Source organism: Chiloscyllium plagiosum, unplaced genomic scaffold (assembly GCF_037043375.1).
Source record: "Chiloscyllium plagiosum isolate Xiang-an unplaced genomic scaffold, Cpla_swu_hap1 HiC_scaffold_27, whole genome shotgun sequence".
In the NCBI taxonomy this organism is placed as follows: Eukaryota; Metazoa; Chordata; class Chondrichthyes; order Orectolobiformes; family Hemiscylliidae; genus Chiloscyllium; species Chiloscyllium plagiosum.
In genome coordinates, this window is record NW_028270165.1 from 67718561 (window position 1) to 67790649 (window position 72089).

At 43.8% G+C, this 72089-nt stretch overlaps 1 protein-coding gene across 1 annotated transcript; it reads left to right on the forward strand.

Moving 5' to 3' along the window:
• Positions 1-10988: 10988 nt before the first annotated feature.
• On the forward strand, positions 10989-40805 carry LOC122547843 (immunoglobulin mu heavy chain-like). Its single transcript, XM_087974811.1, has 11 exons — positions 10989-11115; positions 11238-11552; positions 12735-12797; positions 20266-20580; positions 21804-22109; positions 25285-25587; positions 25679-25996; positions 29485-29787; positions 29879-30196; positions 38721-39041; positions 40091-40805. Exons 1-11 carry the CDS (start codon positions 11064-11066, stop codon positions 40471-40473), a joined length of 2997 nt encoding a protein of 998 aa, XP_087830937.1. The 5' UTR covers positions 10989-11063; the 3' UTR covers positions 40474-40805.
• Positions 40806-72089: the final 31284 nt, after the last annotated feature.

A 72089-nucleotide genomic window follows, 5' to 3' on the forward strand; every position in this document is an offset into this window, starting at 1 on the left:
AGTTCTAGCCACTGGACATTCCACATCATTTGACATCCAGAAACAAAGCCAGTGTGACTGTTCACACTCAGAACAAAATCTCATTGACTCTTGGTAAAGATAAAGATAAATGGTTAGCACTGGTGCCTCACAGCGCCAGGGTCCCAGGATCGATTCCAGCCTCGGGTGACTGTCTGTGTGGAGTTTGCACATTCTCCCTGTGTCTGTGTGGGTTTCCTCCGGGTGCTCCGGTTTCCTCCCACAGTCCAAAGATGTGCAGGTCAGGCAAATTGGTCTTGCTAAATTGCCCACAGTTTTAGGTGCATTAGTTAGAGGGAAATGGGTCTGGGTGGGTTACTCTTTGGAGGGTCGGTGTGGACTGTTTGGGCCAAAGGGCCTGTTTCCACACTGTAGGGAATCTAATAAAAATTCTAATAAAATGCTTTGTCTCTGATACCGGGGGAAGGCCTGATCAAGATTAAGTAGTCCTTGTTAAAAATGCAGAAATTTTTACTCTCACAATGTGACAAAAGGGTCCAATTTCTATATGTTTATTAGTTTTAGAAATTAGAGTTCAATTTCGAGGTAAATGGGTGTTGGTTGCTTGTGTTACTCCTTTGAAAAGGAAGGTCAGAGACACCTTTCAGCCCAGTGATTAGAACCAGCATTTTGTCAGAAAACAGATAAAGCAGATCCCTGTAGTGTTCATACAAGATATTTACACTCTCGTGTTTACCGCAGGAAGGGTAAACACGCAAGGCCATGAGTTTTGTTCATAGGTCTGGGAAAACTAGAAGAAACATTTCATTTTGAAAAAAATCCTTTCAGAAAGCACTAGAATTGAATTCAGAAGCAAGTTTAGCTTCTCCCTCAGAAAGTATTTGGGTAGTTCAGGGATCAATTTACTGCAGCACAAGAGTTTAGTTCACAAAACGTTTAGACCAGGAGAGTTTGGTCTGCAATCTGTTGGCGAACTTTACCTGACGAGAGGGCAGTGCTCTGAAAGCTTGTGATTTCAAATAAACCTGTTGGACTATAACCTAGTGTCGTCTGACTTCTGACCTTGTCCACCCCAGTCCAACACCGGCACCTCCACATCATGTAAGTGGTTCGAACTGAGAAAGGTTAAACTCTCAGATTTGTGAAAGGTCCATATCAGCAGAATTGGAAAGGACTGATCGAATTGTCTCCATAACTCAATGCAAAGAAACTATTCAGAGTCAGTAAAGGAGAACACCAAAGAATTGTGATAGCAAATGGACTTGAGTCTCAGTATCAAAGATATTGGTAATAGGCTGAAACTTTGTTTTACTGTGTTTGTGCATTTCGTTAGCTTGATTTTTCTTCATTCCATCTTCTGTGCAATAAACTTCTGCTCTGTTATTGAAGAAAATCTGCAGCCTCGTGAGAATATGTTTCTGTGACTAACCACCACATTATCTAAACAAAACAAAATGCAATTATGATCTGTCAGGTCAGATTTCATTCTAGGATCTGATTTATCCAAACTACCAATTGCTAGGAAGACAAGAAAAACAACCAAAGATCCATCTGTAATTCTCAGTGACTGAACAAAATCAGAGAAGCACAGAATGTGATGGTGAATGTGCTCAGGACAGAGGATACTGTGTCAAAGGATGGCCAGCAGATATGTCACACAGTCCCATCGTGGCAACTGATGGGAATCTGAACACAATTAAGAAACCTGTTATTGAAGCCAGACTCAGGAATGATGACCATGAAACTGTCAGTGATTGCTGTAAAAACCTAGCTGAAAGAAATCTGTAATCATTACCTGGTCTGGCCCACAATGTCACAGAGTCAGAGAGATCTACAACACAGGAAAAGGCCCTTCAGCCCTTCAGTGATGACATTTGGGCAACACAACCACCTGACTACTTGAACTCTCTTGTCAAGAGGAGGAAGAATGCTTATGTTAGGATGAGAAGTGATGGCTCAGTTAGGGTGTTTGAGAGTTACAAGTTAGCCAGGAAAGGTCTAAAGAGAGAGCTAAGAAGAACCAGGAGGGAACATGAGAAGTTGTTGGCGAATAGGATCAAGGAAAATCCTAAGGCTTTCTATAGGTATTTCAGGAATAAAAGAATAACTCGAGCAAGATTAGGGCCAGTCAAGAATAGCAGTGGGAAGTTGTGTGTGGAGTCAGATGAGATAGGGGAAGCGCTACATGAATACTCTTCATCAGTATTCACACTCAAAAAAGACAATGTTGCTGAGGAGAATAAAGAGATACAGGCTACTAGACTGGATGGGATTGAGGTTCACAAGGAGGAGGGTTAGCAATTCTGGAAAGTGTAAAAATAGATAAGTCCTCTGGGCAGGATGGGATTTTTCCTAGGATTCTCCAGGAAGCCAGGGAGGAGATTGCCTAGCCTTTGATCTTTATGTTGTCATTGTCTTTAGGAATAGTGCCAGAAGATGGAAGATAGCACATGTTGTTCCCTTGTTCAAGAAGGGAAGTAGAGACAATCCTGGTAATTATAGAGCAGTGAGCCTTACTTAGGTTGGAAAGGGTTATAAGATATAGAATTTATAATCATATAGAAAGGAATAAGTTGATTAGGGATAGTCAACACGGTTTTGTGAAGGGTAGATTGTGCCTCACAAACCTTATTGAGTTCTTTGAGAAGGTGACCAAACAGGTGGATAAGGTTAAAGTGGTCGATGTGGTGCATATGGATTTCAGTAAAGCGTTTGATAAGGTTCCCCACGGTAGGCTATTGCGCAAAATACAGAGGCATGGAATTGAGGGTGATTTAGCGGTTTGGATCAGAAATTGGCGAGCTGAAAAAAGACAGAAGGTGGTAGTTGATGGGAAGTATTCATCCTGGAGTTCAGTTACTAATGGTGTACCACAAGGATCTGTTTTGAGTCCACTGCTGTTTGTCATTTTTATAAATGACCTGGATGAGGGCATAAAAGGTTGGGTTAGTAAATTTGTAGGTGACACTAAGATCAGTAGAGTTGTGGATAGTGACGAAGGATGTTGTCGGTTACAGAGAGACATTCATAAGCTGCAGAGCTGGGTGGAGAGGTCGTAAATGAAGTTTAATGTGGAAAAGTGTGAGGTGATTCACTATGGAAGGAGTAACAGGAACGCAGAGTACTGGGCTAATGATAAGATTCTTGAATGTGCAGATGTGCAGAGGGATCTCGGTGTCCAGCTTCATAGATCCTTGAAACTTGCCACCCACATTGATCAGGTTGTGAAGAAGGCATATGGTGTGTTAGCTTTTATTGGTGGAGTGATTGAGTTTTGGAACAATGAGGTCACGCTGCAGCTGGACAAAACTCTGGTGCGGCCGCACTTGGAGTATTGTGCACAGTTGTGGTCACCGCATTATAGGAAGAATGTGGAAGCTTTGGAAATGGTTCAGAGGAGATTTACTAGGATGTTGCCTGGTATGGAGGGAAGCTCTGATGAGGAAAAGCTGAGGGACTTGAGGCTGTTTTCAGAGTGAAGAAGGTTGGGAGGTGATTTAATTGAGACATATAAGATAATCAGAAGGTTAGGTAGGGTGGAGAGTGAGAGCCTTTTTCCTCAGATGGTGATGGCTAGCATGAGGGGTGATAGATATAGGACTGATATCAGAGGTAGTTTCTTTCGTCATAGAGTAATAGGGGCATGGAACACACTGCCTGCAACAGTAGTAGACTTGCCAACTTTAAGGGCATTTAAATGGTCATATGGACGAGAATGGAATAATGTAGGTTAGATAGGCTACAGATTGGTTTCACAGGTTGGTGCAACATCGATGGCCTGCGATGTACTATGTGATAATGTTCTCTATTCTATGTTCTAACCCCATTTTGCAGCACTTGGCCCATAGTCTGTAAAGTTTGGCATCACAAGTACACTTGAAATACTTCTTTAATATTATGAAGGTTTTTGCCTTGTGACTCCAAACCCACAGTAATATAATTGACACACAACTGCCCTCTGAACTGGTCCAGCAAGCCCTCAATTGCCAGGAATTAGGGATGGGCAAGAAATGCTGCCCTTGCCTATGACACTGAAATCCCTTGAAAGAATATTAAAAATTCACTGGCTATGACTGGACAGATAAGTGTGGAACCAGTGAGGACAGTCCCATTCTGCTGGATACTGGAGGAGGACACTGGACACTGGGTGGTCAAGTGTGTGAAAGCCTGCAGGATGAGGATGAGAAGGGAGAGTGCACTCTGATCAGAGTCACAGAGTTCATCATTTACATCAATCATACAGATCATTGAAATAAATATTCCACAAGTGGAATGACCAATCCTGCAGGATGTGAGAGTAAAGGCAGAAGGTTTACCTCGTGTGACAGACAACTGCTACGTTTGAGTTTTAATTCATCTGTCAAACACATTTTTATAGAAGCTCTCGATGTTCAGTTGTTGATGATAAATATTGGAATACAAAGACGGGGAGTTGATGCTGGAATTGAATAGGGTTCTGGTTCCATCACTTGAGAATGCCACTTGGTACCAGGAATGAAGCTCAGGAAGGATATATTGACCTTGGAGAGGGAGCTGTGGAGATTTACCAGAATGATACCGGCTAACAGGGTTACAACAAGGTGGCATTTACATTGATTTGACTTATATTCCCTAAAATGTGGAATTTAGGAGATTAAAGAGTGATTGAATTAAGAGGTTTAAGCTGATTAAAGATGCAATAGGATAAATACAGAGAAATGATTTCTCCAGTGGTCGTGGGGGTGCAGATCTTTAAATTCAAACCAGGCCATTCAGGGGTGCTATTAAATATTTCTTCACACAAAGGGTGGGGGAAATCTCAACCTCTCTCCCCTGAGAAGCTGGTGAGGCTGGAGAATCCAGTGAAAAGTTCTACAATGAGACTGACAGCAATTTTCTGAAAGAAGCATTGAAGGATCTGGAACTGAGACAGGCCGGTACACCTCAGCCATGATCTACCTGTGAATAATGGAACAGCATCGAGGGGCTGAACGGTCTCCTCCAGGTCTGATTTTCCTCTGTATTTGGACAGAATCTCACAGTGTGCTGCTGTGGTGTTATGAGAAACAGGTTTGATATTTTAATTCAGAGCTGTCAGATGTGTGAAACTTGGCAACAACCTCAGGTCTATTTCCTTCTCCTTACATTTCCTGTAGGACTAGGCAGCACCACTGAAACTGAACAGGGGGCCTCCCAGAGGGAATAAAGTTACTAAAAAGAATAAGCACAATGTTTTACAGATGGAAATAAGGTTCTAATTTAGTGACTGACACCAATTATTCATTCTTATATTTACTGAAAAGAGGTCTGAAAATGTGAAGGGTAAAGTGAGTCAAAAATGAACCTCCCTGTATAAGTGGAGAACAATCTGCCACTTGGACATTTACAGCCCAGGAACAGGCCCTTCAGCCCTCCAAGCCTGAGCCGATCCAAATCCACTGTCTAAACCTATCGCCCAATACCTAACAGCTGTATCCCTCTGTTCCCCACCTACTCATGCATCTGTCCAGATGCACCTTAAATGACCTGCTTCTATTACCTCTGCTGGCAATGCATTCCAGACACCTACCACCCTCTGTGGAAAGTACTTTCTGCATGTATCCCCCTTAAACTTTTCAGCTCTCTCCTTGAACACATGACCTCTCATTATTGAATCCCTCACCCTGGGAAAAAGCTTATCTCTATCTACCCTGTGTGTACCCTTCATGATTTTGTAGATCTCAATGAAGTCCCCCCTCAATCTCCATTTTGCTAATGAAAACAATCTTATCCTACTCGACCTCTCTTCATAGCTAACACCTTCCATATCAGACAAAACTGTCTCTAAAGTAGATAATCTTCACCCTAAACTTGAAGACCTTGATCAAGATTTTAAACAAAGATACCAAATGAGTTTCTTTACTCAGAGAGTGGTAAGGGCATGGAATGCCCTGCCTGCCAATATAGTTAACTCAGCCACATTAGGGAGATTTAACAATCCTTGGATAAGCACATGGATGATGATGGGGTAGTGGAGGGGGATGAACTTAGATTAGTACACAGGTCAGCACAACGTCAAGGGCTGAAGGGCCTGTTCTGCGCTGTATTGTTCGAAATTCTATGTTCCAATAAACCAGAGTATGTCTCAGATTGAGGATGGTGATTAACTGGTGAACAACAAAGTGAATTAACCTTGTGATGGAGAAAAATTGAATCATCAGACAACCAATAACTCTGGGTCACTCACAGCCCATTTACAACCCACACTGTCCTGGCATTGCCACCCATTTAAGCTCCTTCCACTTTTTATGGACACACTCCCTGATCCTAAAAGTTTATCGACTCCATTTAATCTCCTGAGGAAAATCTATTGGGGAATACTCTCTGGATATGAAACACAAGTGAAGAAATCTCCTGAACATTCATCAATACTCACATCTCCATCAACAAGACAATGCCTGGATTCCCCACCCTGCCATTCTGTCCCCTGTAGTACTGATTCTCTCGATCAGAACCTGCTCCGAACCAATGTGCAAACCAGGAAAGGACAACTGGATTCCTTCCTGACTCGGTTGTTTACTTTCAAATGCTGACGTTATGAAATGGATTTCAAGTTCTCAAACTGGTGGGATTTGTGAATCCAGGATTCTGGATTGTGAGTGCAGTAACAGAACCCCTCCATCACTGTGTCTCCATGTCAGGGAGACTGTCCAACAGGGACGAACTCTTGGGAAACGTACTTGGGAAAGAGTGGTCACTGAACAATTCCACTACACTCCTTCAATCCCATCAGTGACTGAACAACTCCTGCACACTCCTTCAATCCCATCAGTGACTGAACAACTCCACCACACTCCTTCAATCTCCTCAGTAACTGAACAACTCCCCCACACTCTTCAATCCCCTCAGTGACTGAACAACTCCCCCACACTCCTTCAATCCCCTCAGTGACTGAACAACTCCCCCACACTCCTTCAATCCCCTCAGTGACTGAACAACTCCCCCACACTCCTTCAATCCCATCAGTGACTGAACAACTCCCCCACACTCCTTCAATCCCATCAGTGACTGAACAACTCCCCCACACTCCTTCAATCCCATCAGTGACTGAACAACTCCCCCACAGTCCTTCAATCCCCTCAGTGACTGAACAACTCCCCCACACTCCTTCAATCCCCTCAGTGACTGAACAACTCCCCCACACTCCTTCAATCCCCTCAGTGACTGAACAACTCCCCCACACTCCTTCAATCCCATCAGTGACTGAACAACTCCCCCACACTCCTTCAATCCCATCAGTGACTGAACAACTCCCCCACACTCCTTCAATCCCATCAGTGACTGAACAACTCCCCCACACTCCTTCAATCCCATCAGTGACTGAACAACTCCCTAACACTCCTTCAAACCCCTCAGTGACTGAACAACTCCCTCACACTCCTTCAAACCCCTCAGTGACTGAACAACTCCCTCACACTCCTTCAAACCCCTCAGTGACTGAACAACTCCCCCACACTCCTTCAATCCCATCAGTGACTGAACAACTCCCCCACACTCCTTCAATCCCATCAGTGACTGAGTCAGTCAAGTTCAGTGTAGCCTTGGTGAACCCTGGGCCTGGTTTCCCAACTGTGTGAGTTCAGAGGGGGAAACAGTGAAGGAGAAAACAGTAGGGAAATCACAGGAGGGGGACATTCAAGGCTGGACAATGTTCTCAGCTCAGAAACAATTTGCTGCATGTGGAGCTAACACAGTCAGTGAAACATTTCGAGTGCGGTTTCCATCAATCATTGGTGATGAAGTGAGATTACTTTTGGGTGTGTAACACTGCTTGTTGTTGATAAGGACATGGTCTAAAAAGCCATTTCCGTTATTGATCTTGAGTGTAGCAGTGGGCCGGTTCTGTGAGCAACCCACTGACCTGTGTTTGGTGGGTGTTGGGGCTGGGGATGGGGTTTTGGGGTACGGTGGAGGGGGTGGTCAGTAAAAAGTAGATGATCGTTCTGGCCTCATCCACTGCTCAGCTCTGCAAATCATAAACAAGGATTGGCCATTCAACTGTGAAGCTGAAATTGTGAATGTTCACCATCATGATTAAGCCGAAGTAAAGACACATATTTTGTATATATTGATTGAGATAGAAATAAACAAATCCACATGTTATGAATTCATTCATGGATGTATATATACATTAGTAAATACATAGAAAGGACAAGACAGAGATATTGACAGACAGAGTGATTCTCTCATGCTGTTTCCTGCAACAAGGTCAGTCCTAATAGTTCAGACAGTGTTACTGGTGAGGGTGATACAGAGACACTCAGTACTGTTAGTGGTGTCAGTACAGTGTTATTGGAGAGGGTAACAATGTGGTGAGGATACAGAATCAGTCAGTGCTGTTCCTGATACAGGTACAGTACAAATACCCCAGACTGTGTTACTGGTGTCAGTGAATTATTTAGACATCTTTCGTGTTCTTGACGCAAGACATTCACTGAAATACTTGGTGGTATTACAATGGTACATGCGCTCCCGCCAATGGGAACAGACTATTGATGTTTCAGTGGTGGACTCTCCCTCATTATGGGCATTTAAGCGGGCATTGGATAGGCATATGGAGGATAGTGGGCTAGTGTAGGTTAGGTGGGCTTGGATCGGCGCAACATCGAGGGCCGAAGGGCCTGTACTGCGCTGTATTCTTCTATGTTCTATGTTCACCTTGCTTATTTGATCATTGTTATTTGATCATTGCTTATTTTATCATTATCACATATTTTTCATTATAATCCAAATCTGCCAAAAGATTTCCTTTTAGACTCAGTGTCAGCAATTCCCTCAGTTCACTCTGCTGCTCCAATCCTAATCATAGTTTCTGACACTAAGCTGCATTAATCTCTCCAACACAACTTCACTGCTCATTATAATATCCCCAAGTTCCCCATTTTCACCCAGACCTTTGATCCTTTCCTCCATCTGGAATGGTTTTTTGGGGTCTTCTTTCGTGCCTCTGTCAATTCCTCATTCCCCGTTGGGATTTCCTCTGTTTCTGTCTCTGAGGGACCCATGTTTACTCTCATTAATTTCTTCCTTCTTCCATCCTTCACAAGCTTTCACAATCTCATTCTATGTCTGTCCCTTATTTATTCTATCAGTTTTCTTTTTCTTTATCAGTGATTCGGTGACCTTTCCGTGAATTCTAATAGCCACCCAATCTTCAGATTTACTATTCTCCTTGCTATTATAATAAATTCCTATGTCCTCACATCACTGGCTCAGTCACCAGAGACAATATTTATCCGTTCCTCCAGAAACCTCTCATCAGCTCTTAGGTTAGATTTTAACCTACCCTATTTCAGCAGCTTGTACTTAAATAGCACCTTCGAGATTGACAAACGTTCTAAGGCACTGCATGGGAGGGATATAAAATGTAATTTGACCCCAGGCATCAGTTGGGAGATATCAGATAGATGACCAAAGGGTTGGTCAAACACTTGTGTTTAAAGAGAATCTTAGAGGAGGAAGGGGTGGAGAGGTGGAAGGAGATTCCAAAGTATCAAGTCCAAACATTTCCTACTTCATCATAACTGAAGTCCCTCATTTCTGGTCACCCTCCTTTGATCCCTGCCTGTGATAGTCACCATTTCCCCAGGGTGCAGTGCCTTGAGCTGTATTTCCTACATCATTGACCTGCCTGTCTGACTGAGCAGCTGTCAGGTTCCAAACTCCCGATTGCCTCAATTAGTGTCTGTGTTCTGTTCCTGAAAGCTCAGCATCAACAGATCTGCCTCTCACAAACTGTCAGAAATCAAAAAGGGATTATTTTAATGGCATGGGCTGGAGGGTCTTTCCCATTGCCCAGAAATGTATCACTTTATTGTCTAGATCCCAGGAAAGACAATTTGTGATTATTGTTCTATATTTTACTACCTGGTCATGGAATGTGGGCATCATCAGCTGGACTATTGTTCATAAGAAAAATGCCCTTGAAAAAGTGGGGCGATCGTCTTTTTGAACTGCTGCAGTCCTAAGGGTGCAGTTGAAACTATTAGGGAGAGACTTCCAGCATTTTAACTCAGTGATGATGCAGGAACAGTGATGTCATTCCAACTCAGGATGGTGCGTGAGTTATCGGGGGAACTTGCAGGTGATGGTGATCCCATACACAAGCTGCCCCTGTCCTTCCATGGGTTTAGAAGGGGCTGTTGAATGAGCCTGGGTGAATTAATGCAGTTGATCTTGTGATTGATATACACTGCTGCCATTGTGGATGTGTTGAATATTAATGGTGGTGGATCGGTGCCAAACAACCCAGCTGCTTTGTCCTGGATGGTGCCAAGCTTCATAAGGGAGTTATCTGAACACAAACTGGTGTCTCTCAGTCCTTTCTATCTCAGGGAGATACCAGGACACTGGTGTCTCTCAGACCCTTCTCTTTCAGGGAGATATCGGTACACTAACTGGTGCCTCTCAGTCCCCTCTCTCTCTCTCTCAGGGAGATATCTGTACACTAACTGGTGCCTCTCAGTCCCCTCTCTCTCTCAGGGAGATATCTGTACACTAACTGGTGCCTCTCAGTCCCCTCTCTCTCTCAGGGAGATATCTGTACACTAACTGGTGCCTCTCAGTCCCCTCTCTCTCTCAGGGAGATACCTGGACACTGACTGGTGTCTCTTAGTCACCCCCACCCCCTCTCAGGGAAATATCTGCAGCTGACTGTTGTCCCTCAGTTCCCCCTCCCTCTCTCTCAGGGAGATATCTGTACACAGACTGGTCTCTCTTAGTTCCCCCTCTCTCTCAGGGAGGTGTCTGTGCACTGACTGGTGTCTCTCACAGTTTGTTGTTCACAAGCTCTTTAATTTTGAAATAATGAACCAGGACAGAGTGTAACAGAATCTTTCACCTGATTATTGCTGTGGATCTGTTGCCTGTTGGAGAGAAGTGAAATCTCTGCTGGAGGCGGGGACAGGAAGCTCTGTTTCTGGTTTCAGTGGGTGGAGCTGCTGGGGAAGTTGGTGAACCCTCACTCATTTCACTCCCCTATTTAAACAGCACTGACTCCAACTCCAGACAAAGGTGCCCTGAAGCAGCCGGATCTCTGGAGTGTCTGACTCTGTCTCTGCTTCCACATGACGATGGGGATTACTCCTTATCTCTGTGTCCTCCTGCTCTGTCTGACAGGTGAGAGTTCCCAGGGCTTTCTCCCCACACAGTGAGGCTGCTTCTTCCCAGATTCTGGGACTCTCTGTTTATCTGACCGGCTTATTAAAGTGAGCTCTCTTCTGTTTCTCTGTTATTCACAGGTGTCCGCTCTCAGATCGTGCTGACACAGCCTGAGTCAGTTGTGAAAAAGCCGGGGGAGTCTGTCAGACTGACCTGTACAGTGAGTGGGTTCAGCCTGGATGACTACTGGATGCACTGGGTGAGACAGGTCCCTGGGAAAGGGCTGCAATGGTTACTTGATTACAAGCAAGGTGGCACCAGTAGCTACGCGCCTGGAATTCGAGGCAGATTCGTCCCTTCAAGAGGCTCCACCACAGTCGCCTACCTCGACATCAGCCAGTTGAGAGTGGATGACACTGCCATGTATTACTGTGCAAGAGACACACTGAGAGCAAGTGGGGCTGGCCTGGTACAAAAACTCACTGAGAGAATCGACAGTCAGGGGAATCAGTGAAAAGGGAGGAACTATCACACACCACCCCTCAGCTACCAGCACAGCTTCATTCCCATCCTGACTGTGTTGGGATCTGCTGGTCCTGGGAATGGGGAAATGGGATTATTCACTGCTGATTCCTGGCACTGGCGACATGATGGGAAAAGGAGTTCGGGACATGAACAAAGATCTCTCTGGACTGAAACAGGGGAGAGGGCAGTCCCTGGGCAGGGAGAATCAGAGCAGCATTGCTCATTTGGAGCAGTGTCAGTGTGATCGGGTTAAATGTGAAGTGACTGGACTCAGTGTCAAGGAAAGGGGAGGAGGTTCATGTACGGCTCCCTATCACAGTGTCTATATACTGGAGTGGCACAGTGAGAGGGATGGGGATCTCCCCATTCAAAAACCTGCCACTGGAAACCTATTTAAACTGCTCTCTCCGGGTGCTATCACTGGCTTTACTTCCTGAGCTGTGGATATAAATCAGATCCAATTCAACAATCTGGGCGTGGGAACAACTTTCTGTGAAGATATCATTTGAAAGATGCAAAGAGCAGTGAGGAACAGAGAGAGGATGATGGAGAAAGAAAACTCCTTGTGGATTCCCCCAGCTTCCCATCCAGTCCTGAAAACCCCGGCATTGACTCCTGGAGCGTGGGAGACACCCGGATACAGACTGGGGAGTTGTTTGGGACATTTGATTTCGGGCTGGATCCTGTAGCTGTGGTTTCTGAGCCCGGCTGAAACACTGTGATGGATATACTACCACAGCAGCATAAAGCCTGACACAAACTGCCCCACTCCTAATGATCGTGTGTATCCATGGATTGCACATTCCTGTTTCCCAGAGTGAAATATCTAAACACTGACTGGGATTGTCAGGGAAAATGTCGATTCCTGGGAGAAAAGAAGAGAAAAAGGAGGCGATTTTTTTATGGATAACTTGCAGGAGCTGGTGTACCACAGACAGGAAAACTGTAAAAAACCCTCATTTATAGATACATTTGGGACAAGATCAGGATGGAATTTCAAATGAAAATACAGGAAGTTGCTGCTCCAGGTTAAAACACAGTTTATGTTTAATTCCCTGGGGATTATTATATATTGAGCTCAGGGTCAGTTATTGTATTGGGTGAATGAAGAGACAGAGCACAGTGGTATTATCTTGACTACTGGGGGAGCGGGACCTTCCTGGAAGTGACTTCAGGTAAGACAAACTTCCCAATTCTACTATTTTCTACAATTTATTGTATTTAATGTGTGTTTAGTGAATTTGATAATTCAGTAAAATCAGTGAGATATTTTGGACAATTACATGATTCCATCCCAGAGAGGTGAATTTCTGCAGAGTCAAGAATATACCCAGTAACTGGAGCTGAAACCCGAGACTAGATTTATTCTCAATAGTTAACATTAAACCTCAGAAAACCTAATAAAGGTTCTGGGATCTGTTTAACATGCTCAGCTTGATCCAGATTACATTATTCAGGATACTTGCTGTATTGGGGTAGGTTCAATGATTTTCAACGGTTGGATATTTGGAGCCAGGTTGGGATTTTGTTATAATCGGAGTTAAAAGACAGGATCCAATTCTGTTGTGATGTAAAATTGGTGTTACAGTCTTTTACATTTTTGTTTTTTTATAGTTCATACCTTGTTGAACAGTTTTAAAAGTGTTAAGTTCCAGATTTCACTTGATAATTTTGCAGAGAGAAATGATTTGGACAGAGTGAGATACAGGGATGAGTGTTTATTAAAAATACCTCATCCCAACAAATTTGCAGCATATTCCAGTGAGTTGTCCAGACAGACAGCAAACAGGCTGTGAGTGTGGAATGAAGTTGTGTCTGATTGAGACAGGATTTAGGGTGTGCTTTGACATGAATGGTTTAATTATCTGTGAGATTTTAAGTCCTCTCTCACTCTGAAATCTCTAACTGGACCCATGCTGAACGGTTGAGAACAGAAGAGTTTCTGCTTGGTTGAAATCGTTCTTGGGCAATAATAGCATGGAATTTATTATTTTTAAATTCATGGATATCATATTTTTCTCTTCACTGTTGCGAAGTTTACAATCATTGGATTAAAACATTTGACAAGGAAACTTCACCCTAATATATGAACTGGACAGTGATTAAATCTCACCGTGAGTCTAAGTCCAAAGGGCAGGAATATGGTTTCTTATTACAGTGTCAGTGGAACAAGGTTATTGATATTCAGCCAGTTCTGACCACTGCTCCTTTTAGTGGAGACGGTCCCTCAGATGGAAGTGAGGCTTATGGGAAAGGAAAGGGATGATCCTTTTTCAGGGACAGGTTTATATCTACTCGAGATCAAGGAGCTTGAATTGATATTTCACAACTTTCCTGCCGGGCAAGAGTTTTGTGAAGGAAACTGATTCTATCATTATTCCTGAGCACTATGATATTCTCCTGTGTGATTTTTACAATGAGTTTTCTTTGTTCTTTTAAAATGAATTTATTTTAATAACATTGTTAACTAAATTAACAGTAAGGACAATGATGATTTCAACATGTCCCCCTGAGGACATTTACCTAGAAAGATGAATTTTACAAAAAGCACACATTAAAGTTTCATTGCACCTCCTCTATCTCCCTGGATTCACTGGGAGAGAAATTCCTCCCGGGGAGTGAGACAAAACGGGCAGTTTCCGACTTGCCACTCCTCCTGCCCAGCACCTGATCCTGAATTTCAGGGACTGACCTGGAATTGAATACCAGACACTGTGTGGAACAGGCAGGCGATCTGAATACCCCAGTTTTCCCTCACCTTCCCGGAAGGAATTTCTTGGCTGCAGTGTAGACCGTATGTGGGAACATCCCTGATCACAAACACTGAGTGAGGGGGCAGTTTAACTGGAGTGAAACACTGCAGTCTGTGTGATTCCCATTCTTCCTCCCCAGGAAAATACAAAACGCTGGAAAAATATTTCTTGTATTTGGGTAGCTTTAGGTGTGTTTCTGCAGTTGTCGTTGTTCAACCTCTTGTCTGAATTTACTCACTGGGTGCGCTCTACCTCCTTTCTCATCTTTATTTTTGTATTCCACTACCTTTCCTTCCTTTGTTGTCAGTTCCTTCCCTTTCCTTTGGTCTCTATTTCTCTTCTTCTCCCGCTTTCACTCCGTGACCTTTACCTTTCTCTCCTCTCTCTCTCTCCCTCTGTGACGTACAATGCCAATAGAACAGTTCCCCCCCCATCCCCCATCAATGGGGTTAAAGCTGGAACATTCTGGAAAGATGTTGAAAGGATCAGTTCAGTGTGAGGGGGTGAGGTCTGCAGTAGGATGTTGATGCTGGACTGTAATATACTGGATGAGGCCCAGTACACTGTATGGTGTGAGATCCCGTCAGCATTGAACAGACATTTCAAATCTCTCAGCATTCATTATTGAGGATCTTGGAGCTTTTAATCTGATTGGCTCAGTGGTGGGGAAAAGCTGTTTAAAATTCTCAATGACATTGAGAAAGTGGATGGAGGATATAAGGGTAAAAGGGAATAAATTAAAAACAAACCTATCACTGACACAGTCCAGTCAGTCTGATGGTGGAGCTGAGGAAATTTTTAGAGTTAGTAATTCAGGATAAAATTTAAAGCAACCTCATTTACTCAGGTATTCCTGTGATCTGTTATATTCTGGCTGAAAGGACAGAAGAATCAGATTCTATTGTAAAGATCAACATCAGATTAATATTGAAAGGAAAACATTTGACAGTGGGGGTAATAAATTAGACTTGGGGGAATATACAAGTCTGGATGGAGAAACGGTGACTAGACAGAAGCAGAGAGTTGGAATGAATGGATCATTCTCAGGAAGGTGGGCTGTAACTGGTGGGGTACTACAAGGGTCAATGCTAGTTCCACAAATGCTCACAATCCATATAAATGACATGGATGTGGGGATCAATGGGAATATTTACAAATTTTCTGATGACATCAAACTGACTGGGAGCATGATTTGTGAGGAGTGTGCAAACAGGCTTCAGGAAGATTTGGACTGGCTCTGTGAATGGGCTAGAATTGAGCTTATAGAGCATAATATAAAGAAGTCTGAAGTTATTCACTTTAACAGGAAGAATCAGAAAGTCTGATTTGGAAGTGCGAGTGTCCAAAGGGATCTGGGTGTCCTTGTTCATGAGTCACTCAAACCTAGCAGGTGGGTGCCACAATTACTGAAGAAAGCAAACAGGATGTTGGTATTAATTACATGGGGATTTGAGTACACAAGGAAAGGTGCCTTACTGCAGTTGTATAGGGCCTTGGTGAGACCACACCCAGAACATTGTGTACAGTTTTGGTCTCCTTATCCAAGAACAGATATACTTGCTGTACAGGCAGTGCAATGGTTGTTTACCAGACTAATCCCTGGCAGGTTGTTTAATGAAGAGGGATAGAGGAAACTGTGGAAACCGTGTCTGTATTATTTGGAGTTTTGAAGAATGAGAGGTGATCTGACTGAATATACAAAATTCTTACAGGGGCTGATGTGAACAGGATGTTTCCCTTGGCTGGCGATTAGAGCCGGGGGAACCAAAAATCTTAGGATGAGAGGCAGACCATTTCCAATTGAGATGAGGAAGTACTACCTCTTTCAGAGGATGGTGAATCTTTTGGAACTCTCTACCCAGAGGGCTGTGGAAGTACAATCATTGATCAGGTTCAAGACAGAAATCAGTCTGGATCTGGAGACTGATGACATTACGGGAAATGGAGATAAAGCAGGAGAATGGAATTGAGGGGATGGTCAGCCATGATCTAGAATGGCAGGTCAGGCTTGAGAGGCTCAGTGGCCCACTCCTGTTCCTAAGTTCCTGTGTGTGACTGACACACAATGAAAGGATTGACAGGCCACCGGGTGTCTTTTCTCTTGGATGGAGAAGGCTGAGGGGTGACTAAATCAAGATCGTTAATGTTCTGAAAGGTTTTGATTAAATGGAGTAGAAGGCGAATGTTTCACCTTGTGGGGAAGATCTAAGACAGAGTAGACCATTCAGCCCATTGACTCTGCTCCACCATTCAATGAGATCATGACTGATCTGATCATCCTCCACTCCATTTTCCTGCCTTTTCCCATAATCCTTGATTCCCTTCGTGATTAAAAATCTATCCATCTCAATATTGAATGTAGGTAATGACCCAGCCTCGACAGCTCTTTGCAGGAAAACATTTCACAGATTCACTTCCTTCTATGAGAAGAAATTCCTTCTCATCTCTGTCTTAAACAACATCACTAGAGGCCATCAGTATAAGACTGTTCCCAAGGAATCCAATTGGAACCTCTTTAGCCGAAGAGTGGTGAGAATGTGAAATTGTTAAAGGATGGAGTGGTTGAAGTGAAGAGTGGAGATGGATTTAAAGGGAAGCTAGACAAGGCCGTGAGGAGAAAAGGAATGGATGGTTATGATGGTTTAGATGAGGAAATATGACAGAACTGATTAGCACTGAAAATGTGTTGCTGGAACAGCGCAGCAGGTCAGGCAGCATCCAGGGAACAGGAGAATCGACGTTTCGGGCATAAGCCCTTCTTCGGCTTATGCCCGAAACGTCGATTCTCCTGTTCCCTGGATGCTGCCCGACCTGCTGCGCTGTTCGAGCAATGCATTTTCAAGTCTGATCTCCAGCATCTGCAGACCTCACTTTCTCCTCGAAGAATTGATTAGCATCCCATCGAAACCCCTCAGCATCTGCTCCCTCCACCATCGACGGTTAGTGACATCAGTATGTACTAGCGACTGCAACAACTCACCTTCCAAACCCACAGCCGCTACCATCTAGAAGGACAAGGGCAGCAAATGCTTTGGAACATCTCCACCTACATATTCCCTTCCAATCCACACAGCATCTCGACTGGAGCTATATTCTTGGACGTATACTGTCACAGGCCTCAAATCCTGAAACACTCTTCCAAACATGCGTGGGTGTCCATATACTAAATGGTCAGCAGGGGTTAAAGAAACATCTCACCATCATGTTCTTCGGGGCAATTAGGGAGAGGTAATTAATGCTGCCTCAGGCAGTGACCCCTCACTCCAGGAATGAATATAATAAAAGGAGGCTTGAGTGGACCAGAAATACCAGCATGGACCGGTTGGGCTGAATGGACACATTCTGTGCTGCATATTCTGTCTAGCTATCAAAGCTTCTTTATTATATTAGCCAGAACTTATTGTCATGTGTTCAAAGTAGTTGCGAAGGAAATAACTTGTATTTATATAGCAATTTCCATGAGTTCAGGACATACATGAGCAGTTTATAGCTTTTGAGTAGATTTGAAGTGCTGTCAGTTTTGGGAAGCAGTGAATACGTCATTAAACCAGGACCCCATGACCAATAAGATACTGACCAGTTTATAATGATGATGGTTGAGTATAAATACTGAACGACATTTGAGGAGTCAGTTTAATGTCTGAACTAAAAGACCAGCCCCTTCAACAGTGTAGCACTCCCTCAGTAATATCAACCTAGATTTTGTGTTCCAAGAATCTGCTTAAACCCCCAACCTTCAGGTTTAAAGTGAGACTGTGACCACTGAGCCACTGCTGAGTGAACAGCTATTGTCTGCTTTACACCAGGGCCAAAAGGGAACATTAACCAACTCAACTCCTCCAAAGAAAATAACCCGAGGCTGCTTAATCTACCCCCCACCCCACCCCCACCACTCCCCACTTCATTTCCTAAAACTCTGAACCATCCTGGATCTGTTGCACCTTAAGCTGTCATAGACCAGAGAGTCCTTTGCCTCTGGCTGAGTCAGGATTACCCACAGACCTGACATGAGGTTTCACTGAGGATACACTGAGGGTGCATTTGGTCTTGGTTGTAGAACACATCAGGTTACAGTGAATCATCTGTGTGTTTTACAGCTGCTCAGATTTTCAATCCCATTGAGTACAGTCGGAAAGAGGCCAGGGCAGATTGTAACCTGGGCTGAGATTCACTCTCACCAGAATCACTCAAGGCCAGGTTCACCCCGAATACCATTTGATAAATTCCAGCTCTCTGCAGCCGATACAGTTACGCTCATCATTCTCCTCATTACTGCTGTACTTTAGCACAATGCTGACAGTCTCAGGAATTTATCAAAGTTATCCCCAGATCCATCTCCTGACCACCACTTCCCAACACTGTTTGATCCACTGATCCATCATGAACTAGACTTACTGCCCACTGGTTGCAGGATATGAAAGACTGTCACCTGGAAAGGATGTTGACTGATATGATCCTGTCACCCACACTGGAAAAGTTCAGCAGCTCCATCAGCATCTGTGGAGACAGAAATAGAATTAATACTCAGATTTCTGAGACCCACAGCCGATTGATTTAATTTCATCGTTTTCACAAAGTGCTTTATATTGTGTCTTTGGTAAAACTTTCACAGCCAATGAACTACATTTGAAGTGCAGTGATCAGTGGAATGTCGGGAACACAGCAGCCAATATTTAGAAAAACAACAATAAGATCACGAGATAATTAACCATTTTCAAACTGAATGAATCAGACACAACATTGACTTCACTCTCAAACAATATTCCAGCCTATTCAAGCCTGTGGGGTTGATGTCAATCTGCTGTTTCTCTGAATAATGCAAGATTCCTGCCTGATAATGTGGACTGTCTCTGCTTTGTCCTCCAATTCCGAACTGTCCAATGTTTTCCCAAAGTAACCTCAATAATAATTTAATCCCTTACCCAGCACCAGCTCCCCCTTTCACTGACAATCACCAACTACACATTGGCTTTTACTGGTTGTTTATCTGATTTCACGCACACTCCATAATCTTGCAGCATGCAAGCTCAGTCATTAACTTAATACAGAGATTCACAGATAGCTAATTATTCTTGACATCGAGGGATATGGGGATAATATCAATATAGCATGGAAGGAGATGGAAAATCTGAAAGACTGAATCACAAGATTAACAGTCTGTGGTTGTACATATTTCTCTGGACAGTTGAAATATTGCCCTTCTTATCCTTGGCCTGTCCCTAGTGTGACAGATTCTGTTCCATGAAGAACCTTAAGGGTTTGTATCACAATCTGTCAACTTCTCCAGATTGTGTGATCTGCTGCCAGTCCATACAAGTCAACAGCTTTAACCATCTCACTTTACCAGGGCAGGTTTTGAACTCATGGCCTGTTAGACAATATATTTCTTTGAGTCCTGAATCCTTTCTTGCCCATATTGCCATTGCCTTCAGGTTAGAAATGTCACTTGTTTAGAATCTATGGTATTTTAATCCCTCAATCAATGTCACCTCAAAACAATTAGTGCTATCACCATAATTTTGGAGCCAGATTCTTCCATTTATGTAAAGTACCATCTGGTGCTGTCAGTTCTATATTAAATTAATTAGTTGATTGACTAATTAATCAGTTTGTGTTTCCAGTTCAATTTCTCATCTGGTGGATGGTGGTTCAAACAGTGGAACACTCCAACAGTATCAGCTCAACTCTGAAATGAGCTTGAACCCATGACCTTTTGATTTTGACGTGACCATGAGACCAACTGAGCCGCAGCTGATCTATAAGTGTGTAAACTCTCTGTGTAACAGTGTAATTGTTTTCAGAAATAGCTGGTTGTAGCTTTAACACAATCTCTCCAGTTTCATCTAATTGCCATGGATTTATTTACTGGGTCAATCTATTTCTGTTTCAGATGTCCAGATCAAACCTTCCGTTTATGCTTCCAGTACTTACCGTGAGACAAGCTCCAACCAAGATGAGATCAGCCTCCTCTGTCTAGTCAAGGATTTCCAGCCCAAGAGCATCGATCAGACATGGTCCAGTGACAATAGAGTGATCACAACTGGAGTCATTAACTATCCAGCAGTCTTGGGGCAAAATATGACATACACAATGAGCAGTGTGATCAAAGTCTCTGCATCCGAATGGGATGCCAACAAGGTCTACCATTGCAAAGCGGGTTACAAGTCAGATGAAATGGTGACAGCCGAGATCAAAAAGCCGACACGTTAGTACAAGAGCTTACGTATCATTCTAAACTGTACTAGGATCAGGGGATGAAGTTGGAAAGGAACCTTCAGCAACCAGTGAAGGAGGTTTCTGTCCAAAGAGACCACAAATGAATTCTTGTAGCCACATACTCTATCCTGGCTTAACAGTAGTGCTGCTGGGAGCTAAATAAAGACCCATGAGAAATCACCCCAAACTACCCAAGGCAGGGCAACAATGTCAGCGCCTGTGATGCCACAATCCCAGCATTCAGTTCTGCTCAAGTCAGTGAAACTGAATATCGGGACTAGGGCAAGGGGGGAGGGCTGGAGGGATGGGGTTGTGCCACACAGGAAACAAATCCCATAACTTTGTCCACTTTCTGATCCAGCTTCAATATTAGAGCCCTGCACCCACCCTTTAACATATCACCAACAAGATCCTGATTTAGAAAATCATACAGGAAAGGAGGTCATTTAGCCCAATAAATCTGTGCCAGCATTATCAAAGATGCAAAATTGTTTCACTGCTCTGCTCTTTATCTACGATCCTCCCAATGTTTTGTATTCTCAATAATAATCTGTTTCTCTTTCGGAAAATACAGTTGAATCTGCTTCACCGGTCCCTTTCAGGAAGATTCAAACAAATTGCTATGTTTGCAAAGGAAAACGTCCTCATGCCAACCTGGGTTTATTGTATCACTTATTACGAGTGATCTCGCTGGAAATGGAAACAATTCCTCTCCATCCTTTACTGGTTGTTGACCTGATTTCACACACACTCCCAAAACCTTGCAGTGTGGAAGCTCAGTCATTCAGATCAAAACAGAGATTCATAGATTTCGAGATGCTCTTGACATCAAGAGATATCTAGATAATATGAGTATGGCATTGAAGGAGCTGCCGAGCCATGGCACATGAACAGCGGGAGGCCAGGCAGCTCCTTGAGACTACTCCACCATTTCATTAGATCATGGGTGACCTCCACCTCAACTTCCAGTTACCTGCCTTTGCTCCAGATCCCAGTAAAATGTGATGCTTCACTTGGGAGACCGTAGATATGCTGCTAGCACTCTCTAACCCAGCTCACTTCACATTCATGGTCATTCTCATCAGGCTGTTTATTCCCAAGTGAATCAAAATCAATATTGAAGGCACTGGCATTGTGATGGTTTCTTTCGATGTTGGGGGAGGTCTGTTTCCAAAACGATCACATCATCTGAAATATTGTATCTTTCCACAGCTCAGGCTCCCCACGTCTTCTCTGTTGTTCCATCCCCGGAAGTTGTCTACAATCAAACTACTGCTGCCCTGGGGTGCATGCTATCTGGATTCTATCCTGACAGTGTACAGGTTTCCTGGTTTAAAGCTGGAGTGCGCCAATCGGGTACCAAACTCCCTTCCGAAAAGGGAAAAGGCAATATGTTTGAAACAATCTCTTACCTGACTGTACAGGTGGCAGATTGGAAGAAAGGGGATGAATACACTTGTGAAGTGATTCATGAGGCTACAAGCTTCAATACCAGGATCAACTTGAAGTACCAAGAGGGTAAGTAGAGTCTGATGGGGAGAAAGAATACCCTGTTAGAAATTCAATCTCCTATTGACTGAATGCCTGAACACTTAGTTACAATTTTTGAATTACTGTCCTTCATTGCAGGGAGAGGTGAGATGTTTAGTATTTTCTGTTTTGATATTAAAGTCACATCTGAGTGGAGTATTGTAATGTAATGTATGAAACAGGAAGACCACCTGGGTGGGGTTGCCTGCCTATTAAAACCCTCATTCCATGCTACTCGACGTGACAGCAGTAGAAAGAAAATCAGACGAGATATCAAATGGTCTTCTGAAACCATCCACAGTCCAAATGACCTTCTGTTTCCTCCCACTGCTACCCAAGTGCTGTTTCATCAAGAAATCTTTCCAATGCTGAATTTGAATGAATTACCATGATCTGTTTCAACGATCTCCTGAGGGAGCTTGTCCATGACATAGGGGAGGAGAGGGAAACATGTATAACATTTAAATTTGTATTTCTTCCAATTCCAGGTGAAAAACCGACATGCCACAGTTGTCCTCCTTGCTCTTGTTCTGAGTTTGTGCCAGTACTGCTCTACCACACTAACCTTAATGTGACCCTCAAAAACGGTGAAAAGCACCAATATAACTGTGCCCAACAAAGGTGTCAAATAAAGTTGTGAGCTCATTATGAATGGAATTGGCTGTTGAGTTTTATTACAAGTCATCTGGCAGGTTCAAATCCCCAGCTCATGGAGTCTGTCAGAATGATAGTGTAAAGACTGTGAGAAGTGACAGCCCTGGTTAATGTTTCCCACTCCTTATTGAAGTGGTTACTGTTTGGTGACCTGTACTGGTTTAGGTTGAAATGTCCTGATCTCACAGTTTGACCCTCACCACTTGGCTTTGACTCAAGTTGACAAAAATTTGACGATTATTTGTCACCCATGGGGGCCATCACCTTGATCTAATAAAGTCGGATTTGGTCTCTTTCTTCAATGATGTTGGTCCTGAGGCAAGTTGGTAATTCAGGCCATAAGGACTTATCTGGTGCCCTGTACAATCCGGTAGGTTTTGGGTGGAAACACAGGACAGTAAAATTGGAGAAGTTCCCTTCAATCCTGGATACTGACAATGGTCAATGAAAGGTACATGATGTTCACAAGGAATTCAAATTGACAAAGTTCCTTTTAATGTCTCCATGAGGGTATGTGGAGTGAACTGCCCCTTACCCTGTGATTTCACCATTTTACAATGGTATGGGGAGTGCTTCTGACCCTGTGAGGATTGATTGTGGGAAAGCAAACATTAAGACTTGGTTACTAATAGAATGATCAATGATAACCTGGAAGGAAATTACTCAACATCTTGTCTGAAAGGTGGGCGAGCGAAGCAGAACATCTGAAGCTAATAACAGGCGTGACCCTGTCAGACACTGTCCTGAACATCAGCCCAAACTGCAGTCAGAGGAGTTGGTATACAGTGTTCATGAATGGTTTTGACCAGGACACAGACAGAGTCATCATTCTCTCTGCAAGTATTAACTCAATATGATATAGACAGAGAACAATCAGTGTGGATCAAAGCAGATACCCCAGTTGTGGTTTGCACAGTGAATGTGTTTGTACACTGATTGGGTACAGAACACATGGGGCTCTGCAGGATATCTGAAGTGACAGTGATCCTATGACAGGCAACTAAGAAGAAGGACATATGACGAATTCAATGAATTATTATCCCTCCAGTCTAATAGCTCTTGAATGAAATTAGAGAGGATGGGGAACATATTATGTACAAATGATCCCCAACCTGCAACAAGAGAGGACTTTTATTACTTCCTATGATACACCGGGTTTACTGTCCCAATGCAAAAATGAACCAACCTCCTTCACAGGCATGATCATCAGTGATATGTTGCACTTACATATCCTCAAATGTGATTAAACATCCCAAGCTGGTAAAAAGCCAGAGAGGAATTGGTACTGAGCCAAAAAATGGTGGAATGAGGATGTGACCAAGAGCTTGGCCAGTAAGGTGGTTTTTAACAGTGTCTTGAAGGGGGAGAGAGAAAGAGAGAGAACAGGTCACTGAGGGTTAGGCAGTGAGTTCCACAGATTCGGATCTGGCCACCAATATTTGGACAAAGGAAACAGAGGATTCACACCCCGAGTTGTACAGAGTTTCCAGATAATTGTAGAGCTGAAGAAGATTACAGATAGAGGAAAGGCCAAGGCAATGGAACATTAGGATGAGAATCATAAAACAGAAACTTCCAGTGCTGACCTGAATGAGAGGAAAAGTAAAGAACGATTTGCATTAATATATCGTTTTCACAACCACATGACATCATTAAGTGCTTCCTAGCCAGTTAAGTATTTTAATGTGAAGTCACTTTTATAATGTAGAAAACATGGCAGCCATGTACAGAATGACCCAGTGAGTGAGTGATAAAATTGGCCAGGATATCAGCAGTAACCTTCCTGCTTTTCTGCAGAATAATGCTCTGCCATCGGTACCTTCCACTTGACACAGCAGTCAGGACCTCATTTTCATTTCTCGTCCAAAGACAACACCTCTGACAGTGCAGCACTCCCTCTGGTCTGCCCCGAATTGCCAGCTTTGAGATTTGTACCCAAGTGAGATATGAGCCAACAATGCCAACACAGAGGTGCCAGCAACAGTGTGTGGTTGAAAGAAATGAGCTTCTTTTTGATTTGGTGTACTCGACGTCAGGAATCAATCCACTGTCACACCCAGTGAAAACAAATTTGTTCAGTTGTTCGTTTTGCTGAGCAGTTTGTATCTCTGTCTCACTCCATTTCACAAATTAGAGATTACATTTATTAATATTGTTGTCTCTGAAAACTGCTCAGCCCACAACTCAATTACAGTCCTCGCAGTGGATTCTTGATCACTTGGTAAACACATTCAAAATGGATCTGGCTCTTTCTTAATGCACTGATTGTACTTTCTTGGTCAAAACTTACAAACTGAGAACCACAAAACATGTTTTAAATAACCCTTGGATTTTCTAATGATCAGGTATCTGCTCCAGATGTTCTGGATTAAAAACAATTCCAGTTCCAGGCCACTTCTGTCCCTATATTTCTTGTTTCTCATGACAGCAAAGCCTTCCTTAAACATCTGACACCTGCTGATACCGGAAAATGCCAATTCTTCTGAAAATTTTCCTTTCCCTTTCCCAGAAGTGTCTCTATTTCTCCAAAATCCTTCCATGGAAGAGCTTTGGATCAACAAGACTGCCACCCTGGTGTGTACAGCAGTCTGTTCTGATCCCAGCCAGGTCTGGATCACCTGGAATGTGAATGGGAAGCAGAGAAGTGAAGGGGTTACAACGCAGCAACAGAAAGAGGAAGGCGCCCAGTACATGGTCATCAGCCAACTCCGAACCACAGCAGTGGAGTGGGAGAATGGGATGGAGGTTGTGTGCTCTGCTCAAAGTGGTTCCTCCTCTTCTCCCGTGTCAAAACGAACAAGGAGCATAAAAGGTAGGCAAGTGAATGAAAAATTATATAACTGACATTGCTAACCTCAAAGGAAAATGTTTAACACCATCTTTGTTTTGTTCATTGGTTCCAGTTCAGCCAAAAAGTCCCAAAGTCAAACTGCTGCCTCCTTCGGCTCAAGAGATCAAGAGTCAGAGCAGAGTTACACTCGAGTGTGTGATCACTGGATTTTACCCGGACAGCATACAGGTCTCCTGGGAGAAGGATGGCAGCCTGACCTCCTCCAACACCCGTGCTGGCCCCACTGCTCTGGAGCAGACAGGGACATTCAGTGTCAGGCACTACCTGAGTGTGAGAACAGAAGAGTGGAGGAAAGGCTCAGTCTTCACCTGTGCAGTGAGTCATCCACCCTCCAACTTTAACATCAGGAAGGAGGTGAAGAATGTCCAAGGTAAGTTCTCAGCCTGATGCCAAGATTGACATAATTCATCCTCATAGAAACTCTCCTCCTGCCAGTTCAAAAAGACAAAATATTGTGTCTGCGTGTAGTTCCGTACTCTTTACTGCAGGGCAATGAAGGTGGAATTACTCTTCCAGTTTGAGACAGGAACAGAACCCATCCTGTTCCAGGTGGGAATGGTGGTTGCTCTTGTTCTCACTGTGTGGCGAGGTTCCTGTGTGTAGAGAACTTTGACATCATTCTCTCTGAAGACAATATAAATGTGACCAACAAATGTCTGGAATCCATTGATGGGTTGGTTGTGAATGAATCACATTGATCTGGTAAAAGAAGGTTGTTCTATTGTAAAGATGTTGGTTGTCAGTGGAGTTGCTGAGAGAGAATACGAGAAATCTACTGGGCCCAATACGGCCCAGTAAACTTTGAGAACTGTTTGACTGTTGAAATGCGAAATCTTCTATTCAAATTGGAATTAGAATTCGAGTTGGTTTTATTGACACGTGCACTCGAATGAGTACAGTGAAAAATTTGCAATGTAGCTGCTTATGCCGCCATCTTAGGTACAGGAGACCTAGGTACAGATACTTAAGTCTTTGTTACAGAATTGAAAGATGAATAAATAAAGTCTACCAGAGGAAGAGAAAGGTTTTGAGAATGGAATAGTGTAGGTTAGAGCGGCTTCAGATGGGTCTTATAGACCAGTGCAACATTGAGGGCCAAAAGGCCTGTACTCTACTGTAATATTCTGTTCTATGTTCTGAAAAGTACTCGAATTACTCAATGTCCAGCATAAGAATAAAAAGTTTTTAAAAAGTACCCAAGCTACTTTTCTCCAAGTCAGTGTCAGTACCGAGCCTCAAGACTACACTGGGCTTCAGAACTCGAGGCTTTGCTTCCAATCTGCAAGGACCTCTCCTCCCCGGTGGTTACCTGCAGTCCAGGACTTGCTCGTGGGACTTGCCTTCTCCCTCTGGTCTCCAGTCTGGGCCTTGCCCCTGGGACCTGCGTCCAGTACTCTTGGCCTCCGGTCAGGACTCATCTCCCCATGATGGCCTCCAGTCCAGGACTCATCTTCCCATGGATGGCCTCCAGTCCAGGACTCATCTCCCCATGACGGCCTCCAGTCCAAGACTCATCTCCCCATGACGGCCTCCAGTCCAGGACTCATCTTCCCTTGGATGGCCTCCAGTCCAGGACTCATCTTCCCATGACAGCCTCCAGTCCAGGAGTCACATTCGCATGATGACCTTGGTCCAGAACTCACACAAGGACTTGCTTCCTGTGCCGTCCTGGTCTCAGACTCTCCCCCTGTGCCATCCTGGTCTCAGACTCACCTCCAGGTCTCACCAATGACTCCCTCCAGTCTGGGAATCATCTTCTCCATTCCTCTGGGTAATTTTAGAAGTTAAAAGTTTTGGAAGAAACAAAAACTGCAGCAAAGAGAAGGGAAAGAGAAAAGGAACTGGTGGAGCAGAGGAGCTCCAGCTGGAGTGTCCACTCTGCTGCCATCTTGCCGATGTACCCATTACCCAGTTATTGACCGCAGTCCATTACACTTCAATCCACACAAAATAGCCAGCTCAGAAAGTTTATGGGTTTTGAGGGGCAAATGAAATTGAACCTCGTTTGCTGAACAGTATCAGGATTTTACAACAACAAGGCGTGTTCTCCACTACTCTGAGAGCTTATGTGCTGAGAGATCACTGATCATTAGGGATAGTTAGATGGTGACATTTGGTCACTTATGAAGGCAGGATTAAGCAGTTTACAAATATCAGAATATTTCTCATTACCAATGTGAATATTAAATCCAAGCTGTCAAATTGCTGACCACACCCAATGTTTATACACACTGCCTAAGGATTGTGTACATTAAACCAATGATTACAACTTACTGACAACAGAATGTGATTAACTTCAATGTAATCAATCTCTCAAATTTTTCAATATTTTTGTCTGGGAACTGTTCAGTATCATATGTAAAAAGTGAGGAGGGGAGAGAAACCAAACCCATCTCAAGGGAATAAAAATCATGCTCTTGTTGGACACCGTGTGTTGAATATCATCTGAAAATGCAGCCGGGGAGTTGATTCTCAAAGCTCATTGAGGACTTCATCTTGATGCAATAACAGTTATGTTTTACATTACAGTCAACAATTAACATCATAATATATAAGGGAGTTGTGATTTTTGGGTGCAATGTGCCTAAAAAGTGTTCAGAACACATGCTGAGTGTGGGATATCTGAAATGACAACGAGCGTTTGGAAATTTATTAGCAATGGGGAAAATGTGTGAAGCGTTTGGTAAACCATCCACTTCCTACTCCCACAACTCAGACATGCCAGTGTGGGGCAGGATGTACATGCTTTGCCCAAATGACCCCCAAACACTAGCACAAGGGGGATTTTTGACACTCCCTCTGAATTTATGGGCTGTTCTGTTTGTTGCAAACTAATCATCTTCCTTCACAGAGAGTTACCTACAATAAGCTGCCATTCAGGAAAAGGTCCTAAAGTGTTGCACTAGAGAGTTATCAATCAGAAACTGACACTTAGCCAAAGGAGCAGATATCAGGGAGAAGGAATAGTTCTTAAGGAGCACCTTACAGGACTGAGAGTTGGACATGTAATCATGATTCAGGGATGGATTTCTAGAAGTCAGGGCCTCGGTGCCTGAAGGAACAAGTATCAGTGCTGGAGTGAAAGGCATGGGAGATGTAGAAAGGGTCAGATTTGCAGGAATGTAGAGTTCACTGACACATGTGCAGCTGATAAGTGTGACAGAAAAAAGGAGATGGGAGACTAAGGAAAGGCATAAACACAAGGATAAGCATTTTAAAATTGAGACATTCCAAGGCTGTTTCTAAAAGAGGTGAGAGGTCCTCATTGCTTCAATCTGCTCAATGTCACAAATCAGGGACTGGGCTGAAGGTGCTTTCAGTGAATAAGCCATTTTTCAGTCGTATCTTTTGTGAAGCATCTGCATTTATCTCACTGCATTTCACAGAGTTTCCATTTTATTAACATTGTGACAGTTACATGTTGTCTAAACCCACAACTCAATCGCAGTCCTCATTGTGAATCTATTGGTCATAATCACAGCAAATGCATTCAAAGAGGATGTAGCAGGACCTTGATGCTCTGATTATGTTTTCGCAGTCAGAGTGCAAGCCAAGGACTATGTGATTGTTTAAATAATCTTGAGATTATCTAATGTTCAATTCAATGTGAGATTAACTGGTGTGTGATTTCATCCAGTATCAGCTGATGATTTTGCACATTATAAAATACTGAAGACAAAATTCTCCTCTGTGCTGATCTGTCACCATTTCTCATCAACAGCAAAATCTCTATTAACATTCTGAATCCTCCTGACACCTCCTGTCCTGTCAGCCTCCTACCACATTTGCTGTCCTGGCATGTCACTCCCGACACAAAACAATTTCAATTCTTCTGAACTTTTCCTTTCCCATTCCTAGAAATATCAGTTTTTATTCGCAATCCTTCTAAGGAAGAGGTTTGGATCAACCGGACTGCTACTGTGTTGTGTACGGCAGTCTGTTCTGATCCCAGCCAGATCCGGATCACCTGGAATGTGAATGGGAAGCAGAGAAGTGAAGGGGTTACAACGCAGCAACAGAAAGAGGAAGGCACCAAATACATGGTCATCAGCCAACTCCGAACTACAGCAGAGGAGTGGGAGAATGGGATGGAGGTTGTGTGCTCTGCTCAAAGTGGTTCCTCCTCTTCTCCCGTGTCAAAACGAACAAGGAGCATAAAAGGTAGGCAAGTGAATGAAAAATTATATAACTGACATTGCTAACCTCAAAGGAAAATGTTTAACACCATCTTTGTTTTGTTCGTTGGTTCCAGTTCAGCCAAAAAGTCCCAAAGTCAGACTGCTGCCTCCTTCAGCCCAAGAGATCAACAGTCAGAGCAGAGTTACACTCGAGTGTGTGATCACTGGATTTTACCCGGACAGCATACAGGTCTCCTGGGAGAAGGATGGCAGCCTGACCTCCTCCAACACCCGTGCTGGCCCCACTGCTCTGGAGCAGACAGGGACATTCAGTGTCAGGCACTACCTGAGTGTGAGCACAGAGGAGTGGAGGAAAGGCTCAGTCTTCACCTGTGCAGTGAGTCATCCACCCTCCAACTTTAACAGCAGGAAGGAGGTGAAGAATGTCCAAGGTAGGTGCTGGACCTGACTCCAACATTGGCACATTACTATAACCTGCAATTGGGCCAGTCATGTTTAATGCTAACAGTAATGATGTACATTATTGTAGTTATGTGAATGGGAAACTAATCTTAAGATCAGGGCAACTGAAGAAAGAAAAACACAATTGCTCTTTGTGTAACTCCTTTCACAATTTCCGATTCCAAAGCACTTTACAATGCAGCCAGCAAGGAATTTTTTGAAGTTTAATGACTATTGTGGTGCATGATTCCTGTCAATTAATTGCACAACACAATGTTCAGGTGAACAGGAAAGGGAGTTTTACTGCTGTAGTATTATCCAGGGCATGAATGGGATTTCCCAGTTGTCATCTTCAAGTTAGTGGCTGTGGGATCTTCTTGTTTCACTTGACAGGACAGTCAGGGCATTGCCACATCCAACAGCACTGCCTCAGTGTTGACACTGATGTGTTGCATTGATTATACACTTGATGACAGAGAGTGGGCTTTGGACACACACAACTTTCTGATCTAGATGAGAGAGTCCCACCAAGAAGATAAAGCTGAAATGTTAGCTAATTAGCCACAGAACTGAGATCAACTCCCTCCAAAGTACTTTGATAATCTGGCTTTATATAAAGGCTGGAAATAAAAAGTTAACATCAGTGAAAGGGACTGGCAAGTTTACTTGAACTCTTGCCAACCAAGACCCTTTGTGACTGCAGGAAAGGAAATGGGGCACGGCCTAAAACTGTAGTGCCATATGGGGAGTGTCTAAAGTTCAACTCAGCTCCTACCTGTTTCTTTTCTAATGCCTTCCAAATATTGATTTGTGAATATTGCATTTCATTGAACTGCCCTGATCTGCTTCCACAGCCTCCCGAGAGAACCAGCTCCACAGGTTGATTTCTCAGTGAAATATTGGTTCCCCATTTTAGTTCAGAATTGACCCCTGACCCACGTAAAGTGCAGGGCAGCTCCTCTAATCTGACTATTCTGGTCAAGGTGCAAAAGCTTGTCATGGTTTACATGGTGGTGTGCCTTGAATTTCCTAAATAAACAGGGTGTTGCAGTATTCAGGGGCTGGGTGGAGCTCCCACATTCCCAGCACAGGGATTGGGAGGTGAAAATGTACAAATCTTAAATCTGCAACTCTTCCTGTTCCAGATGGAAATGCAAATCTTCCAGTTCCAGGTGGAAATGCTGCTTGCTCTTGCCCTCCTTGCTCTTGTTCTGGGTGTATGCCAAGGTTCCTGTTTCAGACTAATTTAAACCTGACACTCCCTGATGGTGCACAACACCAATATAAATGCCACCAACAAATCTGTGAAATAAAGTGATTGATCATGAATCAAATGGTCCGTTGAATTTTATTGCAAATTGTTTGGGTTGCAAATCAGTCTGTGGTGACTGTCTTAATTAAAGTATGCAAATACGGAAGAGATACAGACCTATCTGAAATTCTCCCAACCAATCCAATCCTTATCTATATAGTCATTTTGGTTTGTAAACTTGACCAGGCCAGTTTGGATTGGTTTCAGCCTCACAGCTTGACTATTCCCTCTCTGGTCTGATTCTAGTAGCCAAGACTTACAATGCATCCTCTGACTCAGAAAGACTACAGAATTGGAAATGGGTGAAAGGGATGGACAGGGATACAACAGCCAGATATCTTCAATTGAACCAGTAGGTTCAACCCTTTCAATGATATGGTGCTGAGAAAGGTTAATGAAGCAGAACACAGAAATGCAAATTCAGCAAGTGTAGGGTGAGATTCCTGTGTAGTAGAAATGAAAATAATATCGTTTGTCCGTCTCCTGGGACAATATTAGTCAATGACAGGGCACTCCCTGTCCACAAGAAAGATGCTGGTGGAATCCTTTTTTTAAATAATTTTTAGGAATGATATATTTAATTAGTTACAATTACCCAATAATATCAGCATTTCTCAATTTCACTCATTGAGGCTTTATCATTGGAGGTAGCCTGTAATGGGGGGCTGTGAAATGTTCAGACGTGGCCATAGTGGAAAGCAGGGATGAGCAACTCATAAACATTAGAATGTTTGAATTCAACACAGTGCAAAACAAAACTCAGTCTAAAATCATTGAATGCCCATCAAAATATGTTTTAAAAACTTTCAACGATATCCTATGACAGGCCTCAACACAATCAATCTCAATCCATCAGTAAGTTGAAAGGAAATTAGTTTTTATTCTATGACAGGATGTGACCATTGCTTGTCAAAGCCAGCCTTTGTAGCTTAATCCGAATTGTCCTTGGTAATTGTGAGCAGCCTTCTTGCACATATGACCATCCAGTTGCTTTTTAAATGTTGTAATTGTACCAGTCTCCATCAATTCCTCTGGAAGCTCATTCCATACAGGCACCACCCTCTCCATGAAAAAGTTACCACTCAGATCCCTTTTGAATTTTTTCCCTCTAGTTCTGTACTCCCCCACCCTAGGGAAAAGACTTGACTATTGACTCTATCCATACCCCTCATGATTTTATCAACCCCCATAAGCCTTTGATGCTCCACTGAAAACAGCCCCAGCTCATTCAGCCGCTCCCTATAGCTCAAACCCTCCAACCCTGGCAACATTCTTGTAAATATCTTCTGAACCAATAAGTGTTCACCATTTGTTTTAATAAAAGGCCAGGGGGAAAAGCAAGAACCTTGTAAATTCAAAAAGTACTTATTCCTGTCAGGCTGATACTGTGTGCTGAACATCAACTGAAGAAACCCAGTGGATCCCAGTGTTCACTGATGGTTTTGGCCCAGACCCAAGTATTAATCGGATGTGACAAGGGGAAAACCAGGATTGTGGAATAAAGCAGACAGCACATTTATGACCTGCACTGTGAATGTGTGCATGAAACAGGCACAGGACATCCAGTGAGTTTTGTGATATCTGATGATGATCCTTTGGGAAACGGATGTTAAGGATAAAACTTTGGAAGAATTGAATAAAATCACTCTTCTGCTCATCCAGTGTTTGGTGTGAAGTAGAGGGGAATGTATGGGTTGTGGAGAAATGATTCCCAACCATAGCAAGGCATGAGCTTTTCTTGCTTCCTCTGTTTCACAGATTGTCAGGACTGAAAATGCCAAGATTATTAATTTCTGTGTCCAAAATCAACAGGAGTTTGGATTTAAATAGTGCCTTGAATACAGTGAAGTGTATCAATCTGTTTCACTTCAAACATACAGAAGAAAAATGTTAGGTCACGACGCAGTGACAGCAGTGTGTTCTGTGTCCAAAGTACACTGCAACATCTCAACAAGCCTCCATCCCAGAAATGTCTACCAGTTGGAAGGCCAAAAAAAGCAGAGCGATAGAACAGTGCCCTGTCAATTCCCCTCCCAGCCACACACGTCTGACCTGCAACTACATTGAAACTTCATAAATGTTGCACAGTCACAATTCAGGAACTCATTTCATAACAGCTAGACTGGAGCTCGACCTACCCCAGATGTACTGCAGCTTTTGATGAACATGACTTACCACCACATCTTCCAGAACAGTTAAGGATGGGAAGCAAACGCTGCAAATGATGTTCCAATCCCATGAAACAATAAAAAAGCACTCTCATATACCAGCATGGATGGAGGCGCGGTTAATGGACAGAAAGCAAAGAGCAGGGATAAGAGAAAAACCAGGTGGCTGCAGCTATTCACGATCTGTATCACTGACATAGATGAAGAGAGAGTTGTAGGCCTGCTAAAGATTACCGAGATAGGAGGATGGGAGACAACAGAGACACATGAACAAAGATACACCATGTAAAATTGAGGCAATCCTAGCTCAGTGCGACTAGAAAAGAGACATTGATTCAGTATGTTCCACATCACAACATGATGCACAGAATCACAAGAAGCCTGTGAATAAACAAGGAGAAAGTGAGGACTGTAGATGCTGGAGATCAGAGTCAAGAGTGTGGCGCTAGAAAAGCACAGCAGGTCAGGCACCATCTGAGGAGCATCGACGTTTTGGGCACAAGCCCTTCAAACAAGTCTTGATTCAATTGTTCCTTTATCTAATGAGTTTATATCTGTCTCTCTTACTGCACTTCATAAATCACAGATGCCTTTGATTAACATCGTCACATCAAAAAGTCACTCATCACCACAGCTCAGTGGGAAGTTGCGTGTGGAGGCAGAAGAGATTGGGGAGACATTGAATACTTTTCGTCAGTATTCAATCAGGAACAGGACATTGTTGTCAATGTGAATACTGAGTCACAATTAAGTAGAATGGATGGCTTTGAGGTATGTAGAGAAGAGGTGTTGGAAATTCTGGAAAGGGTGAAAATAGATAAGTCCCCTGGGCCTGATGGCATTTATCCTAGGATTCTCTGGGAAGCAAGGGAGGAGATTGCAGAGCCATTGGCCTTGATTTTTATGTCCTCGTTGTCTACAGGAATAGTGCCAGAAGACTGGAGGCTAGCAAATGTGGTTCCCTTGTTCAAAAAGGGGAGTAGGGATAACCCTAGTAACTATAGGCCGGTGAGTCTCACTTCTGTTGTGGGCAAAATCTTAGAGAGAATTGTAAGGGATAGGATTTATGAACATCTGAATAGGAATAATGTGATCAAGGATAGTCAGCATGGTTTTGTGAAGGGCAGGTCGTGCCTCACAAACCTTATTGAATTCTTTGAGAAGGTGACTAAGGAGGTGGACGAGGGGAAAGTGGTAGATGTGGTGTATATGGATTTTAGTAAGGCGTTTGATAAGGTTCCCCATGGTAGACTACTGCAAAAAATACGGAGGTATGGCATTGAGGGTGAGTTGGAGGTTTGGATTAGGAGTTGGCTGGCTGGAAGAAGACAGAGGGTAGTAGTTGATGGCAAAGGTTCATCTTGGAGTGCAGTCACTAGTGGTGTTCCGCAAGGATCTGTTTTGGGACCATTGCTGTTTGTCATTTTTATAAATGACCTGGAGGAGGGGTTAGAAGGTTGGGTGAGCAAGTTTGCGAATGATACGAAAGTCGGAGGAGTTGTAGACAGTGAGGAAGGATGTGGCAGGTTACAGCAGGATATAGATAAGCTGCAGAACTGGGCAGAAAGGTGGCAAATGGAGTTCAATGTAGCTAAGTGTGAGGTGATTCACTTTGGTAAGAGTAATAAAAAGATGGGGTACTGGGCTAATGGACAGATACTTGGTAGTGTGGATGAGCAGAGGGATCTTGGTGTCCATGTGCACAGATCTTTGAAAATTGCCACCCAGGTAAATAGTGCGGTGAAGAAGGCATATGGCGTACTGGCTTTTATTGGTAGAGGAATTGAGTTCCGGAGTACTGAGGTCATGTTGCAGTTGTATAAGACTCTGGTGCGGCCGCATCTGGAGTATTGTGTGCAGTTTTGGTCGCCATACTATAGGAAGGATGTGGAGGCACTGGAACGGGTGCAGAGGAGGTTTACCAGAATGTTGCCTGGTATGGTAGAAAGATCGTATGAGGAAAGGCTGAGGCACTTGGGGTTGTTTTCATTGGAGAAAAGAAGGTTTAGGGGTGACTTGATAGAGGTGTACAAGATGATTAGGGGTTTAGATAGGGTCGACAGTGAGAATCTTTTTCCTCGTATGGAGTCAGCTATTACAAGGGGGCACAGCTTTAAATTAAGGGGGGTAGGTATAGGACAGATGTTAGGGGTAGGTTCTTTACTCAGCGATTCGTGAGTTCATGGAATGCCCTGCCAGTAGCAGTGGTGGACTCTCCCTCATTATGGGCATTTAAGCGGGCATTGGATAGGCATATGGAGGATAGTGGGCTAATGTAGGTTAGGTGGGCTTGGATCGGCGCAACATCGAGGGCCGAAGGGTCTGTACTGCGCTGTATTCTTCTATGTTCTATGTTCTAACTGTAGTCCCCACTGTGAATGCACTGACCATACTTACAGGGAACAGATTACAATGATTTCTGCCGTGTTCTTTTTGCCTGCATAATATTTTCTTGATCAAGATGTAAAATCAAAGAAATGCAAGATAATGTTTCAACTGTCCTGGGAATTTTTAATGTTGATTTACTCTCATTTAAGAATGATCTCATTGCAACATGTACAATGCAGACAAGCTGGACAGATTGGAGGAATAAACACAGAGAATTCTGGAGCAACTCTGTAGTTCAGGAAGCAACCGCAGAGAGAGAAACAGAATTAATGTTTCCAGTCTGGGATGAACTGTTCTGAAGGAGACCAAAGGGTCATGGTCTCAGGATACAGGGAAGGCCATTTTGGACAGAGATCAGAAGAACTTTCTTCAGAGGGAGGTAGACCTGTGAAATTCTCTGCCCCAAAGATTGGAGAAGTCATTGTCACTGAATATGGTTAACAAGGAAATAGATACATTTCTGGGGGCTAAAGGTCCCAAGGTCAGACTGCTGCTTGTACCACCGCAAGAGAGCAAGAATAAAAACACAGTCACATTTGAGTGTGTGATCACTGAGTTCTACCCAGACCTCGTGTACGTCTCCTGGAAGAAAGACGGCACTCTGATCTCCTCCAACACCAGCGCTGGACTGACTGCTCTAGAACAGGCACAGACATTTCGTGTCAGGCATTACCTGACTGTGAGTGCAGAGGAGTGGAGGAAAGGCTCAGTTGTCGTCTGTACAGTGTTCCATCCCTCCTCCAATTCCACCATCAGTGCCACACTGAAGAACTTCGAAGGTAGGGTGTTGGGCGTAATTCCAACATGGAAATCATTTATCCTCACTGCTGAAAACTTTATTAGGACTACTCAAGTTCAACATGAACAATGTACATGTCATAGCCATAGCAGGTTTGTCGTGCCTTTCACAAAGTTAATATGTTCCAAAATACTTCACTGTTGATCAAATGCGTTTTTAGCAGTGCAGTTATTGTTCCAATGTAAGAAATATATGAACTAATTTCTGCACAATAAGGGCCCACAAACAGCAATATCATAATAACCAGAGAGAAGGGAGAGTGGCCACAGAGGAGACCTCCCTTTCTCTTGTCTGAACTTGCAGCCAGAAGATCTCTTTGGTATGTGTGATGTGATGAGGGGCCTTATGTTTACTGTTTTGTGTAAAAAGACGGCATGTCTGGCAGCACAACATTCCCTCAGGACTGGTATTGGGGAGATCAGTCGGGATGATGAGCTCAGGTCTTTTGAGTGGGGTTTGAAAATAAAACCTTTGTTGAGAAAGGAGAAATCCCTGACAATGTTCAAAGGTAGACAAGTGCAGTTAGTAATCCAGAGAATACGGTTCAAATTTCAGGCAGTTTCAGAATTTAAATTCAACTAAAGATTGGAAATAAAATGTCAGAATTAGAAAAATTAACCCTGAAGCTGTGGGAATTTGGTTGGTAGTTCTTTCTTTAGGGACAGATACTAGCTGTTCTTATACTTCAACCCTGCAGGAGGCCTGTCACCATCGGGGTTCCCGAGGGCACCGGTTCTGAGTCCTCGTCTGTTTGACATTTACATAAAAGATCTAGATGAGAATATGGAAAGCACGGTTAGTAAAATTAGTAGTACATCAGACAGTGAAGAAGGTTTGCTAAGGTTTCAAAGGGATCTTTATCAAATAGGTCAATGGACTGAAAAAATGGCTGGAGTTCAATGTGGATAAATACGAGATATTACACTTTGGTACAACAAATAATGGTAGGGCTGATGCTATGAATGGGAGGGCCTTGGGTAATGTTGTAGAAAAGAGGAACTGAAGAGTCCAGGTACATAATTCTTTGATGTTTGCGTCACATGAGACAGGTTAGTAAAAAGATATTTAGCATACTTGCCTTCATTACTCAGTCCTTTGAGTCTCAGAGTTGGGAAGCCATGTTGAGGTTGTATAGGACTTCATGAGATCACTTCTGAAATACTGTGTCCAGTTCTGGTTACCCAGTTATAGGAAGGGTATTATTCAGCTGGAGAGGGTTCAGAAGAGATTGACCAGGATACTGCCGGGTCTGGAAGATTTGAGTTATAAAGAAGACTGGATTGGCAGGAAATTTTTCCACTGTCGGAGGTTGAGAGGCGACCTGATAGAAGTTTATACAATAATGAGGGGAACAGATAGAGTTAATGATAGTTATCTTTTCCCAATAATGGGGATTTCAAGAGTGTGATATATATTTAAGATGAGAGGAGAGAGATTTTAAAAGGACAAGAGAGGCAAAATGGTTTGTGTGTAGAATGAAGATCCTGAGGAAGTGGTTGATGTGGGTACAATTACAATGTTGAAAAGACATTTGGAGAAGTACATGAATAGGAAACGTGAGGAGGAATATGGACCAGGAGCAGGCAGGTGGGACTAGTTTAGTTTGGAATTATGTTCAGCATGGACAGGTTGGACCGTAGGGTCTATTTCTGTGCTGTATGGCTCTTTGACCCTCTGACTGGTGTTTCCATGCACACAACAATGTCGCTGAGTCATAACTGCCCTCTGAAAGAGCTGAGGAAGTTATAAGTTGTATGTCTGGTGGTGAGCATGAATTGTCATCTTTGCAAGTGACACGCACATCCCACTGGGGAGTTAGGAATTAATCATTGCCGTTCTCCTCCCAGATGAATGTTTGGATTCCAGAATCTCGGTCACCATAAGCAAGCCTCCATTTGAAGAGATCTGGAGGAACAGAACAGCAACCATTCTTTGTGAGGTACTTCACATTGATTTAGAGGGAGTCAGGGTAACCTGGAAAGTCGATGGAATCATGAGACAAGATGGAGTGAAGACCCAGGGTCCCAAGAAGAATGGACATAAAGAGATCATCTTCAATAGACTTACAGTCCCTGCTGCAGAGTGGGAGAGTGGGGTAGAGTGTATGTGTTTGGTGGAGGACAGAAGTTTGCCAACGCCAGAGAAGAGGTCAATCAGGAAAGCCCAAGGTACGTGTACATGGAACTGTGCATCTAATCTTAGCAAATGAAGTGATTTAATTCCATGATGCTGAGCAGCCTAACACAGGTTGTCAGACTATGTTACAAGCCCAGTGATGTGTGCGAGCCCCATCAAAAAACTGAACAGATGAAACCTGAAATCACCACAGCAGCCTTGGTGTGAATCACACCAGCTCCTAGGGAATGGATTGATGGGATGTTCATGTTGAAAATACTGCTAATCCCTCTCTGCCTATCCTATTGCCATCAATCCATTGTAATACTGAACTGTAAGGGAGATTGGTCAGTCTGAGGTGTAGGCTGGATCTGAGCAAATCCACGTTGAGGAAAAGGAGAAAGAGCAGAGAGCACCACAAGAGAATAATGCCTGAACCCTCCCTGTTGACCTCAGGAAGTGGTTCTCCATGGTTTATCTCAGAAACAGTACACTTTGAAAAGATGCCACTTGGTCTATCTTGTTACTGCCAGCTCTTTGAAATAGCTCTTCAAATGATCCCATGAATCATCAGCTCCATCTCAGCAACCTTATCATTGTCAATTTTATGTCCAATTCCCTGCTGAATGTTACTCTTTAATTTGCTTGTACCCTCTTTCACACTGTGCATTCCAAGTTGTCATAATGAACAGAACAAATCAAATTCAATTAATAACCCACCAGTTCATTTGCCACTCCTCTGAAATGTCTGTTCTGACTCGCTTGTCACTAGAAACAGTTTCTCCATGTTTAATCCCTTTAAATCACTCATGATTTGAAGGAATTTAATTAATTTGAAGAACAGCACAGCTCCATTAATGATTTGGACACTTTCTGAAAAGGTGATCCTCACTCATGGTGAGACAATGAACAAGATTGAAGATCCCATCCTTGCACAACCTCCCCAAAACATCAACAGGAAAAGAAATGCTTTTAGTTTCTGATCTCAGAGGAATTCCTGGGAATGCAGAAGTTGCTTAGTTTTGTGTTAATAGACAAACATGTCAGATAGATACAAACTGAGTGAAATATGAAGTCTAACCTCCATTTTCTCTGTTTACAGTTGATGTTAAGACTCACCCTCAAGTCTTTCTCCTGCCCCCTTCACCGGATGAGATGGAGACTGCTCATACTGCGACCCTGGTTTGCCTGGTCACTGGATTCTCTCCCGCAGAGATCGACCTGGTTTGGATGGCCAATGATACCCTTCTGAAGACAGGCTTCATGCATCAGCCAGTGACTGAGGACGGCAGAGGTGGCTGGAATTCAGGCAGTCACTTGACGGTCTCTGCAGAGGAGTGGAACAGCGGCACCACATACTCCTGTGTGGTGGGACACGAGTCAGTTACAACAAATGTGTTCAGAAGCATTAATAAATCTCACAGTAAACCCAACCTGGTTAATGTCTCACTTGTTCTAACTGATAGCTATAACTCCTGTTCATAACATCTGCTGATTTATACAATCACCCATTTATATAATCCCTGTAAATGGATGGTTAACACAACCAGAAAACTGTTGTGAGCACTTTGAAACCTCTCTCCTGGTAGCAATGTGCTTCAAACATGAACAAATTCCAACATTGCTCAGAACTTGAGAGTAAAAATAAATCTTCAAATCAGCCAACATTGTTTTTTCCAAATACCTGAGATCCTCAGGATTTTTGAAATGTTTTGTGTGCTGCCCTGATTATGTATGAAATATGTGTGAAACTCCGCAGAATGTTAATTGTATGTCAATGTACTGATCAAATTTCAATAAACCTGACATGAAAAGTTTGAGTGTTAGTTTAGAGTGATCATTGTTGATGGGTTTGGGAGAAAATAAATCAATAACTTGGGACATGAGCTGTGGTGCATGCAGCATGTTCAGAGTGAAAGGCATTTTTGAATCTTTACTTGACAAAGCTCTCCCACTCCATTGTGATTTCCTTGACTTACATCTTGGTTTATTTTAGACAAATTGATGTGGTCAATTGCTGTGATTAGTCCACACTTTGATTATCATCATGTCATAGCAGTACTTGCCTTTGGTCTCTTGATTTCTCCATTTCAAATTGCACACAGTAAGTTTCTACAATAAAAACTTGATAATAACCAGGTCATCTGCTTTTTGCTGTTGGTTGAGAGATAAATGGTGACTGGCTGAGACACTGAAGAGAATCGCCCAGCTCTTTCAATATGGCCATGAGGTCATATACATCAACCTGAGGGCCATTGTTTATCATCTCATCAAGAGATACCTTCTTCGATACTCACAACACTTTCTCAATCTTACATTGGAGTGCCAACTTAGCTGAGGACCACAAAGATCAGTGATGAACCTTGAACCCACGATCCTGTGACCCAGAAACAAAAGTGCTTGCTACAAAACCACATCACGGTGATCCATGAATTGTAGGCTTTCAGACTCATTTCATCCCTCACTTCACCACCTACAAGTCTTTGTGTCATTGAGCAGATGTTCTATTCTACAATTGATATTACAAGGTAGTTATAGAATCAAAAAGGAAGACGTGTTTGAAGTTATAAAGGATATCATCCTGACTGTGGGGATAATCTCAGAGTGCTGCACAAGAGACTTGTTTGTTTGCTGGTCATTGAGTGTTATTAGTGCCAAGGAGGCAGAAACTTGAGTGTTACAGCCTGTAGATTAGATAATGCACCAGAGAAACCGAGAACTGACAAAGTTGGAAAGATTACGATTTTGGAAACAATTTAATGTTCATGTTGTTTGTTTCTGCATTCCTTTGGGAGAAACAATGAATGTGACAAAGAGAGAGAGAGAAACAATGAGAGTGACAATGAAACAAAGAAGGGAGAGAATCAGCGAAGGCCAGATGGAAGGCAGTGAAAGAGGGAGGAAGATAGAGGCAATGATCGAGACAAAATCAGACAGATTGAGAATGAGAGAAAGCTTTCCTAAAAGTTTCCTGCTCCCAGTGCAGCTGTACCATGGTTTCCTCCTTAATTGTATTATCCTCAGATTATTGAGATGCTGGTGACCTTAATGATATGTTCACAGTCAACCTTAACAGCCACAATATCTCTCTGTTTTAGCAGTCCCTCCCGATGTGAAAGGAGAAGAAGGGAGGGAAGAAGTGGAAGATATGGATGGAGATGACAACGCACTAACAGTTGCTGCCTTTGCCATTCTCTTTATTCTAAGTTTTCTCTACAGCACCTTTGTTACTGTTGTTAAGGTAATTGGAACTTTCACTACCAAATGAACAATAACATATACTGCCTATATGTGTAAGGTTTATGTTCAGTTTATCACCATAATTTCTGACCTGACTCTGAGATTCTAGCTAACACATTAGAAACAAACTAAGAGTTGAATGTCGATCCTTTCATACTTTGAAGTTTTTCTGATCACTGGGTCCCGGGGTCTTCATCCCCCATAGAAGGGGGTCAGGCCCATAGGCCTTGTGTTCCAGAATAAGCTCAGACATCACAGCACTTAAGTCTATCTCCCACAATAAGGTCAGATGATCTGACCTAAAGAACCCATCTCTGAGAATAAGGACAGCTTGTTCTGTTGGGTTACACAGCATATTCCATCATCTGAAAGATAAGTCAGCAGTTATGTACCTGAACAACACAGTCCTGCATAATTATGGACCTGATCACAACCAAGAACTTATTCTGTAGCCATCATCTCTTCGGATAAGGGCAGATGGTCTCAAATTTATCCATCAAATTCTTGAATTGACAGACATTTTTTTAAAAACTTCATGGATCTGATCATCGCTGGCTAGACTATTCCTCAATGCCCAGAGGGCACTTAAATATCAACCACAATGCTGCAGGCCTGGACTCACTTTTATACCAGACCAGGTCAGGATACTAGTTTCTTCTCCTAAAGAGCATTAGTGAACTCGAAGGATTTGGTCCCTCAAACCTGCTCTGCCATTCAACAGGATCATAGCTGATCCAACACCCCTCACGTTGACTTTCCTGCCCTTTCCTCATAATCCTCAATTCCCCAACTGATCAAGAATCTATCTATATCAGCCTTAAGTACATACAAGGACTCTGCCCCCATAGCTGTCTGCAGTAAGGAGTTCCAAAGACACACAACCCTCTGACAGAAGAATTTCCTCTTCATCTCAATCTTGAATTGGCATCACTTTAATCTGAGACTGTGTCCACTGCTCCTAGACTGTCCCATGAGGGGAAATATCTTCTTAGCATTTACCCTGTCAAGCCCCAGAGGAATGCTACATGATTCAATGAGATCACCTCTGAATCTTCTAAACTCCTGCGAGTCGAGTCCCAACTGTTTAAACTTTGCTCAGAAGAGAATCATCCAAGTGAACCTTCTCTGAATGGCCTCCAATGAAATAATCTTTTTCCTTCATTAAGGAGAGTAAAACCATACAAACTGCTCCCGATGTGACCTCAGCAGCACCATGTACAGTTGCAGTAAGACGCCCCTACCCTTACACTTTAACCCCCCTCCTGAAATAAGGGCCAATATTTCATTCGCCATCCTGATTACCTGTTTAATCCTGTGTGGTGGTTTGGAGATAGTAAGGACTGCAGATGCTGGAAGTCAGAGTCAATGAAATGTGGAGTTGGAAAGGCACAGCAGGTCAGGCAGCATTGGAGGAGCAGGGGAGATGATGTTTCGGGTTGGGACCTTTCATCAGGAGTGACTGTGTTAACTTTCTGTGTTTCATGCATAAATATCCCCAAGTCCCTCAGTGTTGCAGCTTTCTGCAGTTTTTCTCCATTTGCTTGATCTTTTGTTGTCCCTTCCAAAACAATAACTTCACATTTTGTCAGATCACACTCTATTTGCCCATTTACCTAACCGATCAATACTTTTCTTTAAACTATTTGTCACCCCCTTGCAACCTGCCTTTCTCCCCATTTTTGTGTCACCTGCAAATTTAGCTACATTACATTTGCTTTCTCCCTCCAAGTCATGAATATATATTGTAAACAGTTGTGGCCCCAGCACTGACCCCTGCAGGACCCCACTGGTCACAAGTTGTTAACCTGAAAAAGAAACCTTTATCCCCACTTGCAGTTTATTGTCCCTTGGACAACTCTCTATCCATGTTAATCTACTATCTCCAACACGATGGGCACTTATTTTATGACCTAACCTTTTGTGGGCTAATTTGTCCATCTCCCAGAATAAGGAATGACCATCTCTCCTTTAGGGACAATCTCCCAGAATAAGGAACGACTATCTCGCCTTTGGGGTCTGAAAGTCTACCTGTGTTTTTGTGTCTATCTGTATTTTTGGCTCAGACTGCCTGTGGCACACAATTGTACCTTACTCTGCTGTCTGTATTACAGGTTCAGCAGTGACCAACAGATGGATAAGACTCACATTCAGACGAATTCAAGATGTGAATTGTCCAGAAATGTCACTGTCATGTTTGAGAATGGTGCTTTCCAACTTTCAATGGAAAATACTCAGCTACTGCACTGCAACAGCTCATTCAGGGAGATAAAACTTCAATGGACTCAGGAGAATTGAAAAGGGGAATTGGGAGAAAACAGGAGAGTTGACGTTAAGGAGAGGGAATGGGGATTGGGAGCATGGAATGAGGAATGGGGGAGAGTGGAAGGTGAATCAGGATGGAGTGGAAGAATGGGATGGATGGTGGAGGGCTGATCCCTTGGGTCTTGTGAAAAATATTGTAGAAATAAAAGTTATTCAGATTACGGCCTGCAGCTTTTTAAAAAGTCTTTTCATTGATGTAAAAGTTTTGATGTGAAATGAAGTCAATAAAAATGAAAGGTGAAATGAAATTAGTACTGGACTGAATGACTACAGTCACTGGGCAAATATACCCAAGGACTTGATTTTGGAGGAGAACTAAAACCCAGTGTATGAGCAAATACCCCAGTTATTGAGGGACACAGTCCCCAGAACCAGATATCGGAGATCCACAAACTGATGAAGGAGTGAATATTCTACAGTGTAGGTGACAGACTGAGGGTTTGTGTCTAATGCAGTAAACAAGGTCACACAACCAGGGCAAGATATTGGCGGGAAACCCCTGTTAAGAAAAGCTATGGGAATACCACAGCTTTATAACCACAGGAGTGTTATATCCCAGAAATAGATATTTGGTGAATTCTTTATTCATTTGTTAATGGGGTATGGGTGATGCTGACTCGGTCGGTGTTTTTTGCCAAACTAATTGCTCTGGAGAAGGTGCAGATGAATTATCGTCTTGAACCACTGCAATTCTTTGAGTATCAGGGCTGTTTGTAAGTCGGTTCCAGGTTTTGGACACAGAGACGGTGAAGGAAAGGTGCTTTGACTCCAAATCAGGATGGTGTGCACCTTGGTCACCACATTGCAGGTGATGGCACTCCCATGGTTCTGCTGCCTTTGTACCTCTAGCTGGTAGAGATTGTGAGTTTGCAAGGGACTGTCAAAGGAGCCTTGGTGGGTTGCCGCAATGGTTCTTGTAGATGGTACACACTGCTGCCACTGTGTGTTGGTTCTGAAGGGAGTGAAGGTTGAAGATGGCTGATGAGGAGGGAAGGTATTGTCCCGGTGGTATTATCGTTGGAGTATTAAGCCAGAATCCATATCTGAGGGTATGGGTTTGAATCCTATCATGGCAGGCACTAGAATTAAGGTTAGAATGAAAACCAGGAAAGCTATGAACTCGGGGAAAAAGAATCCAGTATCAGGGTGTTTTTCACGAACAGGACTCAGGTGTATTGCAAAGCAGTCACCCAGTCTATGCTTTGTTTCCCCAACGTAGAGTAGACCACATTGTGAGTAGCGAATACAGTCGACTAGATTGTATGCAATCCTGATAGTTAGTCTGGTCCAGATAGTTAGACTCAAGATCTGGATGTCTGTGGCACCCACTTCAAGGCCAAGTATTGGTAGGCATTATGGAACAGAAGAAAGTCTGGGAAAATCTCATCTATGTGTGACAGGAGGAACATAATCAAGAAATAGATATCATGGGCCATATTATAGCACAAAGAGATCCGGGGTACAGGTTCATAACTCCTTGACGGTGGAGTCACAAGCAGATAGGGTGGTGAAGAAGTCTATCAGTATGCTTGCTTTCATTGGTCAGAGTACTGAGTGTAGGGGTTGGGACATCTTGTTGCAGCTGTACAAACATTGGTGAGGCCACATTTGGAGTACCAACCCAACCTCCACTCCCGGCACCTTCCCTTGCAACCGCAGGAGGTGCAACACTTGCGCCCACACCTCCCCCCTCACTTCTCTCCAAGGCCCCAAAGGAAACTTCCATATCCGCCACAGATTCACCTGCACCTCCACCCACATCATCTACTGCATCCGCTGCAGCCGGTGTGGCCTCCTCTATATTGGGGAGACAGGCCGCCTACTTGCGGAGCGATTCAGAGAGCACCTCTGGGCCACCCGGACGAACCAACCCAATCACCCTGTAGCACAGCATTTCAACTCCCCCTCCCACTCCACCGAGGATATGCAGGTCATTGGACTCATCCACCGCCAAACCACAACAATGCGACGGTCGGAGGAGGAGCGTCTTATCTTCCGACTGGGAACCCTCCAACCACAGGGGATGAACTTGGACTTCACCAGTTTCTTCATCCCCCCTCCCCCCACCTTGTCTCAGCCGAATCCCTCCAGCCCGGCACCGCCTTCCTGACCTGCAGTCTTCTTCTTGACCTCTCCGCCTCCACCCTACTCCGACCTATCACCTTCACCTTGACCTCTTTCCACCTATCACATTTCCAACGCCCCTCCTCCAAGTCCCTCCTCCCTACCTTTTATCTTCTCCTGCTGAACACTCTCTGCTCATTCCTGAAGAAGGGCCTGTGCCCGAAACGTCGAATCTTCTGTTCCCTAGATGCTGCCTGACCTGCTGTGCTGTTCCAGCAATAAAGTTTCAGCTCACATTTGGAGTACTGCATGCAGTTCTGGTCACCTTATTCTTGAAAGGATATTATTGAACTAGAAAGAGTGAAGATAAGATTTACACAGATGCTACCTGGACTGGAAGGTTTGAGTTAAAAGGGCAGGCTGGATAGTCTGGGACGCATTTTCCCTGGGGCATAGAAGACTGATGGCTGACCTTGTAGTGGTCGAGAAAATCATGAGATGCACAGATAAGGTAGAGAGCTAACAGCATTTCCCCAGGTTACATGAGTCTAAAACTAGAAAGCTAAGGTTTAAGGTGAGAGGGGAGGGATACACATGGCTCCAGAGGGACAGTTTTTTCACAGAGAGGGTGGTGAGTGTTTGGAATGGGCTGCCAGAGATAGTGGTGGAAGTGAATACAATTTCATCATTTAAGAAACATTTAGCCAAGGACATGGAAGGGGTAGGCAAGGAGGGATGTGGACTAAAAGCAAGTAAATGGGACTTGTTGAAATGTGAAAACTGGGCAGCATGGACAAGTTGGTTAAATGAAAGAGCTAATTTCCCAAAATAGAGATATTTGGGAAAATGGAATAAACATGGAAAAGCATGGGTTGACCAGAACAGTCAACATGGATTCCCATAGGGAAAATCATGTTTAACTATCTTGCTGAAGGGAAAGGTTTTGGAAAGGGAACAGAAAGATTTGATAAGGGTAATGCTGTTGATGTGATGTACATAGACTTGTAGAAGAGAGTTTTAGACACATACTCACCTCCCCTCCCTTGTCAGCTTTCCGCAGGGACTGTTCCCTCTGGGATACCCTGATTTACTCTTCTTTTACTCCCACCACACCTCCACAGCCTCATGGCATCTTCCGCTGCATCCACAGAAGCTGTAATATCTGTCAGTTTACTTCCTCCCTCCTTAGTATCCAAAGGCCCAAACACACCTTCCAGCTGAAGCAGCACTTTACCAGCAGTTCACACAATCTAGTCTACTGCATTCACTGATCACAATGTGGTCTCCTCTGTCTTGGGGAAGTGAAGCATAGACTAGCTGACTGCTTTGAAGAATACTGGCGTTTTGTTTGCAAAAAAGACCCAACCACTTCAACACACCACCCTGTAGCATTGCCAACATTTCTGTCTCAGGCTTGCTGCAGTGCTCCAGCAAAACTCACTGCAAGTCAGAATAATAGCATCTCATTTTAGCATTGGGACCCAGCGGCCTTCTGGACTCAATATCGTGTTCAATAATTTTAAAGCTTTAACTCTCCCATGTCCTTATCACACAGCCTGTTATTACACACCACCCATTGTTAACCACTAACAAACCTCCGAGCCAGATCGTTATCAACTCCTTTGTCTGGCTTACAGTTCTTCTCTCTCTTTGGGCGCTGTCCCCACTTATTGCATACTCCTTACCCCCTCCCTCCACTCTATCCTTGCCATATAAACCAACATTTTCCTCACGACTATCACTTCTGTGGAAGGGGCACTCAACCTGAAGCATTAGCTCTGATTTCTCTCCACAAATGCTGCCAGACCTTCTGAGCTTTTCCAACAATTTCTATATTTTTCTTTCGGAAGATAGTTAATACAGTGACACACAACAGATCTACGAGGAAAGTTATAGGTCATGCAATAAAATTGTCAGGAACAACATGCAGACAATGTTTGCCTGAGTGACAGGGAACTGAGAGTCATGGTAAATAAATGTGTTTCAGGCTGGAGGATGTTTGTAATAGAATCTTCCAGAGGTCTGATTTTGAACACTTGCTTTCCCTGCTGTAATAATGATCTAGATCTTGGTGTGCAGGGGGCAATTTCAAAGGTTGTAGAGAACTCAAAACCTGAAAGAATTGTAAACTGTGAAGGGGACAGTGTAGAACTTGAAAAGGACGTGGAAAGGTCAGTGGAGTGGGCAGATGGGTGGCAGATGACTTTCAATGCAGAGAAGTGTAAGGTGAAGCAAGAACATTAAAAGACAACACAAAATTGGGGATACAGTTCTGTGGGGGTGCAGAAGCAGGATAACCTCAGCGTATTTATATGCACTGAAGACTGAAAGTGCAGGACAGGTGGAGAGTGGAGAAAGGAAAGCAGGCATCATCCTTCACTTTATTAATAGGGGTATAGTGTACATGATGAAGGAGGTGATCTTCAATGTATATAAGACACTTCTTAAACCTCAGCTGGAGCTCTGCATACAGATCTGTGTGCCACATGTGTGGACAGATGTGAGCACATTTGGAGAGAATGCAAGAATGGTTCCAGGGATGAGGAACTTCAGTTATGGGGATAGATTCAGGAGACTGTTCTCCTTCGAGAGAAGAAAGTTCAGGGGAAATCAGGTCGAGCATTTCAAAATCGTGAATGAGCTTAACAGATAGGGAGAACAAGTTCCAGTTTGCAAAAGGGACAAGAGAAGGGAAAGGGCACAGATTAAAAAGATCTGCAAAAGAGGCAAAAGTGAATGAGAAGAGGTTTCTTTCACTCAGGAAGCAGTTGGGGAATAGAATGCACTGGCTGCAAGTGTGAGAAAATTGAGACATTCAAGGGAGAAATGAGTAACTTATTGGAAAGATATAATGTGGAAGGAAATGGGAAAAATAGCAGGAGATTGGCACTTGAGCATGATAATCATTTTGTGAACTGGTGCAGGCATGATGGACTGAATGACCTCATTCTGCACAGTAACATATCTCTGATTCTGTGATTCCTAGATTTTGGAACAATTCTTTCTAATTTCACTCCATGGTTATTAAAGAAACACAAATTAAAATATACATGGTCTTTATAGGCTTCCAGGTTTCAACCCTGAAGACAATGAAACACCATTTCATAAAATGAATTTCCATCGTAAAACATGTGGTATATGCTAATATTGTGCTCAAAAATGCACACAATAATTCAGCTGAGATCTAATAAGGGCATCTGCGAGGAAGCTGCATGTTTTGAAAGCAAGTAATTTGCTACCAGTTGTGAACCATATTTGTGCAGCTGTGGGTTACAGCAATGTGTAGATGAACTGGAGCCAGGGACTTGTTCCCAAGTGAAGCTGACTGGATTATGGATGAGTAACAAAGGCCCTCTGCCAGCCAATTTCAGATTCTGGGTAATCCAAGATGGAGGATGGGAAAAAAAATTGTGGCTGCAGAAGCTGTTCATTTTTTCAGGTATTTTCAGTGTTGGAGCTGATTTCCTCACATTTCATGAGCAGTAATTCCAGTTCTATAAGCTGTTGTGTTGCGTTGGAACTTTGGGGCAAAAAAGATCAAACAACAGCATTTTAAAAAGGAGGAAGAGAGAGGGAAAGTCAGAAACCAAATGGTTAATGAATCAAATGAGGAAGACGACATTTAAAATGCACCTGAATGGATATATGAATAGGAAGTTTTAGAGAGGTATGGGCCAAGTGTTGGCAAATGAGATGAGATTAATTTAGCATATCTGGTCAGCACAGACATGTTGGACTAAAGTATCTGTTTCTATGCTGTACATCTCTATGACTCACTGTGACTCGATGTGATTGGTTGCCCATTAGCTGAACATACTGGGACTATGAAAAAGACAGAGAGAAGTTAGTTCAGGTCAGGAGGAAAACTACCAGGTCTGCAGCAATCAGGAGTTCCTTCTCTCATTTCTGTTTAACAACTCTTTAACAACTGTTGCAGCAGTGATTTCTGAAAATGGGGGGAGGGTTGTTTTCCAGTACATCACTACAGTGAGTTGTGATAAAGTTTGAGGGCTCTTGGCCATGACTGGAATTAAAACCGGGCAATGAGGATTTGGGTGTGATATTGGTAAATAGAAAAATGAAGGAAAACAGCAGTTTCTGTGCCTGTGTTTCTGACAGGGCACTGGAAATGGCAAAGAATGTCCAGCAGGTGGCAGACCTGCCCCGGCAGTATCTGTGGGACTTTCAAAACCCAGATTGATTGACCAGATGGATACGTTGGAGGTCGTAATGCTTGACAGGGCAAGAATGGCTGAATAATTCAGGTACTCAAAAAGCTCTTAGGCTGAAAGGAAATACAGAGGAGGTGGGGTATTTCACACAATCAAAGACTGGTATCAGGACATATTCAGTTACAGTGGCTGGAGCATCAGAAGAGAATGAAGAAATGATAGATGGCAGAAAAGGACAAAGAAAGAGAAATATAAGAAAATTGAGATGCCTATGGAAATGTAAACAGATATTTCACTGCTGTTGCTGTAGCTGAGGCTGAAGAAGTTCAAGAGAATTATTGTATTAAAAGTAGAGGTTTGATGACCAGACCTGCAGATGAAGAATTGATGGCTGTTTATCAAATAATGGCACTGCCCAGGTATCATGAGGAGATATTGTGAATAGTACATGGAATTCTTATGGCATGGCATAGAGAAATATGGAAAGCACAGGTATCAATAATCAGGTATTTTACATGGCCAGGACTTCAGAAAGACATAATGCAGTTTTGTAAAACATGTCTCATATGTCAGATGGTAGGAAAATCTCTGTGCCTTTGATACCTGTACCAATTTTGATGAACTTCAATAAAGTGTCAATAAAGTGTCAATAGATTGTGTAGGATCATTACTATCATAGTCTAGTCAAGGTTCTGAGTTAATTCTTGTCTCCTTCCTATGCAAAGGATGTTGTGAAACTTGAAAGGGTTCAGAAAAGATTTACAAGGATGTTGCCAGGGTTGGAAGATTTGAGCTATTGGGAGAGGCTGAATAGGCTGGGGCTGTTTTCCCTGGAGGCTGAGGGGTGACTATACAGAGGTTCATAAATTAATGAGGGGTATGGATAGGGTAAGTTGACAAAGTCTTTTCCCTGGAGTGGGGGAGTCCAGAACTAGAGGGCATAGGTTTAGGGTGAGAGGGAAAAGATATAAAAAGGACCTAGAGGGGCAACTTTTTCATGCAGATAAATGGGCATGTATGGAATGAGCTGCCAAAGGAAGTGGTGGAGGCTGGTACAAATGCAGCATTTGAAAGGCATCTGGATGGGCATATGAATAGGAAAGATTTAGATAGATATGGGCCAAGTGTTGGCAAATGGGACTAATTTAGGTTCGGATAACTGGTTGGCATGGACGAGCTGGATTGAAGGGTCTGTTTCCGTGCTGTACATCTCTACGACTCTATGACTCTCTGTCTAAACCTTTCCAGCAAATCATGAATAGCTTGGGAATAAAATAATTGAAGTCATTTGTGTATTATCTGTAAACACAGTGATCTCTGGAGAGGGACCATCAGACCCAGAAAAGCATAATTAAGGCATACTGTCATGGATACCCACAGGATTAGGATAAAGAATTAGATTCTTGCTATTTGCTCCCAGAGGGTCACAGATCAATCCACTGGTTTTGAATTGGTTTGAGTTGGTTTCTGGTCATGAGATTAGAGGTCTATTGAAGTTAATTGGGGAGAAATTCTTGAACAAATAAGATGATTCCTCAATAATGGTTAATGTGTCTATGGTTCAAGGAAGACTCCCAAGAGCATGTAGGGTAGCACAAAGGCATTTGAATGTTTGACAGGTGAAAATGAAAGAATGGCCAAGGAAACATTCAGCAATTGGAATGTTTCAAGGATGGCGAAGGTTTAGCATTGCTGCTGTTACAAAATGAACAACTGAAAGTAAAATTCTGTGGTTCATATAAAAATGTTCAGAGGATTAGGAAAGTAATTGATTGGATAAATGATCCTGATCATAGGAAGAAGAATTCGTTATGTTACACAAACATTCTGAAATGGGATTATCATTGGGAAAAGGATAAGAAGTGAAGTGGGAGATGGCACAGTGCAAGATGGCCGCTGAGCCATAAGTTGGCCACTTGACACACAAGATGGCTGCTAGACCATAATATGGCGAGAGGCAGCAGAGCAAACACAGACACTGCCTGGGGCCACCAGAATGCCAGTACAATGCACTCACAACCTATCTGATTAGTTTAAGGCAGGTTGGGGAGAGAATACACGAGTAGTGTATAGTCCCCGCCGAAGTGTCTGGGTCCAGCCAACACCTTTGATAGAAATGCTAACAGTTTGATATAGACTCAAGACAAAGTGCTAATAGCCAGGGCTGCAGTAATTGTCCTTCTCAGGAAGAGCAATTAGCGTCAATTACTACAGCAATGGACTTCTGCTCAGACATTGAAACTGACAATGTCTGCACTGAAACTGACAACGATTCTGCAATGTTTATAATATACTAACTATATTACAGAGACAAGGACCTCATCACTGACCTATTATATTACAAAATATATAAAAGTATCTTGATATGTGCTCCAGGTTGAGAGAAGACTCACAGCTGACCACTGTGCTGTTGGTGTCTTTCTCTCCCTGGAGCTCCAGTATTTCCTTGTACAATAAACTCTGTCGTTGAACCCTGACTCTGATGCTGAGGCTGGTGATTTTCCCCACAATAATTGGCGCTGCAAGCAGGTGCCCTGGTCAAAGGCCACAATCAGGGAACCGGGGTAAGAACCAATTTGTACCTGCAAACAGGAAGTGTGTGACCAGGTTAAGGATACAGTTTAAAAGGTATACCAATTGCAATGTCTAACTTGCTACAGTACTGAGTTAAAACAAAATTAAGTGCATGTCCGTGGAGAATAAGTGGTAACTGTATTAACTGTTGTAAGAACCTGCTGATTGCGCTGAAACAGCCAGAGGACAAGGTAGTGCCTGTCTCAAAAACCCTGTCCTAAACCAGTTGTTAAGAGGGCTCGCCCCTCCCACATGAAGTTTGGGACTTGAAGTGGGAATTGTGGCGTCAAAGGTACTCGGAGTTGTGAAGCACAAGTGGCAAATCCAGGTAACATTGGACTCTGTAGGGGCGAGCAACGCAGAGTCCAGTTAGAGTTTAAGTTAAAAGTTGGGTGCTGTTTATATTTGCAATTTCCAATGTGGTGAGGAAGAGGAGCTGATCACTCTGACCAAGAGCCAAATCTCAGTGGAGCCCATGTTACCAAGCTGAGGAGCATGGACACTGTGAGTAACTATGATACTCTGTCAGTCCATGGTAGAACAACAGAGCTTGAATAGTGATGGTGGCCAGGAGGGTAAAGAGTCCCACTAATAGGGAGCACACCTTGCTAGGAGGCTGTTATGGCCGTACGGACGGTACTGGGGCAGTATTATTGGCCAGGGGGTAGAGAAGTCCCCACTGGTTAGGAACACTTTACTGTTGGTGTTATCCAGGCTACACAATCTGCTAAATGGCAGATCAAAGTTTTAAGGGGGATACTGCAGGTTCCCTTATTGAGAAATACAAGGCAGACAGACAAGGGTTTGACAGAGCATATGAAGAAAAGGGTTTGGGATCCATCCCAAACATTAGTATAACAGAGAATGTGGCTAGATAAACAAAAATGAAATAAAACTAAAAAGATAGGGGTAATGTTAGCATACCAATTACAGGCCTAATTGAACAAGTAGGTGCCTCCACTAGCAGGTGGAGAAAAGGCCAAGAACGAATTGGGGATCTGGAGGACAGGATAAAGGAGCTAGAACAAAGATTAGAAACAATACGGGAGGAAAGGGAGATTGACTCTATCCCCTCCTACAAAACCAACCAGCAGGGACCAACTGCTCCCTCTTTTGGATGAACCATGCAAGAGTATAACTGAGCGCCCGTTACCAGAGGAGGAACAGACTCACAGCCCAAAGCGAATTATAAACCCTTCACTCCAGGGGAGAGGCTGCAAATTATGGCCTCCCAAGGCAACTTACAACCCCGGAGCACAAACACCAGGTTCTGAGATGAGCTGGATAGTATATGGGTAGGGCACCAACTACACCTGAGAGAAACACACCAGCAGGTCTGGACAACTTGCCCAGCAGACAAGTGGAGACAGGTAACTGGTGGACCTGATGCCACAGCACCCTGAGACTTTAGGGGAAGATGGTGGGCACATGCCGTTTCCCTTACAGCTGATATAGATGCCCAGCAGGCCCCTATGCCGATTTTAATAAAGAAATCCAAGAGGGTGCTAGGAAATGCTCCCACAAACTGGAGCAAGATCACAACCATTGAGCAATTTAAAGGGGAAGGAATCTCTGAATATGGGGAATGATTATTTAGGGTCTATCAGGAATGACCAGGGCAAGCAAACTCAGATCAGGGGGCCCAGGCATTCATCGAAGCTTTTAGAGATAGGGTCTCGACGTCCACCCCACTCCCTGAAAATGGGAGTAATAATGTCCTAGGATTATGAAGATCTAGTTGAGTGGGCTAGTAGGGTCCAGGAGGCAGAAGCTCCTGATAAAGGTAAGACCTGACAAAGCAGCCGACCGGAATGGAGGCAAGAGCAGAATAAAACTATCCCGCCACAACTGTGGCCGACAGGGTCACTTTGCTCGAGAATGTAGGGTCGCACGAGTAGGGAATAGAGCAGGGAACAATGTAAAATACTGCAGCCACTGCAACAGAAAAGGACACATAGCAGCAATGTGCTCGGAAAAGCATGGGACATTCCCAAACACCATCCAAAACACTGCAGAACCATGGGGAATCCGAGGTAGGCAGAGCTGACAACCAGCTGCCCCTAGTTGTGAGGATAAGGGGAGAATAAAGGATATTCCCCGAGACACAGCGGGGTGGGACCCTCTTTGTGGACCGGTCATGAAAATACGTAGCAGGGTCGCCCCAAATAGGATGGGCTGTGGAAAATGATAAATTAGAAACAGTTATGTCTGGAAGGATTAATGGAAATCAGTCAGCGCAGGAAGCAGAACTGATAGCACTCATCAAAGCACTGGAACTAGCAAAAGGAAAAATCGTGAATATATATATGGACAATCAATGTGCCTTCTGTGTAGCCCAAGACTATATGGTGGCATGAGGTAGCAGAAGGTTCACCACCGCAGGGGAACCCCTATCAGACACCAGTATAGACTTCAGGCACTATTACGTGCCAGTGAACAGCCTGAAGAGGCTGCAGTTATAAAAATAAAAGCCCATCAAAAGGAGCCAGCAAAAGCGAGTCCTGGTTGGCTAAAATTCAAAGGAAACCAGGCAGCAGACTGAGCAGCTCAGAAAGCCCTAAAACAAGAAGCCATTGTCAAAGCTGCAATTGGCACTATTGAATTAGCAAAAGATGCTATCCAAATTCAGCAGCTACAGGAGGACACCCCGCACAAAGAGAGAGAGCAATGGAAACTCAGGGAGACCCATAAACATTAAGATGGGACACCAGCCCAGACCTAGGGGACCCAGGGGAGACCTTCAGATAGGGCCACTACCACATGCCCGTGGGAAAACATACTGCCTGGTCATCACAGACCAATTTACCCGTTGGGTAGAGGTATTCCCGACCAAAAGCTGCACTGCGACCACTGTTGCCAGAATATTAGCGGAGGAGGTAATCCCAAGGTAGGAGGTAGGAGGTACCCCGCCAGAGCAACTCTGACCAAGGGACACATTTTACAGGCAAGGTCATGAAGACCATCTGCAAATTACTCGGCATTAGACAAAAATTTCACTTTCCCTATCACCCCCAGAGCTCAGGGATGGTGGTGAGAATGAATAGAACGCTCAAAAATACTTCAGCTGAGACTATGCAAACCTCAGACAGAACATGGGCTGATGTGCTTCCAGCCAGACTAATAAAATTAAGAGCCACCACGAATCAGGCAACCGGGCCAACACCATAAGAATTAATGACCGGACAAGCAACACAATTCCCAGAGACAATAATCCCAGGTGGCACCGGTGTGGGTCCACTAAAAGACAAAATTCGGCCGTATGTAATAGAATTAAGCACCCACTTCAAAGGGATGTGGAAATCTATAATTGATAAACAGGATAAAAAGAACAAGGCAGGGAAACTTGAAATCTTCCCTGAGGTCCCAGCAGCAGGAAGCCGTGTCCTGGGTACTGCCCGACAAACCAAGCTTTACCCCAAAACAGAAAGGGCCATACAACGTGGTAATAAGTGGGGACACCTGTACCTGTATAGATATTAAAGGAAAAGGCACATGGAAGCACTGGACCCAACTAAAACCGTTAAAGACAGAAACCACACAGAAACCTCCTGACAAAAACAAAGACTTTGACTGATAATTTTATTTTAACTGCCAAATGTTAATACATGTACATATTTTAATGTGTTTAAGTGTCGCGACTGTCGGGAGCCTGTCAGGATTTGAAGATAACCTCTTGTATAAAACCCACCTAAGTTTACATGGGAACTGAACTGCCTGCTACCCACTGGCGCAATCAGTAGAACCCCTTTTTGTGGCCACCCCGGTGTGGACCCCTTGTGACCTGTATACAGTAGACACATCAGGAGCGCTGTGTAAGGGGCAGTAAGGGGACTCCAGGGTAGATGTGTGCAGCTGGGCAGGACTACCGGCCCATGGGACTGGGTCCCCCAGCCTAGGGAAGGGAAGAACCATTTTAAAATCTGGTGATTACCCACTCTGTTTCACAAGGCAGGGATGGGGATGCGTTTATGCCCCAGTTTCCAAAGATGACTCATGCGTCCAGACACAGTGCACTTATCAACACTGTACGGTCACCAGGGGACAGTTTGCCTGTACCTGCAGTGAGCAGGCATGCTTGGATGTGACCGCGGTCAGACGATTCATATGTGGTCAGTGCAATGGCACCCATGTCAGTTCTGCCACATGGACATAACCCTTCGACACTCACCAGCAGGGGGGGCACCCGGGGCGACATGTGTGGACAGACAGACGGAAAGACAGGACAATGTATGTTACCGAGCGGCGAAGGGTTTTGCTTTTCTATTTAAGGGGACTTATGCGACAGACACCCCACACCTCCCAACCTGTTCACGGTGGGGACAATTGCACCCCTCACTGTACCATTCCCCAGAGGGGGACATGTTCAAAGAAGGATTTCTGTGCTGACTGGCAGGTCCCCACCACTTTGGGGTCATCATTGGGATATTGATCCTTGGGATCTCTATCTTTGGGGGCACAGCAGGGGTCGTCAGTGCTAAAAACCGAAATTACCTTGTATGTGGCCTCACTATCTTAGGCAATAATAGCTCAAAAGTTCTGGAAACAATTAATACAGAGCTGGCTGAACTCAGACTCTACACACAGCAGACAAGTCACACGCTGGATTATCAACTAGCACAGCAAGGGAGAGTTTGTACAATTATTGGTGACAATGTATCACCCATGTTATTGATGCCTCTTAGAACATTACAGAAACCATCAAGAATATCCGAGACCAGCTCGAACATTTTCGACAGGGAGCCACAATTACAGACAGCTGGCTAAATTGGTTGATAGGTAAATCTTGGGTACCCAATTTGGCAGACGGGATAGTTCTCCTCATTGCACACATACTGGTATTCTGTGTGGGCCTCGGGTGCTTAAAGCTCTGCTGTAAGGTGCTACTGACTGTGCCAGCAGCGAGTGTTACCATGGAAGACCTCCAACGAAATTGGTACTCCACGATACCCCTCGGGAGGAGGAGCTCCGAGAGATGACGTACCTCCACATGTAAACAAGAGGAACAAGTGTATCAGATAACAAGGATAGTGGAAGATGATAAAATTAGAAGGAGATATTTCTCAAATCAAACCTCCTACAAATGAACTAGCTTATTATCACATTTACAGGCAGGACAATAGGGAAATCTTTTAAGACTGCTAATGACGTGTGAGGTAATTTGTAGAGATCAACCGAGATGTACCACAATAGCTGGATATGACATGGATGTGCAGGAAATTCAGGACTGGTGAAACTACATCCTTGAACCAAGAAAAAGAAGCTCACATGGAAACAGAGATTCAGTACATGCTGAAAAACCCATGATTGAACTCAATCAGAGCAAACCAGTAGTGTTCTTTCCTGAACTGGATGGATTAGCTCGACTTTGTGTATAGATTATAGAAATGTGAATGCTGTCACAAGGACAGATTCACACCAAAGTCCATGGTTGGAAGCCTGCATTGAATGGGCTGAGAGTGCCTCAGTCCTCTTGAAGATTTATCTATTGCCCTGTTTACATTGCTGAGGCACATGAAGCAAATTGGAGCTAAAGTTCATAACTCCAGATTTAGAATTATGGAATCCCTACAATGTGGAAGCAATCCATTTGGCCCATTGAGTCAACACCAACCCTCTAAGTGCATCTCCCGCCCAGACCTAACCAGTTACACTATCCTTGTAACCCAACATTTCCCATAGACAATCCACCCCAAACCTGCACATCTTTGGACTATGGAAGGAAAACACATCCTGCGGAGGAAATCCATGTTGACGCACGGAGAATGTGCAAAGTCCACACAGACTGTCACCTGAGGATGGAATCGAATCCGGGGTCCCTAGCACTGTGAGGCAGCTGTGCTCACCACTGAGTCACCGTGCCTTCCTTAAATGATATTGTGGTATAAAGTGATACATGTGAGTCAGGTCAAGGATCTGTTTGAGCAAGTACAGTTTGCTGCTTTAGTAATATATTTACTGGAAAGTGGATTTCTTCAGATTCTGGGCTAGCAAGCTATTGTACTTGCTGCCAACATACAGACTCAAGACAGCAAAAGAGTCCCACGCGGCCTGAACTGAATAAGAGAAATCATTGTATGATACCCTGGGAGAGTGCACACCCTGGAAAGCCCACCTACATCTGGCTTGGAACAGTTAAATTGCTTCAGAACATCCAAATCAGGATTCACCAAAATGAACATCTAGTGAAGTGGTCACCCGGTTCTAATGCAGGTTGATACTGGCATAGCTGTGTCAGTGATTGCAGAACCAGTCTTTAACAAAATTCACTCTCTCCTCCATCCCTTAAGGTTATGTATGACCTCGGTGATACAGAGAACCTGCAGATGGGAACCTTTATAGATTAAGGAGACATCTTACATTCCGGTGTCTTATGAGAAGCAGCTGGTTCAGTTCCCAATGATTGTAGTAAAAAGCTCAGTCCCCAAGCTTGATGGGGTGAAATTGGTTGAGAAAGATTCACCCAGATTGATTCAACATTTTTTGATTAGAATATGGCTGCCTGCGTGAAATCCTACTAATACCGAGAGGTTTTTCAGGAATGTCTAGGGACCATGAAAGGAGCCAAGGCCACCTTGCATATTGACCAAAAAGCAATTCCACAAACTTGCAAGGCCAAGCCAGTGCCATTTGCCTTACGTGCAACAATCAGGAGGTTGGAAAGTGAAGGAATCATCAAACCAGTCCAGTTTGTGGAATGGGCAGCACCGGTCATATCGATTATGAAGCCCAATGGATCGGTTTGCTTTTGTGGGGACCAGGCTGTGCTCCCCATTGCTTCAGGTTGAATTCAGCACTGGGTTTTCATTCTAAATGCATACAGTTAAAATTTGGAACACCAACTGGGAGGCCAAGTAGCAAATGCAGATGCCTTGAGCACCCTACTTTCTGGATATCAGTCTGGTCAACGCTGACAATATCAGACTGTAGATTCAACCAGATTCATTCCTGGCAAAGCTAAAACAGCTGATGAAAATGGGGGAAACACAACTAGCATTGAAACCTTTTAAGGTATGGGGTGAGAGCAGATCATAGTGGGGAACAGCATTGTATTATGGATAGCATCAGTGATTGTCCCGAGCAAAGGGAACATCAAATGCTGGCTGAACCCCAAGGTCATCCAGAGGTGTCCACAATGAAGATGTTGGTGAATCTGCTGGCCAGGAGTGGATGCAGACATAGCTGAATTGGTGGGCAGTGCCCAGAATGCCACCAAGGACAAAGGTTACACCCAGAAGCTCCCCCATATTCATGTGAATGGCCGGGTAAACTCTGGATTCAGTTACATGTCAACAATGCCTTTCATGGGCTCACCGTTCTTCGTCATTGTGAATGCCCCATTCAAAGTGATTGGATGTGCACAGAGTTCATTCGTCAACCATGGGGAAGATGATTGAAATGTCACAAGCAGCTTTTGCAATACACAGGCCCCCTGGAAGTATTGGTCACAGACGATGGGCTGTCATTCAGCAGCAGGGAATTCAAGTATTTCCTCAAGTTGAAAGGCATTCAGCATACAGCTCTATACCATCGATCATCCAATCGTCTGGTGGAAGGAGCAGTCCAAGCTTTGAATACAGGCTTAATGAAACAGCCTACAGCTTCACTGGATACCAAACTGTCCTCGTTCCTATTTGATTATTGGACCACCCCTCATTCAACTACAGGGATAACACCAGCAAAGTTGCTAATAGGGAGAAGACTCCACAACAGGTTAAATCTGATCTTCCCGGACTAGTAGGGGATGGTGAAACAGCAGGAGGAATGCCAGTATCCTGGGCCAGACTCCAATAAGTGAGAGAGACAGTTTACCACAGGAGATGAAGTTCAGTGTAGGAACCACAAAGTCAGGACCAATGATGTAGAAAGTTCAGATAGGAGTGACGGATCTGAGCTACGAACTCCCTCAGAACAGTTAGGAAGACTGTCAGAAACCTTAGATTCTCCCTCTCCATCAAATGTTGAAGAGACCTCTGAATCTGAGATGGACACGGTGGATCTCACCCCATCAACACTTTTGCTGTCAGAAGAAGAGTGAATTCTCTCGAAGTGCTCTGGGCAAAAAGGTGAGTTCCTGTGCATTACACACTGCACTCAGATCTGACACAGAGTTGGAGGAACCGAACCCGGTGCTCAGACACCCAAGGAGGCACGACAAAAAAAAGACTGACTTATGTCCTCGCACTCAGAAGGGGAGGGATGTTGTGATTTAAAATGAGGTCAGTCAGGTGGAACTCATAGTATATCAGTTCCTGTCTGGGGCTGTTAAACAAGAGGGGAGTGAGGACTGCAGATGTTGGAGATCAGAGTCAAGAGTGGAGTACTGGAAAAGCCCAGCAGGTCAGGCAGCATCCAAGGAGCAGGAGAATTGCGTTTCGGTCAGAAGCCCTTCATCAGGAATGAGGCTTGTGGGTCAGAGCTGAGAGATAAATGGGAGGGGATGGGATTTGAGGGAAGGTAGCTGAAAAAGTGATAGGTGGATGAAGGTGAGGGAGAAGGTGATAGGTCAGAGGGGGGAGTGATGGACAGGTCCGGAGGGCGGTGCCGAGTTGGAAGCTTAGGACTAGGATAATGTGGGGGGAGGGGAAATGACGAAGGTGATGAAATCCACATTTATCCCTGTGTGGTTGCAGGGTCCCAAGATGGAATATGAGGCGCTCTTTCTCCAGGCATCGGGTGGTAACGGTTTGGTGGTGGAGGAGACCCAGGACCTGCATGTCCTTGATGGAATGGGAGGGGGTGTTAAAGTGTTCAACCACGGGGCGGTGGGGTTGGTGGGTGTGGGTATCTGAAACGATCCACAAGAAAGCATCCTGTCTCCCCAATGTATAGAAAACCACGCCGGGTGCAATGGATGCAGTAAATGACATTGTAGAGGTACAGATACATTTCTGATAGATGTGGAAGGGTAGCTTGGAGCCTTGGAAGGAGGTGAGGCGAGTGGTGTGGACACAGATTTTGTACTTCCTCCGGTGGTAGAGAAAGGTGCCAGGAGTGGGGTGTGGGCTGCTGGGGGTGCGGGCCTGAGAAGTTATGAGTGGTAATGAACATTGTACAATTATCGGCAAACATCCTCACTTCTGACCTTATGATGGAAGGAAGTCATTGATAAAGCAGTTGAAGATGGTTGGAGCTAGGACACGATCCTGAGGAAGTCCTGCAGACATGTCCTGGAGCTGAGATGACTGATCTCCAACAACCACGACCATCTTTTTACCTGCCAAGTATGACTCCAACCAGTGGAGAATTTAACCCCCTCATTCCCATTAATACCAATTTTGCTCGGGCTCCTTGATGCCACACTCTGTCAAATGCAGCCTTGATGGCAACAGCTGTCACTCTCACCTCACCTCTGGAATTCAGTTCCTTTGTCCATGTTTGGGCCAAGACATGAACGAGGATAGGAGCTGAGTGGCCCTGGCAAAACCCAAACTGGACATCACTGAGCAGGTTATTGCTACAAAGGTTAGTTTGATAGCACTATTGGTGACACTTCCATCATTTTACTGATGATTGGGGAGACTAATGGGGCAGTATTAGGCTGGGGCTGGGTTGGCTTTGACCTAGCTTCTTGTGATGTAATTGTACTGGAAGAACCTGACTAGGGGAGTGGCAAGTTCTGGAGCACAAGTCTTCAGCTAATCTCCTGTCTTTTCCCATATGATTGCATTCCATTTCAATCCATTTCTCAAGTACGGTCATGAGTGAAACATTCCCATAGCCCAGAAAAAGAGGGTGATATTTCTGGGTATACAGCAGCCATAATGGTGTTAATGAGGGAATTCCAGGATTTTGACCCAGCAACACCGAAGGAAAACTGATATAATCCTAAGCCAGGATGGTAAGTGGAATCTGGAATGTGCTGCGTAGGGAGCATTTGGTGAATTTCTGCAGTGCATCCTGTCGGTGGTAGATGCTGCGATTGTGCATCATAGGCAGAGGGTGCAATGTGGTGTCAGCTAAGTGTTTTACTTTGTCCTGGATGTTGTCGAGCTTTTTCAGTGCCACTAGAGTTGCACTTATCAGGCAATGGGAAGTATTCTATCACATTCTTATATGTCAGAGGATACAGCAGGACACGAGGCATGGGCAGAAAATGGCAGGTGGAGTTTAATCCGGACAAATGTGAGGTGATACATTTTGGAAGGTCAAGTACAGGTAGAAATTATACAGTGAATGGCAGAACTCTTCGAAGTATTGATATGCAGAGAGATCTGGGTGTACAGGTTCACAGATCACTAAAGGTGGCAGTGCAGGTAGACAAGGTAGCTAAAAAGACCATTGGCATTCATGCCTTCATTGGAAGGGGCATCGAGTATAAGGATAGGCAAGTCAGGCTGTAGCTTTATAGAACTTTAATTTGGCCACAATTGGAATATTGTGTGCAGTTCTGGTCACCACACTACCAGAAGAATGTGGATGCTTTAGAGAGGGTACAGAAAAGACTTAACAGGATGTCGCCTCGTATGGAGGATTTTAGCTATGAAGAAAGGATGACAAGATTTGTTTTCACTGAAATGCAGGAGGTTCAGAGGCGACCTGAAAGAAGTTTATAAGATTGTGAATGGCATGGATAGAGTGGAAAGCATGAGGCGTCTTCCCAGGTGGAGGGATCAAGGTGCTGGGGGGGAAGGTTCAAAGAGATGTGTGAAGCACATTTTTCACAAAGTGTGGTGAGTGCTTGGCGTGCACTGCCAGTGGAGGAGGTGGAAGCAGACACAACAGCAGCGTTCAAGAAATACCTGGACAAATACCTGAATAGGAAGGGAGTAGAGCAATGTGGATCCTGTAAGGGAAAATAGTTTCAATGTGAAAGGGCAAAGTGTATCAGAGCAGGCTTAGAGGGCCAAAGGGGCTGTTCCTATGCTGCACTGTTCTTTGTTCTAATCCTGACTTATGCAACGTCCTGAAGGTGGGTCCTGCTTAAAATGTCGACTCTCTTGCTCCTCGGATGCTGCCTGACCTGCTGTGCCTTTTCTAGCACCACGCTTTATCAACAATGTCGATTGTGGACAGGACTTGGGGAGCCAGGAGAGATTCCTAGCACCTGACCTCATCCGGTAGAGTGGCAGAGTGATAATGTCACTTGACTAGTAATCTAGGTGTCCAGACTAATTCACTGGGGGAGGAAAAGTAAAATAATACAGATGTCAGGAATCTGAAATAAAACAGCAAGAGTTGAAGAAACTCAGTAGGTCTGGTAGCATCTGTGGAAAATGAACAGAGTTTACATCTAAAATCTGAGATACAGAGTCTCTCCAGCATTTTCTGTTTTTAATTCTCTGGGGACATGGACTCCAAGTTGCACTGCAGCACCTGATGGAACTCAAATTCAGTGAGTTAAATCTGGAATTAAAAGCTAGTTACGGTATTGTTGTATAGTTGTAAAATCCCATCTTGTTCACAACTTCCCTTCAGGGAAGGGAATCTGTTCTCTTTACCTGCTCTTGTCTACACGTGACTCCACACCCACAGCAATGTGACTGATTCTGATGTGAAATGGATAAACAAGCCACTCAGGTCATGAGCAATGAGGAAGGGGGCAGCAAATGCTGTCCTTGGCAGTGATGCCCACATCCTATGAAATCATAAATCAGATATAATATACTGTGTAAATTCATGGCAGTGCAATCCAGGCACATATGTCTCCCTTCTCTCAATCACCACCTCTTCTACTCTGTAACACCACATTCAATTCACTTCCGCTTGTGATCTCTCCCAATCTATCACATTCCTGCCCTTATTCCTGCTTTATAACACACTATTCCCCTCCACCTCATTGTACTGCGTGCATACATGCAGCTTTAGCAATGTTCCCAAGCGAGAAACAATACCCCGCCCACTGCTCCCACAATTCGCCCATCGACAAACCCACTCTCAGAGAGGAATAAATGGTTCCCTTACTGTGTCACTGCAGTATATTTGAGTCAGCTCCCAGGCATGGACAGTTCTTTTTCTTTAGTGAGCGAATGCTGAAACCCTCTGTCCTCAGTATAATTTTCACACTCAATGACTGCAAATAACGGCCTGGGCCTCTGTTTCCTGTTTTGAGATTGTTCGCTTCTCTCCCATCAGTCATTGTCCAGGCAGCCTGTTTGCACAAAGTGCAGCCAGCATCTGAGAGACAGCGTCTACCCTGTGTAGGGTCAGCTGGGATAGCAGGGAGAAGGGAGAAAGCGGAATAAGGAAAGGAGAGAGAAAGGGGAACCGGAAGATAGAGTGGGAAAGGGGCAGAGTATTGAGGATCAGATGTGGGGAGATAAGACCACTAGGCCATCAACTCCCCTTTTTTAGCCTTTGTCCACTGTTTTTCACTGTCTGCCCTCCCTCTCCACCTATTCACTCCCTCCTCCACCTCCCCGCCCCACCTTAAATCCTCATGATCAGCATAAAAGTCAGGTTTCCCTCGCTATCAGTTCTGAAGTAGGATCAATGGACTTCAAAGATTAACTCTGCTCTTTCTCTATACATGCTGCCAGACCTGCCAAGTTTGTCCAGCAATTTCTGTTTCCGTGTGCCTGAGAGCTTCATACTGGAGAGCATACCCAGGGTGTGGGTAAACTGTGTGTTCCCTGGTTACTGACAGCTACAACACCAGAAAATTTTCTGTAAGAATTTACACCCCAGGACTAGATATTATTGAGGGAATATGAACAGATAATTGAAGAGATTTCTTCTGCCAGGTTATTAGGGAACTGATTCTACAGTCGGGGCAACATCCTGAATGTAAGTTTTTGGAAATATGTCAGAACTGGACACTGAAGACATGCATCCCAGGACAAGACATTATGTGAGTACATCCCAGGACAAGACATTATGTGAGTACATCCCAGGAACACAAGTAGATACCTGGGGAACACAATTGTTAGATCAGTTATTAGGGGATTTTTACTGTCATTTAAGACTGAAGTATGAATTAAGAAATTGAGGCATAAATCACAGACCAGAGATTCCACATCACATGAGAAAGAACACCCCCAAACCACTCTGGAAAATGCACAACTCAACACTTTTCAACTCCTAATGTCATCACTGAATCGTTCTCTCTCCGACACTTACTCTTTTCCTGTTTAATTCATTTCTCCTTCTATCTCCTTTCCACTTATTACAGAATGTCACTACAATTCCTGTTCTTTCTCTGTCCCATTTCAAAACACACTTTTACCCAAGATTTCCTCTCTTGCTCTCCACATGCAGTTCCATTTGATCCCTTTTCCAACAACCCCGGTCTCTCTCCCACTCCAGAACATACTCTGTCCCTCTTTCTTTTCACACTCTCTCTCTCGCCCCCATATTCTCCTGTTTATCACAGCAGTCTGTGTACCATGCAGCTGCAGAATTTCTACCAGAAAACAGAATCTGCTACTAACCAACAGAAGCTCCTCCCACCCCTGAGGTCACCCATCTGTAAATTCAGTTAATACAGTTACCTTACACACACAATTGCTCATAAGGAACAGGCTGGTCCTCTGCTTCCTGTTTGAGCTGCTTGTTTCTCTCGTCTCAGTCAATTGTAAAGGCTGTCAGCTCAAACAATGGACAGAGAACCTGGAAGTGCCAGCTTCTGTTTCTGTACAGCATGGAGAGGGAGGAGGGAGAAAGTGGAAGAAATGGCAGTCTGTTTGTATACAGTGCAGCCATATTGTGTGTCAGATTAAGTGATAGACAGATGGAAACAGGGAGAAAAAAGATGCTAACCTAAAGAAGTATGAAATATTGTAAGGAGTCAGCCATTGACTCCTGAGAGCTTGTCTCATGTTGCAACAAAAACTTGTTTGCTTTCTCCCAAATCTCAGTTTCTCACACTGTCATCACATCCCTTCATACCCGTAAACCAATTGAGGCAATCTTGAATTTATTCAATAATTCAGAATGCACAGCACTCTCAGGAAGACAACTGAAAAGATCAGAATTTTTTTTTAATTTCAAAAATATACTTTATTCATATATATTTAATCTATACAATTGGACATATCATTCTGTAAACATTCCATTTCTTTACGTATCGAAACAGGGTAATCATTCATATTCACAGGTTGGTGCGATTACATTGAGCTCAGACGCCAGATGAAGACATTTCACCTCACCTCAGTTGTAAATAAACAGCTCCTGAAGCTTAACCTGTGATTCCTCATTCTAACCTCTTTAATGTCATGTTGAGATAGTGGGGTTGCCACTCAATCATTCAACAACCCAGTTTAATGTTCTGGGAGACAAGTTCAAATATCATCATTTTCGTGAAGTGTGTTCAGTATGAGACCCAGGTTCAATTCCCGCCTCAGGCGACTGTGTGGAGTTTGCACATTCTCCCCGTGTCTGCGTGGGTTTCCTCCGGGTGCTCCAGTTTCCACCCACAATCCAAAAAATGTGCAGATTAGGTGAGTTGGCCATGCTAAATTGCCCGTAGTGTTAGGTGAAGGGGTAAATGTAGGTGAATGTGTCTGGGTGGGTTGTGCTTCGGCGGGTCAGTGTGGACTTGTTAGGCCGCAGGGCCTGTTTCCACACTGTAAGTAACCTAATCCAATAATGATAAGCTCGGCTAATAGTGACCATAGATTGATGATTATCATACAAATTCATCTGGTTCACAAATGACCATTTGGGAATGAATATCCATGATCCTCTGTAATGACTGGTATGTCATTACAGATTCATAGAATTGTCCTTGAGTTTTCAATGCCCTCTGAAATGACCAAGCAAGACATTCAGTTGTACCTTAAGACCCGTGCTCCAGTACTAATCTGCCCCTAACCAAGCTTTTCTAGCACAGTTACAGTACTGCCATCCCCCAGCAATGTGGAAGGTTGCATGGGTATATCCTGATCACAAAAAGCACAACAAATCCAACTCACACAAATAAAGCCCTATCAATATACTCTCAATCATCACCAAGGTGACGGAAGGTGTGGTCAACAGTTCGACCAAGTCACACTGACTCAACACTAACAGCCTCACCCCTGCTCAATTTGTCTTCCATTTGGACCTACTCAGCTTCCATCTCATTGCAGCCTTGGCTCAAACATTCACAAAACAGTTGAAAAGAAGAGGGGAAGCTGATGGGGTCTGCCCTTGACATTAATCCTGCATTTTAGTGAATGTGATATCATGCATTGGTGTCAAACCTACAGTCAAAGGGATTCAAAGTAAGCAATCTCTTCCACGAGTTGGAGTCATCATTAGCACAAAGGAAGATGGATAAATGGTTGTTGGAAGCCAGTCACCACAATCTGAGGATTTGATTATTGAAGTTTCTCAGAGTAGATAATGTATAATAAACCTGTTGGGAGATATTATTACACACCTCTGAGTAGGTGACACTTGAACTCAGGTGTCTTGCCTTCGAGGTATAGATACTAATCCCTTCGGCCTGCAATCTTCAACTGCTTCACTGAAGAACTGTCCTCCATCATAAGGCCAGCGGTAGGAATGTTCTCTAATCATTGCATGATGTTCAGCAGCATTCACACCATCTCTGATACAGCCTGTGTTCATTTGCAGCAAGACCTGAACAAAAATCCAGTTTTGGGTACACAGTACATAGAACAGTACACCACAGTATAGGCTCTTCGGACCTCAATGTTGTGCCGACCTTTTAGCCTACTCTGAGATCAAACACACCGACATTTTACGATCATCCATATGTCTATCCAAGAGTCGCTTAAGTCTCCATAATATATCTGACTCTATGAACACTGCTGGCAGTGCATTCCACGCACCCACCACTTTCTGTGCAAAGAACCAACCTCTGACATTGGGCTTTCATTTTAGCAGTGGAGCTGAGTGGGAGTGGTCAAACTGCACTCTGGGAAGGTGAGTGAACTGATATATTTGGGCAGTGGTGAAACCCTGAGACACTACACATGCAGTGTCTCTCACCCACCCTCCTCCTCTAACAGAAAAAAAAAAGACTCTGGTGTATGGTTAGGGAAGGGTTTTCTTTTTTTCTTTTATCATGTGCTGGTAAATACTGTGATTTATTTATTTTATTTAATTTATCTATTATTTGATATTATAGTTGGGCTAAGTTAAGCTCAATAATAAAAATGGCAGGAGATCCTAGACCTGTGTTGCGCTCCTCTTGCTCTGGGACACGGCTGATATCCCTGACTCCTTCACGTACAGCAAGTGTGTCCAGCTGCAGCTCTTGTGAGACCACATGATGGCTCTGGAGGTGCTAAGGAGGTCATGGATAGCACATTTACTGAATTGGTCACACCGCAGATTAGGATTACTGAGTGTGAAAGAGAAAAGGCAGAGGAAGAGCAGGAAGGCAGTGCAGGTATACCCTACAGTCATCACCCTCCAAAACAGGTATACCGTTTTGGATACTGTTGGGGGAGATGGCTCACCGGGGAAAGGCAGCAGTAGCCAGGTACACGGCACCGTGGCTGGCTCTGTTGTACGGAAGGGCAGGAAAATGAGTGGATGAGCTATAGTCAGAGGGGCTTCAATTCTAAAAGGAACAGGTAGGTGGTTCTGTAGTTGAAAACAAGAGTCCTGAATGGTATGTTGCCTACCAAGTCACGTGTCAGGGATGTCTCAGATCGGCTGCAGGACATTCTGAAGGGGGGGGTGGGGGGTGAACAGCCAGCTGTCATGTTACATATAGGCACTAATAATATCGGTAATAAATGGGATGAGGTCTTCCAAGCAGAATTTAGGGAATTAGGAGCCAAGTTAAAAAATAGGAGCTCAGAGGTAGTAATCTTAGGATTGCTACCAGTCTCACATGCTAATCAGAGTCGAAATGGAAGAATGAATGAGTGACTCGAGAGATGGTGCAGGAGAGAGGGATTCAAATCTTTGGGACATTGGGACCTGTTCTGGGGGAGGTGGGACTATTACAAATCACAGTCTACACCTGGCCAATGTCCTTGGCGGTACTTTTGCTAACGCTGTCGGGAAGGGCTTAAACTAATATGGCAGAGGGATGGGAACCAAATGAGGAGGTTAGTGGACAGTAAGGAGGTAGTAACTAAAGCCTGTAAGGAACTAGCTAATGAAGTCAGCAAGACTAAGAGGACGAATAAGTAGGGAGCAGATGATGAACACAAAGTGACAGGTGGTCTGAGGTGCACTTATTTTAATGCGAGCAGTGCAGTAGATAAGGCAGATGTACTTGGGCTTGGATTAGTACCTGGGTGTTGGCTCAGATATCCTCAGCGCCCATGTAATTTACAAATTAAACACACTTTTTTGTAACAAAGCTGGTGAGAGATCAATAGTCTATAATTCAGAATATCAATCAAGATATCCCTGAATGTATTAATGATAGATCTCTGATGTTTAATAAAAAGGCAGCATATTTTATAGCCCTTATGTGCATAACAATTTTTTTTTCCCAGTTCCACAATATAATGCTTCTGACTTTAATTAAGTTCCCATAATTTGAATTAGGTGATTAATACATTTGGTGTTCTTCACATCGATTAAAACAAAGTGAAGATTGTTTCCTACACGTGGTCCTACTTGCAGCAATGCAGATAATACCTGAACTACTATCAGCATTCTAGCTATTACATTATGGAAACTGTCTGGGAAAGGACTGTCTGGTCGCCACATTATCAAAAAGACGTAGATGCTTTGGAGAGGGTGCAGAGGAGGTTCACCAGGATGTTACCTGGTATGGAGAGCACTAGCTATGAAGAGAGGTTGAGTAAATTAGGATTATTTTCATTAGAAAAATGGAGGTTGAGGGGGGAATCTGTTTGAGGTGTACAAAATCATGAGAGGTATAGATAGGGTGGAGAGCAAGAAGCATTTTCCCAGGGTGGAGGACTCAATTACTAGGGGTCACGAGTTCAAGGTGAGAGGGGAAAAGTTAAGGGGAGATATGTATAAAAAGTTCTTCACGCAGAGGGTGGTGGGTGCCTGGTGGGTGCCAGCAGAGGTGGTAGAGCCGGGCACAATAGCGTCATTTAAGATGTATCTAGACAATACGTGAATGGGAAGGGAGCAGAGGGATACAGATCCTTGGAAAATAGGTGACAGGTTATGATAGAGGATCTGGATTGGCGCAGGCTTGGAGGGCTGAAGGGCCTGTTCCTGTGCTTCAATCTTCTTTGTTCTTGGTTCTGATATCTCCGCTAAACCTTCCTCTAATCACCTTAAAATTATGCTCCCTTGTGATAATCATTTCTGCCCTGGGAAAAAGTCCCTAACTATTCACTCGCCCTATGCCTCTCATTGTCTTATACATCTCTATTACGTCACCTCTCGTCCTTCTTTGCTCTAATGAGAAAGGCCCCAGATACCTCAACCTTTTGTCATAAGACATGCCCTCCAATCCAGGCAACATCCTGGTACATCTCCTCCGCACCATCTCAAAAGCTTGTGCATCCTTCCTAAAACAAGGCAACCAGACTGAACACAATATTCCAAGTGTGGTCTAACCTGAGCTCAATAGAGCTGCAGCATAATCTTGTGGTTTTTAAACTCAATCCTCCTGCTAATGAAAGACAACACACCATATGTCTTCTGCACAACCCTATCACCTTGGTTCGCGGCTTTGAGGGTTTTATGGTCATGGACCCCAAGCTCCCTCTGTCCCTCCACACTGACAAGAATCCTGTCTTTAAACCTGTATTTTGTATTCAAATTCGACCTTTCAAAATGAATTACTTCACACTTTTCCAGGTTGAACTCCTTCTACTACTTCTCAGACCAGTTCTGCATCCTGTCAATGTCTCCTTGCAACCTACAACAGTCCTCCACACTATCTATAACTCCATC

Coding starts and splice junctions, on each gene's coding strand:
- LOC122547843 (XM_087974811.1), top strand. CDS start 11,064: ATGACGATGGGGATTACTCCTTATCTCTGTGTCCTCCTGCTCTGTCTG. Junction 12,798..20,265: donor CTTCCTGGAAGTGACTTCAG/GTAAGACAAACT, acceptor TTTCTGTTTCAG/ATGTCCAGATCAAACCTTCC. Junction 39,042..40,090: donor GTCAATCAGGAAAGCCCAAG/GTACGTGTACAT, acceptor CTCTGTTTACAG/TTGATGTTAAGACTCACCCT.